This window comes from Hyalella azteca, unplaced genomic scaffold (genome assembly GCF_000764305.2).
Source record: "Hyalella azteca isolate HAZT.00-mixed unplaced genomic scaffold, Hazt_2.0.2 contig16849, whole genome shotgun sequence".
NCBI lineage: Eukaryota > Metazoa > Arthropoda > Malacostraca > Amphipoda > Hyalellidae > Hyalella > Hyalella azteca.
The window spans coordinates 1,039-73,127 of NW_025946656.1; the positions used below are offsets into that span (position 1 = coordinate 1,039).

At 35.3% G+C, this 72,089-nt stretch overlaps 1 protein-coding gene across 1 annotated transcript; it reads left to right on the forward strand.

Annotated features, from left to right (window-relative positions):
- Positions 1 to 5,414: 5,414 nt before the first annotated feature.
- LOC108676428 (contactin-6) lies at positions 5,415 to 31,953 on the forward strand (the record flags this gene model as incomplete). Its single annotated transcript, XM_018164500.2, has 16 exons — positions 5,415 to 5,544; positions 6,916 to 7,024; positions 7,816 to 7,936; positions 11,398 to 11,508; positions 12,308 to 12,574; positions 14,613 to 14,761; positions 15,085 to 15,232; positions 19,091 to 19,221; positions 20,770 to 20,935; positions 22,190 to 22,287; positions 22,830 to 23,115; positions 25,350 to 25,462; positions 27,423 to 27,606; positions 28,632 to 28,790; positions 29,500 to 29,606; positions 29,848 to 31,953. Coding segments are annotated over 16 exons (2,711 nt in total), but the record flags the coding sequence as incomplete, so codon positions are not given.
- Between the last annotated feature and the right edge of the window lie 40,136 nt (positions 31,954 to 72,089).

The following is a 72,089-nucleotide window of genomic DNA, read 5'->3' on the forward strand; positions in this document are numbered from 1 at the left end:
TTTAAGCCGAGTTGTCTGATTTCAATGGTTCAATGAAAAATGTCTGCAAAAACTACGTAAAAATTATGTCGTAAAATGAAGCATTGTTTGCTGTTGGAATTCGTTTTCTGGGCACTATACGCGCCCATTAAAAAATCTTGAAATAATCTTACTTACCTGAATTTTTGAGAATTCAAATGGAAAATTCTGCAAATGGCTGTTGCATTGTTTTTTCTCTGAATTAAACCCCATGATAAGATTTTCGTATACATTATTTTATGTAGTTATAGAAACTTAGTCGATAAAAAAATAATGAATTATTTTTAAAAAAATTATTTGCTTTGTAAAATAATCAGAATATTAACGTCGAAAATTAATTTGAAATGGTAAATTCATGTAACAAAGTCAAATTAATATGAATTTTACATTCATTTCTTCAGTTCAGTAGGGCAACATGGGGCAGCGCGCCCCCACTTTTTTTAGACTAAATTTTTGATGAAGTTTTAATTGATACGAGGTGGGTCTTTGTTTTGTTTAAAGATACAATTAATGAGGAATGTATGATGTGAATTAGACGCCTATATGTTTATTCAGTTTTTAATGAAACACTATTTTGTAAAAAGTGTCAAAATGGGCCCATTGCCCCACCCCTGGGGCAATGGGCCCATGGGCTTGGGGCAAGGCGCCCACCCTTGGTCCCTTGACCACAAATGCATATTTTTCGTTTAAAAATGAAAAAGCAACACTTTACAGTTAAAAATAAGAAAATGTAATAAAAAAATATGGCATTCACTCATTTATTAACAACTCAAAAAATCATATACTTAACTTGAAAAAATATACTCTTGGCTTAAAAAATCTATCACTGACGTGAAGAAAAATATTTCATTGACATAAAAATATATATCCTTGACTTAAAAAATGTATCCTTGCGGTAAAAAATTCGTCCTTGACATGAAAAAATGTATCCTTGACTAGAAAAAATATATTTAGTTGATCAGAAAAAAACTTTGTTCCAGTTTCGTCCATAATCCAGATATTATGTGCAGAGAATTCGTACCAAATCGTGATTTCAGCCAACACCATAAAAACTCGTCAACTTTTGGCTCATTGGTGTTGACTGAAATCAACTATTGGCAAGGCAAGAGTCAATAACTCGATAAGAGGTCAAATACGCATAACTAGAAACTAAACCTGCTGCCTTGAGGCGGCAAATCAAAAATCATGCAATGTGAAGTGTAATTTGTAATTCAAAAAGCTCGTCAATGTTTGAAAAGGTCATTGAGACAAATCTAATGATGTATAACACAAGACTTCACTATGGGCCCTTTGCCCCGTGACACGCGTGGGCCCGTTGCCCTACTAGGTATCATTTCTATTTATATCGTGTCAACATTTTATTTTAAAAGCTAATAGTCTAAACTTGATCTCAAAATTATCCCTATAAATATTACTTTGAAAATATAATTCACAGAAATTTCATAAGCTTCATCTACAGTAATCGAAAAAAATTTTATGTAGCAGCAAAAAATTGTTATCTGGACTAAAGCAGTTATTCACAAATAACTTAATAACGCAAACACTTAGCAAAACGTAAATCCGTACACTTAATCCCAGTGAAACTGTCGACCGGCGGTAGAGAACACGGACCAATATCTGCCATACTTGGCGAGAAACCCGCTATGGGCCCATGACCCGCAGTGGGCTCGCTGCCCCATGTTACCCTATTTTCCGGCATGATTTTACAGAGGCATCTCTTATATGTGCACCATTACAGAGTTTCACGCCTTAACAAGACTCGGGCAACAATACGAGAGACGGACAATCTACCAGCAGCCTTTGTGATGGGTTAATGACTGCAGTGCATGGCTGATGTATGTCTGACTCCGACTGCAAAGTCCAGTCTAGACATCAGGCTGCTACGCTACACCAGAATGTACATTGCATTTATCCAAGAGTAGAATGATACTTAGACGCAAAATAGACAATTTATCTCATGTAATTAAATTTCTGGATTCATGGTTAAACGCTGCATTGTTGGACTTGGGAATAGGAATTACGTTTTTCCACGTCGAGGTGCTGATATCTAAGCGGTGGAGTGTTTCGTGGCATACATATATGCATGATATGATGAAATTTATATTTGCAGTGAGTGAGGATGATTTATAGCTTCCTTTAATTTAAAATGCAGAACGCGGATTCCCAAAAGGTAATCATAATAAAGATGCATACTGAAAAATCCTTGAACAATTCTACTGCACCTACTAAAATGAATTTTTTGTTTAAGCTAGAATTCGACGGTTTACCACTTCAGTAGTAAGCTTGGTGTTGATTCACAAAAAATTAACCGCGGTTGTGTTGGGAATGAAACGTGGAAATAATGATTGCGCTTCGATGGAAATCATCCAATGCGAAAACCGTTCAATTTCAAATTTATGAATATGATCATAAATTCGATATAATATTAATAATGCGCAGAAATGATCATGAATTTAGATTTCGTTAGTACCAAATGCGTTTTGCCACATATCCTGTATTGATACTTGATATTTCAACTGCTTTCAAAAATGTATTCAATTTACATACAGTGAATAGACAATATAATGAAAACACCTGAGATATCCACAAAATATAATTTAGTATGGTGTAGGTCTACCTTTTGCAGCGATTACAGCCTCAATTTTCCGAGGTATTGATTCATACAAATTGTGAATTGTTTCCAAGAAAATTTTAACCCATTATTCAGCTGAAACTCCTTCCAGCTCTTGTAAAGACGATGACGACAGGAATCGACTTTTGACTTGCATCTCGCAAATCAACCATAATGGTTCGATAATATTCATGCCTGGTGGTTGTGGTGGCGAAATGAGATGCTCAACTTCACTTGAATGTTCCTCGTGCCATTTTTTAATAATTTCAGGTTTATGGATCGGTGCATTATCATATTGATAGCCTGCGTTCCTCTTCGGAAGAGAGCTTGAACCTTTGTATGAACTTGGTCCTCCAAAATTCCTAAATAGTCACGGCTGTTAATTCTTCCTAGAAGAGAAATCGTTGGTCCGTCGGATTTCCAAGAAATAGAACCCCAGATCAGCACATGTCCCCCGCCATGTTTTACGGTTGGGAGGAGGCAAACGGAATCAAATGACTCTTTTGGCTGTCTCATGACGTAAACTGGGCCAGAGGTTGGAAATGAAGTAAACGGTGATTCGTCAGAGAAAATCACATTTTCCATAGCTCGAGGGACAAATTCTGGAGGTTTTAACACCACTCTAAACGCTTTAGAGCATTTGTATTTGAACACAGAGATCGTATAATTGCTATTCTTCCATAGAATCCAGATCTGTATAGCTCTCGGCTGAAAATCTTTATGGAAACTGGGTTTTGTTGGTGTCCATTGAGGTTTGCAGTAATTTTAACAGCCGTGTTCTTTCGATTGTCCCTCACAATTTGGTTTAGGCACTGACGGTCTCCCTCAGACAAATTCGACTTTCGGCCAGAACTGTGCTTTGCTGAGGACGTTTTTCCTTCTCTTTCAAAGCAGTCATTACTTTTGAGACCGCACCTCTAGAAACATTAAGCGTTCGGGAAGTTTCTGCCACACTAGCATATGTCATACGGGCACCAACAATTTGGCCTCTCCGACAGTCAAAGAAGTGTGCTATCGATGGTAAAAATATTCTGGAACTCTTCGCAAAAAGCTCTTCTTTTTCCTCGGACAAAGCGAATACATAAATCTATCGCCGAGCTTAGCCATCTCAAACGTGATCTTTCTGCACCGGTCTAACATGAAAACTTTCTTTGCATTCCAAAATAGTTGATACATGTACAAGGAATATTTCACTTATTTGTGCGTATTTTTCCTTTATATTTTTCCCGAATAGGTCGCTTCGGATGTTTTTGGATCAGAATGCTCGTCTTGTTATGTTTTTATTGTAATGCATAGAAAAATTTGATCAGTCATAATTTTTTTTGTTAAATAAATTCTTCGAAAATATTCGCTTATTTTCGAAGTGGTTGTTCGCACCGTATTCCCATCTCAGTTAAAACCATCAGTTTTAATTGAAAAAATAAATAGTTAAATTTAGCTCCGTTAAATATTGCTCTTAAATATATTCTATCTACTGACGCATAATTTTTCTCTTCTTAGAATCAAATTTCTCCTTTCATAGAAATCATTTGATGTTAATAAATAAAATAATTCTCAGAATTAGGCAACAACAAACTTTTTCAGCGTTTTACTGCATTTTTGCAGTATGATAAAAAATGACACGTTTCTGTATTTCAGCCCTGACACAACAATTTAAGACGAGAAAAATTGCACCACTTCTCACAGTATAATGATAGGTAACATGTTTCCTAAATCTACCCTTAGTTTGAAATTTAAGACCTAAACTAAGCAAGCAACATCAGTTACAAACCACTTTCTGGAAGCCTGCGCCTCTCACCAATACCAGTGTAGTGTCGGGGAGACGGGCGCTGTAGAGCCGCCGTGTCGTCATTCCAAGTGCCCTGAGTCTCGCAGTGATCAGATTACCGGGCTCATTGTCCGCTCAGGCTAACCCTGAAAGCCCTAGTGTCCCGTGCCGTTATTGCTCGGAATGAGCAGATTTCGAGACATTCTAAGGCATCATTGCAAGTGACAAGGACCTAAGACGTCCTATTGGGGCTTTGAAAATAGGGAAATGTTTCTCGAACGTTGCCGACTGCAGAGAGTTCGTCACTCAGCGAATGGAATAAATTATTTTATAGACATTTGTTCGAAAAATTAACATGAAATACAAACAAAATATTTCAACTCATGCAAAGAAGTAGTTCGAGAAGCGAAATTTTTGAAAGAATAGGTACCTAGCTATAAATGATGAAGTAGGACAGAATTTGGAGATGTGGCGGCAACGCTGTGATTTGAAGTTAAAAAATATCTGATGCAAATGGCTGGAGCTCCTCTTAATTTATGCGCTTGCACGGGAAATACGCATTATTTGCTCCATGCTCTGCATGGAATCCCAAATGCATTATTCATGAGGACGGTTACAATTCTTTTCAATTATAAAGCTTGGCTAGTTATTTACCTCAGTACATTTTTAGTATTTGGACCGGAACTGAAACTTGATTGTTACTCATTTCAAATATTCTAACTTTGACTACGTAAACTCGGACAATCTAATAATATTCATTGGGAAAATTTTTGAAAGTTTTTATTTAATGCTCAATCTGTAACTTCAGGCAATCAACGAAGATATATCGGAAATTTAAATTAGTGGTCTCCCCGAATAATATCTAAATATTCGGAGCTGTCTAAATAAATATCTTAAAAATTCTGCTAAAGTTACATAAGAAAACATTTTTCGAAATAATGATTAGTCATGTTTAGCAGAATAGAACAGAGCTTGAATAAGAATAACAATATTTCAAGAGATTATTTTTTATTTCAGCGACAACTCGAGTCCACCGCGTCGGGGTGTCGGGGTCGAGCGTTGCGCTGCCTTGCCAGCTCCCGAAGCTTCCAGCGGCTCCAGCACTGGTGTTGTGGTACAAAGATTTATCCACTAAACCTTTCTACAGGTGAGTGATGCGTACTAAAATACTGGATAGTTTACTGAACACTGGTGTTGTGGTACAAAGATTTATCGACTAAACCTTTCTACAGGTGAGTGATGCGTACTAAAATACTGGATAGTTTACTGAACACTGGTGTTGTGGTACAAAGATTCATCGACTAAACCTTTCTACAGGTGAGTGATGCGTCCTGATATACTGGATAGTTTACTGAACTTATAAACCTTTCTACAGGTGATTGATGCTTACTGATATACTGGATAGTTTACTGAACTTATAAACCTTTCTACAGGTGAGTGATGCTTACTGATATACTGGATAGCTTACTGAACACTGGTGTTGTGGTACAAAGATTCGTCGACTAAACCTTTCTACAGGTGAGTGATGCGTCATGATATACTGGATAGTTTACTGAACTTATAAACCTTTCTACAGGTGAGTGATGCGTACTGAAATACTGGATAGTTTACTGAACATATAAACCTTTCTACAGGTGAGTGATGCGTCCTGATATACTGGATAGTTTACTGAACTTATAAACCCTTCTACGGGTGATTGATGCTTACTGATATACTGGATAGTTTACTGAACTTATAAACCTTTCTACAGGTGAGTGATGCGTACTAAAATACTGGATAGTTTACTGAACACTGGTGTTGTGGTACAAAGATTCATCGACTAAACCTTTCTACAGGTGAGTGATGCGTACTAAAATACTGGATAGTTTACTGAACACTGGTGTTGTGGTACAAAGATTCGTCCACTAAACCTTTCTACAGGTGAGTGATGCGTACTAAAATACTGGATAGTTTACTGAACACTGGTGTTGTGGTACAAAGATTCGTCCACTAAACCTTTCTACAGGTGAGTGATGCGTACTGATATACTGAATAGTTTACTGGAAATTTCTTAACAAGTAGTGTGGTGCAGGTACTAGATTTTTTAGTTAATTCGTCAACGAGGGAGTCATGCAGTTCTGTAATCATGATCTTATATCAAGCCCTAGGTTCTTAAGGTGGGTACTGAACTTGGGTACGCTGGCTTCTTTCTTAGCCCTGCAGCTAGTGAGTCATGCAGCTTGCTGCTCACTATATCCTGTCATTTTTTTCTGGAAATATCCGTTGTTCGGTACCCTGAATCTTCTACCAAGCACTGTTTACGTTGTCCAAGTCTAACTGGCGATGTCATCTGATATGGAATGCTGCATCATACAGATAGTCTAGATCTCGATTGGATCAAAAACTTTCGACGCACATATGCTTTGAATGTTTTCAGCTCACTTGCATTTAGATTTCCTTTATATTATTAATAATAATAATATTTATACTAATATAATTAATTAATAATGATTACATAATTTAATATCTTCCCGAGCAGTTTTGACGGCCGACTGGACGCAGGTACAGGCAGCCATAAAATCCACGACGCTTCCCCTCTCGGAACCCGCACATCTTTCTCGCCGCTCTATCGCAGGGAGCCATATGAGGCATGTTATTTATTATACGTACAAAATGTATAGATCAAACAAACAAAAATTCATGGTGAATTATCTTCTTTAAGGACTTTGAATTTGATTTGTGGCACACAAGCATGTTTTATATAGCAATTTTAAACTATGAACATTGCTGTAACCATCAATTCAAGCCCTACGCTCAATCGCAGGGAGCCTTTTGAGGCATGTTATTCATCACGTACGCAATGTATAGATCAAACAAGCAAAAATTCATGATGAATTATCTTCTAAAAGGACTTTGAATTAAATTTTTCGCACACCAGCATGTTTTATATGGGAATTTTGAACTATGAACATTGCTCTACCCATCAGTAATTTAAGACCGAACCCTCGCACACGTAAACCGTAATACTCAATTAAAAAGGCGAAAAAGAGATTTCATGCCCCAGAACTAAGAAAAATAATTATAAAGGTCAAAGTTTTTCCAATGCACAGACTTCTAATTATACGCAGAATGTGAATCGCGCAGAAAAGTACCGTCAATTCATCATCTGTTCATACAAATGGCGCTAATTTCATTATTTGGCTTATGTTGGACGTTCTTCTCCCAAAAAAATATTCAGTGCTGAAATGGCCGTATTGTTTCCAGAACGCCAACACATTTCTTTCTTCCCCCAGAAAAATATAAACATTTAAGTGAGCTATTAAGTGGCCCCAGAAATTGCGGTTGGATGATGTACGAGAGGCTATTACATAGAGGAAACATTGTTGAGAATTATTGCATCCGTAGAAGCATAAAATGACGTCCTCGAATGCCTCCCTAGGGCATCGTGGGCGAGCTGCGCGTTAACAATCTGGGCAGAGCTGACTCCGGCAACTACACGTGCCGGGTGGACTTCCTTCAGTTCCAGACTATGATGACGATGGTCACACTTGACGTGCACGGTGGGTAATAATAAGAGAGGAAGAATTTACTGCGTTATTAAATTGTATTCATAGAGATGACTCCGGCAACTACACGTGCCGTGTAGACTTCCTCCAGTTCCAGACCATGATGACGATGGTCACACTTGACGTACACGGTGGGTTATAATAAGAGAGGAAGAATTTACTGTGTTATTAATTTGTATTCATAGAGCTGACTCCGGCAACTACACGTGCCGTGTGGACTTCCTCCAGTTCCAGACCATGATGACGATGGTCACACTTGACGTGCACGGTGGGTAATAATAAGAGAGGAATAATTTACTGCGTTATTAATTTGTATTCATAGAGATGACGACTGTCACACTTGACGTGCACGGTGGGTAATAATAATAAAGGAAGAATTTACTGCGTTATAATTTATATTTATAGAGATGATGACGGTCACACTTGACGTGCACGGTAGGTTATTATATGAGAGGAAGAAATTAATGCGTTATTAATTTATATTTTATAGAGATGAAGATGGTCACTGTTTATGTTTTAAAAATATAATAAAAATGAAACTGTGTTTTTAAAATTATTTCACATCGACAGGCATCAAGACGGTCACTCTCGACGTGCACGGTGGGTTATAATTAAAAGAAGCGATGAAGAACATAAATAAACAACAAAAGAAGCAATTAACACTATAAGAGCCAAACAATGAACAATATTTCTTTTTGTATTGACGACGCTAATCCCAAACGACGTGCATGGTCGGTTACAATACTTAAAAAAAGATGAGAACCCCTAGGTACTTTCATGTCGTGTTTTCTTAGAATTAAAGAATAAATTTGGAATCGTGTTTATGCACGTGTTGCATATAGAATGCAATTATAGAGTCTCAATTTACAAAAATAAAAAAACGTTTCACCCCCAAAAATTTTTCACCTCGATAGAAAACAACTGCCATTGCAAAAAGTAACCTAAAAATTTTTGGTACATGAGAAATCAAGAGAATTCAATGCACCAATGAATTAAATGAATGAGGAGAAGCAATGAGGAGAATGAAGAATTCAGGAGAATTCAATTCATCATTGAAAATTCATGAAAATTCTATTTTAAATGAAAATCCATGAGAATTAAATTCATCGAGTGTAATTCATAAGATTCCCTGATCAGAAATATAATTTAACGGCCGTTAATTTTTTATGCATGCAGACGCTGCATTGTTCTTCTTGCAAAATGCGTAGATGATGGAGAAAAAACGATGAATGATCGATGAGATGGGCATCTTCATATTAATTCATCCTGCATTTTCCGACGCCGGTCATTGTTGAAGCGCATGGTGTTTACTTATAGAATTGAGAAATAACATCATATACCTCATCATAAAATCAATTGTGTACTATTTTCTCATCGAATTTTTATTATTTCAATATTGGTTGCATTATTATATTGATAATAATAGTGAATAAATATTTTTACATATTAGTATATTTAGAAAGGAGCTTATCATCCAGGCACGTTTCATTAAATATAATGCCGGTTTTGCTTAAAAGTCTCTTCTAAAATAAATTTTATAGGTGCCTAACCTTACTAACTACTTTTGGTTCTAATAATTTTATAATATCACCAAAAGAATAGTTTTCTAACATTTGCGACGCGTTTCGCTCAGCGTTGAGCATTTTCAGGCAGATTCGATGAGACGCAGCTAAGATGAAAATAGCGGTGTTGAATAATTGGTGGCTGCTGACAAGAGACTGATTGAGGGAATAGTCGGCCCTGTGAGATGAGCTCGTGTACAGGCAGGATACAAAACTTCTAACTATGAAGCTTCAGGGTTCGTTGGGATCCGGTTGTTTGACGCTTTAGGTATGGCAGGCTTGGCAATATCAATATGGCTTTCATTATTTGTAATCTATTGAAATGTGTTTCGTGGCGTGAAATAATGGAGTTTCGGAACAGTTCATTTTATGTAAGGGTGGTGTCATGGTCATCTTTCACGCTGGCTTTGGGTCCTTCGGAAGCTGGATGCATAGATTGTCGTTTGGATAGGGTTGTGGTGATCACGCCGATATACAAACGGGTGCGGAGCTCACACTCTCCGCGGCTGCAGGTATATTAATTTTGTGTATAACATTGGTCTGCTTCATTGGGGGTTGTCTTGGTCCTGTATTGTTTTTTGAAATTAAGCTCGTCATTGTAGGGCTCTTGTAATAGATAAATAATTGATTCAATCTAGTCGTTGTCGCTTGTGCATCTATTGTTATTTTGAAGGATTTTTTTTCCGGACTCTCTCGTCTGTTTTGTATGCGTATGAAAATTGGTAGTAGCCCTTATGAGTTGATGAGTTCTCAGGTTTATATTGTGCTTTGCTGTGTCAAATTTTTGGAGGTAGTTGTTGAGGATGTTGTTGAAAAGTGTATTTATGTATCCGTTGCTGATTAAGGCCTGCCGTAATTTTAGAATGCCGTCGTGAAACAGTTGTCAAGTTCATAAAATTTTGTAAGTGCGGTGGATTAGAGCTTTAATTAATTAATAGTGCTATCTTTATACCATTGTGGGCATTCACTTCTGACATGGAGGTAAAACCCGTTATTATAGTTAGTTGTTGATATAGAAGGAAATGGTGAAATTTTCCCCGGCTTCTGCGTTGACGTCCAAGAAATGTATTTTATTAACAGCGCCTAATTCGGAAGTGAATTTTAGAAAGAGTCGATTTCAAATAGGTTCTTTAGTTGCAATAATGAATATTCGACTCTTTAACTATAAAGCAATCTTCAACGTATGTGCAATAGATTGAGGGTTTCGATTGGGTGGTTGTTGTGCAGAATTTTATTTTCGAGAGCGGTCATTTAGAAATTAGCTAGGGTAACTCTTGTAAGGGACTTCCCATGCTGACGCCATCGGTTTGGAAATACAATTTGCTATCTGTACGAGTAACAGGACATTCTGCGGTACAGACTATTATGAGCTTATTAAGTAGGGCCGTTTGAAAGGGGGAACGTAAAGGGATTACTGTGCTAAATCGCAGACTAATTCAATAGTGGGGATGACCGGTATATCGGGAAAAAGTGATTCAACATCCAAAGGTATAACATAGATATACATTTATATTTAATTATTCTAAATTAAATTAATAATTTTTTCACTATTTCAGCGATGACCTCTCTCAACGCACGAACTGTGCCATTGCAATAACAGAATTAAATTTCAAAAAGTTTGAGATTCAATTTGAAAATGAATAATTCTTTGGAATTACCAATAATAATTGTAGCAACGATTTATGAGCGTTTTCTTTGTGAACTAATTGACATTTGACATTTTCTATTTATTATTCCTTGTAAAATCATTAATAAAATAAATATCAAGATTTCTAATATAATATAATAATATAATATATAATAATATATCTAATATAAATAAATATATATATAAAATAATAATGATTGAAAATTTTGATTATTTTAATGATTTTATGAAAATTTTGTCTCTAGAACCAGTGGAAAGTCTCGTGGTTGTGGACCTGTATGAAAGTGAAGTGAAATCCGTGGCAGGGCCGTACGAAGAACAAAGCTCGCTTTACCTCAAATGCAGAGCTGGTGGAGGTGAGAGATATATGCACTTTGATTGACGAACAATAAATAATTAGGAGATTCTTAATTAAACAATTCATTACAGGTATTTTTGATCATTTTTCAATAAAATTATTAAAATGAAATTCCACAACATTTTTTTCCTATTTTTAGGCTTTTATTTACTGTGTCTTTTTTCGTAATGAACTTCCTAAATGAAGCTGTAGTTCCGGTAGTCAAAAATCTGAAAGCATTTATATTAAATCTAACATTAAGGGTCCTTTTGATTACATTTATTGGAAAATCGTTAGAGTCCTTCTAATTTTTTAAACGTCTTTTTTTTGCACTTCTTTCGTGCCTTTTTATTAAATTCAGCCGTAAGTGCACGATATATATTCACGATAAATTATCGTAAATAAAAGGCTATTTTCCCCATTGATTTGAAGTAACTAATGCTCTACGAGTGCTGTTTACTTTGAACACACCAAACAATGTGCACGACCGATGAATATCTCTTACAGTGTTTACAAGTAGCACTCCTAATTGAAGGGTAATTGAACTGAAATGAAATCATTCACAATTTGATTTTGCCATTTGTATTCTTCCAGGCAAAATGAATGAGATTAGAATGAACTTGACTTTACGACAGAAACGTTGCTTGCAGTCAGATGATGAAGTCATTTTGAATTATGTTTAACCTGTAATTTAAAAATAGAGATATATACGTGCGTTTTAAATAGCCTTAAATGCATAAAGTAACTCGTATATTTGAATATCGCCTTTGACATTATCACATTCCATTCATGCTGTTTTTACCTTGGCCGAACCCCAGGCTACCCCCAACCCGACTTGGAGTGGATTATTCCAGCGCCGGGATCGATCGAAGGCATTCGGCCTCCATCAGCAACATCATCGTACAGTCTTTCATCTTTCACATCTTCATCTTACACATCAGCATACACGGGATCAGGAACTGTCGAAGCTGTCCTTCAAGTTGCAGAGCTACGGCGAGGCGATCAGGGACGACGATTCACTTGCAGAGCCAATAACAGCCATCTCATCGAGCCTCGAACCCAAACAGTCTCCTTGGATATGTATTGTGAGTACAGAGATGGAACTGCCAAACTCAATTGAATACAGAAAGCACTTCAATATGGTTGGCCAATTGCCCAGTGGGGTATGATTGACTTCGCTCACTGACGGGAAACCAGGCGTGATGAAGAGATTCCGCTGGGCAATTGTCGTGTCAAACCGACAGATTCCACTTGTAGTACAATGAGATGATGACCAACTTCAGAATTTATCGTAGAATAAAATCGTGTTATGATGAATGACTGTTTAGAAATGTCAGTCGGATTAGCAAATTCAGAGGTAAGGAAAAAATGAACCTTAAAAAAGTATGATTATGTTATACATACAATTACAATCCAAGGCAATCGTTGAAATTGATTTGATGAAGTTATTTATAAAAGATGACAGAGGAACTAAAGATGATAAAAAGACATTAATTTTATCTTATAGATTTAAAACACTCCTCCTCTTTGGAGTACAGCTCCAGAGCGTATTTGATTCCATTGTCGACATATTGACGAAGTGAGACGTACGCACTGATTTGGGTTCAGTGCTCATAGATTCAATATTTTTTTTCAAGTGAAGCCGCCTCAGACTGCCTCTAATGTTGAATGCTTGCAAAGTAATGTTCTGGACCAGTTGCTCCAAAGCTTGCAATTTAAGCTGTGCGAGTTGACTTTTTAAATTTCGCTTTCATTTACTATTTATCGATTTATGTATGCATAAATATTTCCTTGCTATTGAGCTTAACATATGAAATAATAAACATAAATTGAAATTAATATTCATCCATTAAAACTGAAACGACATCTGATTATGAATAATGGGAAAAAATATTCACAACAGGTCAATGATTTTGTTTAATAATTATGTTCGTTTGCATTTCCATAATATGAGAAGCGTGAATCAAAATTATTTTGAAGTTTTATTTGAGATAAATTTAATTCAATGTTCAGGAAACAATGATGCACTCGTACATTGCAGACATCGTACCTTATCTATCACATTGACCACGATCTCGTAGACTATCACTCATATAATCATATCCCATGACTCAGTTATTGTTCTCGGTGCTATTGACATAAGTTGAAGCATTCCAAACTCGTATTAAAATACGTAAATATTTAGGTATGGTATGCCATTTTGTCGGTGACCTCTCTATCTTATTTCGTGTTCGATTAGATAAGCTAGAAATATATTTGTCCAGCCTTGTTGCCTTTACTGGATTATGATAGAATAGAATCTGAAGATTTTTGTTCCGTTTTACTACAGAGCTGTCAAAGTCAACAGATTTGAATAAGTTTGGAGTGATTGGACGAAGATCGGAATAGAAATTGGTGGTCATTTATAACTTCAATTCACATTGCGGTAATCGTCCAGAATGAAAATCGCTTCAGCGAACAGATTTTGAGTAAATTAAATACAATAAGTAATCAGGAGACACTATAAAATCTATAATTCCACAATATTTTAATGTGAGATGACAATTTGTATAACTAACCATTAAAAGGGCTAATTTAATTTTAATTTCTTTAATCATGAAACATTATATTTTATGATGCAAGCCCGTTAAAAACTATGCTGGTATACTAATTATCTATAAATATTACAGTTGCACTTAAAAAGTGACTAGTTAACAAATTAATTGCAAATTCGATTTCCGGGTCATGTTTTGTTGCTTGAATCTTCGTTGCTAATTTTTTGAATGGTCACACTTCATCTATTTAAATATGAAACTGGAGTCGAAATTTATTAAGAAAATACAAGGAAAATCATTAAAAGTTATTCCTAATATACCCAAGATTATCGCGGTTGTTTATGCACGATTACAAAAAGTGGGTATCTTAAACCTTTATTGTTATTATTAATTGTTCATAGTTAATTCCTTCTATCCAAAGAGGCATTTCATGAAATAATAAATCATTCTAGTGATCAATCACTTCCTGCGAATCCAGCTGATTATCAGAGTAAGTCAAGTCCTTAAATGATTCAGAAGCAGAAACGCAGCTGTGTCAATAAGATGGAAAACCTTTCTTCGTAATTAAGGAATTAAATATTCCTTTCAGACGGTCCTCTGGCCGTGGAACTTAATGGCTTAGACTCAGCGCTGCTGGCCGGGAAGCCGACAGAAGTCGAATGTCGAACAGGAGGATCTCGACCGCCTCCAGACTTCATTTGGACACCGAAACACCTATTCGAAACTTTGGGGCCTCCGGTGAGTTCGAATTCCCTCTCATCAGGCATTTGACATTGAAACAACGTTGGTTCAATTTTATTCCAAAGAAATTTCATTTGATGGATTACACCTATTGATATTCACTGTTTAGTATATACAAATTATAACCAGGACTGTAATACTGTTGAAAAATTTTGCAATTTTCTTATAAGTAAACTCATTTTCCCCCAAGTTATTCTTACTTTATTTGCAAAAAACTATGCTCAAAGCTCTGTATAAATGATTTATTTAACCATTACAAAACAATAATTTTTTTTATTATAATACACGATGTTCAATTTCTTATATCTTTCCTGCAAAAGATCGTAACTGATTCCGGTAACTTGAGCGTCTCGCGAGCGCGTCTGCTGGCGAGCTGGGAGGACGACGGACGGACGGTTTCTTGCACGGCCACCAACCCTGCAGTGTCCCGCTACAGCCTCCAGGCCGTCCGGAAACTCGTTGTTAAATGTTGGTAACCCTTAAAATTAAGACATAGTTTTCAGCCATCGCTGAGTGTAATCCATGAGCTTATGATGCAGTTTGAAGTCATCGTTAAATGAGAGTGATTCTAAAAATTAAGAAACAGTTTAAGCCAATCTTAGGAGGTGAGTAATCGTTGAAATGAAACCATTATAGTTTTGAGCCATCGTTATTTGTGAGTAATCCTTGAAATTAAGACAAAGTCATAAGCCATCGTTATTTGTGAGTAATCCTTGAAATTAAGACATAGTCATAAGCCATCGTCAAATGTGAGTAAACCTTGAAATTAAGACCTAGTCATAAGCCATCGTTAAATGTGAGTAATCCTTGAAATTAAGACCTAGTCATAAGCCATTGTTATATGTGAGTATTCCCTGAAATTAAGACCTAGTCATAAGCCATTGTTATATGTGAGTAATCCTTGAAATTAAGACATAGTTTTAAGCCACGTTATATGTGAGTAACCCTTGAAATTATGAAATAGTTTTAGGACAACGCTAAATGTGTGTAATCCTTGAAATTAATACATAGTCATAATCATAGTCCTTGAGATTAAGACATAGTTTTAAAATATAGTTAACCTGAGTAATCTTCGAAATTAGGACAGTTAGTAATAATAATTCTGCCTTCACACCCAGCAATTAACTTTTCAAGTTATTCTTTGAAATGACACTTCAGGCGGTTGTCTGACACGTTATCGGAAGTTCATAATCCTTTTAAACGACTCGTGTAATTTGTATGATTTGAGCAAAATTCCGTTGTGAGGACCTAGTAGAAATTTTAGTTCAATGTACTTTATGGTGCCGCAGGGACTAAGATGCACACGGTACACCTTAAATGTTCCTACTTTGAAAGAACTGCATCGCACGGAGGATGGGATATTCAGAATCGAGGATAAAAATATTGTACATAGTAGTTTTCCTTACTTAAGGCAGTAGAACAATTCATTTCGATGCTACTGTTCCGAAGCGTGTTTAGAAACAAACGTAACATGCGCTATTTTAATGCGAATCTAATGAATAAAAGATTATTCACTGCTTCACAAGCACCTAGCTGGAATTGAAGCTAGTCTGGGTACTTATTCGGTGCCAATTTTATTGTGGTAATCACGACTGGGATAAATTTATTCCTTTATTAAAATAATTATTTAATGAAGCAATTCAATTCACTTACCCGATCTTTCAATTACTCTTGACCATTGCGTATGATAATCGTGGGAAATCAAGCCTAAGCTGAATTTATTCTTTTACCGGAAAAAAATTATTTAATGATGCAATTCAATTCACTTACCAGATTTTTTAATACTCATGACTATAACTTACGCGACTATAAATTTATTTAGCTTATCGTGGGAAATTTCCGTTAACGTGGCCTCGTGTAGCAGGATTATATCTTTTCACGTCATCTCTAAATACAGGTTTCGCCTTACGTGTTGCGTAAGTCCTGAGCAGGGACTCTGATTGGCGGGTTTAGCCATGAAGGTTGTCTGTTATTGGATGACGGGTGTGCGTGATCGTAGTTATTCTTGATAATCTTCACTCAGCAGTTACTGGAAGCCATGCTTGCGTGCGGTTACAGGTAATTAGTAAAACTCTGTTTTATTTTTAGAACAAACTTTTTTTAATTTAATATTATTACGGGAATCAATGAGTGCGCTGTGCATGTGGCCAAATACGGTTCGTGCGACACGTGTAATCTGTATGTAATTTACTGCATAACTCTTTCATTGGGCGAAAAAAAAGTTTGAAAATCTGTTAGTTTAATAAAAGTCTATCATAAATTGTTCCGTAAAAATTATTTGCGCAACAATCGTTTGTTCTTTATCGAAAGCAAAAGAAACAGCTTAATAATGACAGCTTAATAATGAAATTGAAAGATAAACGTAACTAATTAACTGTTTTTAGTATACTTTCGTTCTATAACTTTAATCATGCGTAGGATAAGAAATTATGTTCATGCAGCACAGGTTACATAAAATCACATTCAGATTTTTCTTACCTCTTGAGATGCTCACACATGATGCTTCGAGATACATAAATATGGTCATAATTCCGCATATCAGACATCCTTATACTGTCTTCAATAATTATTATTTATTTGGCATTTCAAAAGTAATTGTTCATGAGCAATTCAAGTAACTACTGTGCATAGCTTCATTTTGATTCATTAAGGTAGAAAAAAGAACAGCTGAACCTTGTATATGAATTTATTTGAGTTTACCAAAAGGAAGATACTTAACTCGCGAAACGAATAAGGGTCAATCAGTGAGTTAATTCCATTGTGATTTTCTAAATCACATTAGCGATTAATGTATTTAAGTTATTGAACTGAAAGATTTTGTAGGTTCTTCGACGGCAGACAGATTCAGGCAGGACTTCGGCCTGGGCTAAAATTTTACGATAAATGGTTTCTCTTCAATCGCACTGTTTGTTGGATTGAAAATGTTAGTCACTTCCACCCACAGTTTCATTGTAAATCTTCTACTTTTTACGAAAATAGCCAACTGATGAGCTAAAAAATATAACTCAGTACTCACTGCAGTGAGTGACAGAGAGCGCATTTTCTCGTCGACGAAAACTTGAGGTCACGGACAGACGGACGGACAGACGGATAGACAGACAGACAGACGGACGGACGGACATGGCGAGCACAATAGTGTTTTTTTTCTATAAATGAGAAAATGCGCTAAAAAATAACGCCGCTAGTGGAGAAATAACCGTGCCGAGTGTGAAAAGTTTGCAACTCGTTGCCTATTAGTTGCTAAATTTTTATAGTCGTTCTTTAAAGATCAATTCTTATAAGCCCAGGAAATCATCATGCGATTGACAGGCAGAAAGAACAATAATTTGTAGTATACTGATGGTGTCTTGTATAAATGATGGTCACAGTTAGATTGTTGACGTATGTATGTTCATTTTTCTTCTTCTAGGAACTTCGAAGACCCTGTAACATTGATGGCGAATTAACCTGGGTCTCATTCCTGCTAACCGCAATACAAAAAATCCGTATCCGTATAACAATTCATATCCGTTTATTTTGACGGTCCGCAGACAACAACCCCGGTACAGGACTATAAAACATCTCACATCAAGATATCTCATTCGATTGTGGAGTTAAGAAAAGCTGAGCATGAGTTTATCATAACATCGCGTTCAATTTAAAATACCCGTGTTATTTATACGTATTTAATTTCAAAATTTATGGCTCTCTTGCCCACTAAAAATTAAAACATTGCCTGTATTTTATCCCTTACGACCCACGTACCTCGCGTGGAGGCACACTTGGCGCGTGTAACATCGCGCTCAATGGAAAATACTCGTATTATTTTCAAGCATTTAATTACAAATTTTTTTCTCTCTTGCCCTCTAAAAAATTGAAAAATTACCTGTATTCCATCCATTAAGACCCACCTCGCGTGGAGGCACACTTGGCGCGTGTAACATCGCGCTCAATGGAAAATACTCGTATTATTTACAAGCATTTAATTACAATTTTTTTTCTCTCATGCCCACTAAAAATTAAAACATTGCCTGTATTTCATCGTTTAAGACCCACCTAGCGTGGAGGCACACTTGGCGCGTATATCATCACGCTCAATGTAAAATACCCGTATTATTTACAGTCATTTAATTGCAAATTTTCTATCTCCCTTGCCCTCTAAAAATTGAAACATCGCCTGTATTTGATCCCTTAAGACCCACCTCGCGTGGAGGCACACTTAATTGGCGCGTGTAACATCGCGCTCAATGGAAAATACTCGTATTATTTACTAGCATTTAATTTAAAATTTTTTAGCTCCCTTGCCCTCTAAAAAATTAAAACATTGCCTGTATTTGATCCCTTAAGACCCACCTCGCGTGGAGGCACACTTGGCTCGTTCCCTGGACCCCGACAACATCAAGGAGGGCGACGACGCGTTCTTTGAATGCCGCGTGAACGCCAACCCGAGCCCTCGTGCCATCGTATGGCTGCATGAGGTCAGACGTCACTACCGATACCCGACCACTATACTCTGTCTTAATTAATTAAGACATTGTTTGGGCTCTATTATTTTGTAAGAATGGGTTTTCGTAGTTTTATTTAGAATATGTTTCAACTTGTTTGAAACTTTTTTTCTGTATTATCGTGAAAAATGTTTTTTTCCAGTTTTGTATAGAACATGACATCAATTACAGTATTCTCAATGGGTTTTTTCCTTATACGTATACATGTTTAGAATGCATGCCTTCTACGCTACTGTGTTGTCTATGTTAAGTAGATTCTTATAGATTGGGTGTATTTTCAGCTTTATTGTGTTGTGTTGTGTGATTGGCTTCCTCAAGTATTATTATGGGTTAAATAAGTCTTTCATGTCGTGTGTTTCAAATAAGTTCAAATCGTGTGTGTTTGAGGTATTCAAATGCAATGCCTTAATTAATTTTGTGTAAAATATTTATTTTCGTGGAGAATAAGCAACTTTTAAGTATTCTGCGTACGAACTCCTTTGAAATGAACATATGCTTTTTATTTACGGATATAATGAAGATTCAAACGCTCGTAAATAGAGCGTTTTTCATGCGCTGGGCTTGAATAGGTGTTGTCTGCTTTGGTTTAAAAACGGCATCACTACATTCTCGTGCAGTGTACAATTTAATACGGTTAAATAGTATTCCTGAAACAACGCGCTCTTAGCAATTGCTTCTTATGTTGGAAGATTGTTTCTATTGTTTGTAGCTATATTCTTAGCGTTAAATATCTATTAATTTAATGTGTAGTTGTTAGGACTGAGGTGAAGAATGTGTTCATTAAGTTGATACATTATGTTCATGTAGCTTTACATTTGTTTTGATATTCTGCCTAGGTTCGGTGCCAATCTTGATTTAGAAAATTTTCTTCCTCAAGCATCATCTATTTCCCAACGTATAACCTGCTTAATTTTTTACATTAAAGTTTGAAATTAGGAAGATTTGTCATCAAGGGTTTGATAAAACCCGGGATTTGTTCATCTCCTTCGACATTTGAAAGCGAAAACCGACTTTAATTCTGAATGTGTATAAATCTGACAGTTTTTTTTCGAATGATTTATGTTCCAAAAAATTACGAATTTTAAATAATTTAATAAGGTCCTCATTTATTCAGAAAATACGAAGGAAAGATGGGTCATATAATATTGTGCAGTATCATTAATTTCTCTAATAACAAGAAGTTTTCGATAATCAAGCTCTTCACATTTTCCTGTCACATATGCCAATTTATATTGAAAATCAAAACTTCAAGTCGCAATTCAAATTACAAATTTTTGAATTCAACATTTTTAATCGAAATCCTAAATTTAAAACGCTAGAGTTCACATCTCCTTATATACTGAGTAACATAGACTTCAACTGCATGCTTAAATCAACTCAACCCAGCTTTCTATTCGCAAAACTTGGATCAAACACTCGCTCTTCACCTCGTTGCAGCGTTAGAGACGTTAAATCCCGTATTTCCCGTCTCCACAATACAGACGCAATGGCAATCTAACTCGAAAGCATCTTCTGTCACAGGGCAAAGAAATCGTGGAGGGCTCAGGGTCAGGGAGCAGACTTTTCTTGCACGGTGACAACCTGGTCTTCCAAGGCCTCATGAGGGGAGCTGAGGGCAACTATCAGTGTCGAGTCACCAACGATCTCGGCACAGCGCTCAGTGTACCTACGCGTATCAGTGTGCAGTGTGAGTAAATAACTCAGTACAGCGCTCAGTGTACCCACGCGTATCAGTGTGCAGTGTGAGTAAATAACTCAGCACAGCGCTCAGTGTACCTACGCGTATCAGAGTGCAGTGTGAGTAAATAAATCAGCACAGCGCTCAGTGTGCCTACGCGTATCAGTGTGCAGTGTGAGTAAATAACTCAGCACAGCGCTCAGTGTGCCTACGCGTATCAGAGTGCAGTGTGAGTAAATAACTCAGCACAGCGCTCAGTGTGCCTACGCGTATCAGAGTGCAGTGTGAGTAAATAACTCAGCACAGCGCTCAGTGTACCTACGCGTATNTGCAGTGTGAGTAAATAACTAAGCACAGCGCTCAGTGTACTCACGCATATCAGTGTGCAGTGTGAGTAAATAACTAAGCACAGCGCTCAGTGAGCTTACGCGTATCAGTGTGCAGTGTGAGTAAAAACAGAAATTTAATCTCCATACGTCCAAGACCTTTCAGAATCTAAGAAGAAAGTGTACTTTGTATGAAGTCAATGAGGGTTAGACAGTATTGATAATACACAATAAAACCTAAACGGCATTCAAGTCATTGAAAGTTGATATCTTTTGTTGTCCATGAAAAAAATCGAACTAAGTGTCCCAAAATGCTTAGTATTCGATAATAATTAAAAACATTCATGATGTATATTTCATTGCTAGCGTAACTATTCATGATTTGATTTTCACGAACAAAGATATTTTCGAATTAACACGTGGATGTATATAATTTTTTTAGTCATACTAAGTTATAATTATAATAAAAAACTTCGGCCTATGAAGATAGTACGATACAGTGAATATAAGGTACAGAAATTACTACACTACTTTCGTAATATGTCTCGAGAAAATTCTTCTATCACAAATAACTTAATTTTGACTGATGGCTCATATATTACAGTATAGGGAAATTTCCCTAGATCTATAGTAACTCGGACTACAAGCGTTGCAGAGAGTCAAGGTGCCCCGAATTTCTACGTCGAAGATAACAGTGGACTCTCACCTTTTTAATAAATGGTATACAATTTTCATTGCTGGAACTTATAATCGATTTGTATATGACAGGAGACTCTCACAAAAGTATTTTCACGTGACAAGGTTACCACGTATAGTTGGTATTGGCTTCTTGAATAAGAAATAAATGGTGCCAATAACCGTTGGCCTGAATTATTGCGACGTCGAATTATTATTATTTAATTCTTCAATTAACAGCACCACAATATTCATTCTACAGATGCTCCTGAATGTATAGAAAAGAACAACAACACAGTGTCAGTGTCGCCCGATGAAGAAGCCAATCTCAAGTGTGACGTCGATGCTTCACCGAAAGACGTAAGTCTGTACAATAAAAATATTCCGGATGACGAAGTTTAGGCATTGTACGAAGCGTAAGCTTAAATGTCATAATAAAATAAATTTTGTGTTCTTCGTGTCTCAAAATTAACAAACAAAAATCAAAAAGTTATTTTGTGACAATTCAAAATATTTTTCTCTTCTCATAACAATTTCAGTAGTTAATTGCTTAGCATCGTCAATATTTTCAATCCAAACTGCATGTCCACAAAAGTAAATCAATGAAAATTTTATAAGTCGGTAAACCAATAATTTTGATATTATTGATTTTAGAAAATGGATCAATGTTTACAACAAAATGAAATGAATCAGGAACGCATTTAGTATTTTTTGTTGAAATGTATATTTTAAACTAAAAAAACTTTTTAGTCTAATCCTATGACATGACACGTGAAAACTTGCAGCAAAGTTGGCAGAAAGATATATGTTTCACCTGAACACGAAATTCCGTGCGATACCTTATACATGTTTTATTTTACGCATATTTATACTTGCACAGTTTTTTTCTTGTGGCGCTTCAGCAGATGAAGTTCCGCTGGGCCGTGAACACGACAAAAGGCTTAATTGACGTGGATCCTGTTCGTTATACACAAGACGGTCCACTGAGTTACCTTAGCTACAAGCCTTACAGCTACCAAATAATTCACCAAAACATGGAAGACGAGATGAGCGACAACAAAGAAAGCCTTGGAGAGGAAGAGGACAAAATGCCGCCTCCTGTCGAGTCCTTTGGTGTAGTGTTTTGCTGGGCGCAAAACAGGATTGGTTGGCAACGGGAGCCTTGTACCTTCATAGTCAAGCCTGCAGGTAAGATTAATGGGTTTTCGTATCAAAAGAAGGGCTTCAAAGGCCCTCATGCTCGCGTGTAAGGGCTCGTAGAGTCTAATGGTGCTGATACTGAAACACGGTGGCCTGATGACCTAGCATAAACGGGAATATTTGACAATGATGATTGAAATTATGAGAAACAGTTCACTCAGGAACGTATTGAATTCAATTTTTCACAATGAAGTATATGGGAAGAGATCCGTAGCTCATAAATGATTATCGGTGGATGATGTCGATGGAGCATCGATGAGACATCGTCGAGGCATCAATGGAGTGTCAGGCCTCTTCCACTGCCATAACATGCCACTCAAATTCAATTTTTGCTTCACTTCTCCGCTCAATAACAGGTCTTCACCATAGAGGCAGGTTTATAAGCCCTTTCCAACCTTGCCCTTTGGCCCCTTTCTAACCTTGCCTTACGAAAAATTGTATAGAAAGAAGCTACTGGAGCTCAAAGTCGAATATGGCGCTGAACTATGGGTATTTCCAAAAGATATTTTTTTACAACTAAATGTGTATACCTAACAAAGATGTTACTCACGTGATAGATTTGACTTTGAATCGTATGATCAATAGTGATAAACCATTAATGCAGGCAATAATATGATATATTGAAATGCACTTTGTAGCTAACTGATAAATAACGGAACATACTTTTTCATCGAAATGTATTCAAATCAAACTAACAAGCTGACTTTGAACCACAAATTTTTTTTAAATTAATTCCGAATCCACAAATAAAAGAAAATCCAGCTGTAAAATCTAAGACACAACAAAAGTTAAATCACTTTTCCATTATTAACATTGTTGATTAAAAAAAAGCTATGCTCCGGACAAATGGTATATATCCTCTCCTTCATAATCAACGAATTTTTTGATATTTTAGTGTTTGTTAATTGAAAAGCCGTGTAAATGAAATTTTTGTTATCGGTTGTAAATGAAACTCGATGACAGATTAAGAGAAGCTTTTGAAATTAGCAAAACGTCTCATATCTCTCGTACTGTAAAAGGTTTGAAAAATTCATATAAAAAAATTAATAAAAGAAATTTTTTTCATAAAGCGGAAAAATTCCATTGCCAACATTTTTCTATCGAGTTCGCTTACAATGATAGAAACTGCCTTTCTGACGCGTAAAATGACAGAACTCAAATGCAGCGAAGCGCAATCTCTTACCAATCCGCTTAGATAGTCACAAAGCAGCTTGTTGGGTTGACAACAACCGCATATGAATACGCCTGTAAAATATTTTTTATATATTGAATTTATTTAAGTTTTGAGGTAGAGTTATGCATTGGGGTTTGAGCTCGCGTACGTTTAGATGAGGTTCCATTATTCCATTATGTCCATATTCATATTATTTACATTTGAACAATAATAGATTTTAGAGCAGTGCTGTTTTTAAAATTTGTCACAACCAGGTGTTCAGTTACCTTGATAATTCCATCAACAAAAGAATCATCTATGAATATTTGCAATTGTTTTTAATTCATTCTTTAAATATTCTTCGTAAGAACGAAATTTAATCGTTTCTTATACTACGGCTTGAATAATCGTGAGATATCAGTCCAATATAAGATGTTTCAAAGTCCCGGCTTAAATAATCCTGAGATATCAGTTTAATGTTGGTTGTCTGAGAGCCCAAGTTTGAATAATCACGAACTATCAGTCCAATATCAGTTGTTTCAAAGACCCGGTTCGAATAACCACGAGATATCTGTCCAATATCAGTTGTTTGAGAGCACAAGTTCAAATAATCACGAGATATCAGTTTAATATCAATTGTTTCAAAGACCTGTTTTGAATAATCACGAAATATCAGTCCATTATCAGTTGTTTCAAAACCCGCTTTGAATAATAACGAGATATCAGTCCAATATCTGTTGTTTCAAAGACCCGTTTTGAATAATCACGAGATGGCAGTCCAATATCAGTTGTTTGAGAGCCCAAGTTCGAATAATCCCGCGATATCAGTCCAATATCAGTTGTTTCAAAGACCCGTTTTGAATAATCACGAGATTTCAGTCCAATATCAGTTGTTTGAGAGCACAAGTTCGAATAATCATTCGATATCTGTCCAATACCAGTTATTTCAAAGACCCATTTTGAATAATCACGAGATATCAATCCAATATCAGTTGTTTGAGAGCCCAAGTTCGAATAATCACGAGATATCAGTCCAATATCAGTTGTCCTCAATATTCCCACACAAAAGGTCCGCCCGGAGAATTGGTGTCGTGTTCGCTGGTGAACCAAAGCGCCACGTCCCTGGCTGTCAGTTGCGTGCCAGGCCACAACGGAGGACTCAGGCAGACGTTCAACGTCAAGGTATAGTCAGAGGCTCTATTTTTAACCAGTGCTCGAAGAACTGAATGATGTAATTTAATGTCTTTCTATGTAATAAATGAGCTTTACAATGTACTAAAGAGACGCATAATGTGCCAAACTGACTCATAAAGTACCAAAGCGACACATCAAGTAGCAATTAGTAGGTGGATAAAGTACTAACGAGGTGTATAAAGTACCAGAGCGACGCATGAAGTACCAAGAAGATACATAAAGTACCAAAACAATGCATTAAGTGCCATATCGACCCATAATATACCAAATTGTAAATAATTTACTAGAGCAACGCTGAGATTTACCAAAATGGCGCAAGAAGGGCCGAAGCACATCATAAAATGCTTTTTTTAGGCAGAGCAAAGCAAATAAATTCATAAATGCAGGTACCATCACGGCACTCAAAATGTTTTGCATTTGAAGACCATTTAAGCGAGTGGCAAAATATAGTTTCCGTCCATTAAAACTTCGCTTAGGGTGGTGAGATTTCCAGCCTTGATAAAGCTCTAATTGTGACTTTAGATTAATTGTAGGTACAATCTTCGTTCTAATGGCAAATGAAGTCTTTATAATAAATGACATTATCCCACGTAGGTACGTAATCTCAATAAATAAGTTTGATTAAATACCATCTCTCTAATATTTTTTTTCTTTTTGCTAGTCTCAATTTCCTGTCGCTGATGAAGAATGCACCAAGAAAAGATTTCTTTCGTTTACAAATAAATTCTTCATTTTTCGAGGTGAATATAGAAATTACAATATGCGAAATTTGCACGATCGTTTCCGTACCTAATAGAAATACTTGAACTTCCTCATTGTATTGAATCTTGAATTACTTGGAACAAATGTTCGTGCCTAACAGTAGCTAGCAAAAGGGGTGTATCGTCACACTTTCCATAAACAGCTTAAATCATAGGTTACCCCCAACCATTTACCCCAAATCTTACCCAACAAAATTAACTAATTACTTTCAATATTATTACGAACATTTACCCCCGAATCTGCATAAACAGGGTACCGATCATTTACACAATAAAATTAAATTTGTTGGGTAAGATTTGGGGTAAATGGTTGGGGGTAACCTATGATTTAAGCTGTTTATGGAAAGTGTGACGATACACCCCTTTTGCTAGCTACTCCTAACGAAGTTTGCATCAGAGATTCATCGAGTCAATTGCAGATACTGCGACACGTGTAGAGTTTAATTTACATAGAGTTTAATAACTAAATTCAGCTTAACTAGACGTTAAAGTGATTCTATCTTATAGTAATTTATAGAAGTTTGTATGAGCTTGTCACTGAAGCCTGACTCCGAGAATATGTTGGCTGTTCGAGTGCCTATCCGCGATACTTATTTAACGCATCAGGATATTGCCTGGAGATGAACATGTAGAGGGAAAGTCTAGGGCGAGAATAACATGGCATTGAGAAATTTGAGGAAAAGTTTTCTTCTACAATTTTTATCTGTTTCTTAAATTGGTATATGCAAATATAGTGGGAAATTTTCCGAGAGAGTTCAGATCGGGGTGACGGTTTCTTATTTGATACAAGTTTTATGCAAATATAGTGGGAAATTTGCTAAATAGTCTTTTCGTATTCATCCCGAACACCTCGTACTCCATGTAAAGAATTTTGTTTTAATGAATTTTCTGCAATTGGGCTGCCAGATTCACGCATCTATTTATGAAGTTTCTAGGTATACCCATAAATGTATAGCTCACAATTACCTGGGGCGGCATATATGTAACACTTGCAACTCTCCAATAACATGCATTAATTAATAGCATTTTATGGGGTGTCCTTTAAGATGTGGCACTCACTGTTCCTTATAGGACCTGTAACACGAGTCTCTAAAAGATTATGGTGAACTATAACATTTATCAATAACAGTTTCTGAAGCGATTTACTTTTGTCACTAATTGTTTTTGGTGTACGTTGTTTACCTCAGGTTTTGGACGAACTTTCTGGGAATCTTGTAGCGAACGTAACATCGGCCTCACCAGAAGTGCTCGTGACGAGCTTAGCTCCGGGCCGAGATTATCTGATCGAAGTTGTGGCTGTGAATGCCAAGGGTACTTCCAGTCCAGTTATACTGCAAGGATTTGCACTCAAAGTGGCTGAAAATAAAATTCGTAAGTTTTATATGGTACAAGAGACATTGATTTATTTTGTATAGCCTTCAAATTTTCAAATAGGGATCAGTACACTTTGCTGCATTATTTATTTTAGTGAATTCGTTAATTAATTTAGCGCCATTAAAATGTTTAAATTATTTGAAAATTTAAGTCATCGGGAAATATTTCAGTAACCTTTTTAACTCTTTTTCATTGCTGTCGTTAACATTTTAAAGCCATTTAAACTATATTATATTTTAGTAATATGACTTATACTCTTCCAGGTATTTTAAAAGGTTTACTTTAGAACACACGTCTGTCATGATTAAAATTATTCTTTGAATTCGAAGAGTTTTCTCATTTCTATCACACAAAAGTTCTGTTTTCTTTTTATCTTCAAAATACATAACGAATATTTAGACCTGCTGGTAAGATTTCACTATTTCACGAGCATATAAATGATCTTCATGCTATTTACATTGTTCTAAAGACCAAACACTCCTGCCTGTGACTTGCCACGAAGGATAGCATGACACTCCTGCCTGTTAACACCTATTTTTTACTGAGAATTTTTCCATTCAAGACAATGTAGTTACATAATTCCCATGACTTACTTTCAGAAAATATTTCGTTGAAGATGTCGTCTTCAAGCCTTTTTTTCATCTGGTCATAATTTTATGTTATTGCTACTATTGTCTCGATTGAAATATTCTCGAGCTCAAGTCATTCTATTTCAATCAAACATTGTATCATTACATAACAAAGCTTAGGTTACGTACATTTGCTTGTTTTTTTAGCGCATTTTCTCATTTATGGAAAAAAGGCGTTATTGTGCTCGTCATGTCCGTCTGTCTGTCCGTCTGACCGTATGTCTGTCCGTCTGTCCGTCCGTCTGTCCGTGACTTCACGTTTTCGTCTACGAGAAAATGCGCTTTCTGTCACTCACTGCAGTGAGTACTGAGTTATATTTTTTCTTACGATACCTAAAAATAATGCTACAAGAAATAGAAGTCATACCAAATACTGCCTTTTCTCTGGTTCAGATTCCCTGAGTCCGGGGCCAAGCAACTCCCTGCTGGTGCCAGTGTTCGCCGGAGTCCTGGCGGGAGTTTTGAGTGTAGCCATCTTGCTTCTTATTTTTACCAAAGTTAGGCGCAAGAAAAGACGCACTCGCGCCGAACTTCAGCCTCCGGGAGAACATGGTGAGCATCCGTCCGTATAATGTATACATCTATCTACGCGTGGCAGCGGGTTCCGGCTGGTGTGTTTTGGAAATCATACAGCAATATTTTATTAGCGAAAATAATAGTAATGCATTAATCTATCTACGCGTGGCAGCGGGTTCCGACTAGTGTGTTTTGGAAATCATACAGCAATATTTTATTAGCGAAAATAACAGTAATGCATTAATCTATCTATGCGTGGCAGCGGGTTCCGACTAGTGTGTTTTGGAAATCATGCAATAATATTTTATTAGCGAAAATAACAGTAATGCATTAATCTATCTACGCGTGGCAGCGGGTTCCGGCTGGTGTGTTCTGGAAATCATACAGCAATATTTTATTAGCGAAAATAACAGTAATGCATTAATCTATCTATGCGTGGCAGCGGGTTCCGACTAGTGTGTTCTGGAAATCATGCAATAATATTTCATTAGCTAAAATAATAGTCTACGTTACTGTGGTGTTGATGTTTATTTTTCGTCCAGTAGTACCACACATGAACTATTCTGGTGTAATTATACATTTTTTCAATTTTTTCCGCTGTTCTAGATCTGAAGAATTGTGTTTTAAATCTTATATCTCAGTCACCGAGAACATTCCTTGAGCACTCGTGGAATTTCTTTCAAGTGTTACATAGATATAAAAATTTGCGTAATTTTGGCTGAAAAAACTTATATCGACTTAACAGCTCCACTCTCTGGTTCATCGAACGGTTCTCTGGAGGAAGACGATGGGATGGGAGAAATAAAGACTTCTTGTCCAGCAACTTACCGTTCCAGACCACTCACACCTGAGGTGAGTCCTTATTTATATATAATTAATAAATTGTAACCGCGAAAGTCAGTTAAAAGTGAAAGAGCTGACTTAAGAGGAACTAACTATGTACCAACAAAATAATATACCCAACAGTTAATTGTTCTTATCGATTATTGTTTGGCCATTATTAAATGAATTATATATAATTCATTTATTTGGTCAATACTATCGCATTATTTATACCTCAGTCATTGTTGATATTTTTCATTATTTTCTTCAGACACCTCCAGCTATTGGCACAACTTCACTTAAGACCTACATGCCGGTCGAAACCTCCACAGGCTTTGATACTCCATCGAATCCATCTTTACCGTCAGCCAAATCTCCAGCAGAGAGACCCCCTAATCTCACCTGTTATCAAACGTTACCCACTCGTTCGAAAGATCGGTGTGGCAGCATCCCTGACGTTGCTGCTCCAGCTTGCACTCCACCTTTAACTTCTCCTTTGGATTCCCCTGTTCTTCGAGGTGAAGACGGCAATGAAAAAAATTCAAGTGGGAATTCTTTATCAAGACGAGGTCTTAGAGGTCAGCCTTTAACGGCCCTCGTGGACAGAATTGGATCACCAGGTTCGATAGGCAGCGCGACATCTCATCAGTATTACACCTTGAAAATTAACTGCACACGGAGACACAATGAGAGTTTCGTTTAATTTGTTTTAGTTTTTACGTATTGACCGTCGTAACTCTCATTTAAATAAATGACAGGTTTTAATTTGTTTTATCATGTTTATTACCGATGGCAACCTCAATGAATTTACAGTTAAAACATTGAAAGTAAATTCGAGGTCGTTGTTGATGCAAGGAAATATTTCTTTTCATTACCGTCATCTTACCTGTTTAAAGTCAATCAGAAACTAGAATTGTGTCAGCTTCTCTCGTTCTTTTATAGAAAGACTTTTCGAATAGTTTATGCAGATGAAAATAAAATATTAATTTTGCATAGGCAAGCCAGCGTTTCATTCTTTCTAATGAATTGTTGTATCTTATCGTCGATACTGACATTACAGATATATTAATGAAGATGTAAATTGCTAGTAAAGTGATGCGGTAAGATGGTATCGCCGCTTGTGATATGAAAGTTATAGATACGGGAAATTTTGCCCGAATGAGAGAAGTGTTAAGCGATCGAAGAAACAGTATAAATTTCGTGCTCGATACCTGAAGTTATCAATGTGAGGACAGGTCTACATTCATGACTATTTTCAACTTTAGAGACTCTCTATTATTCTGTAGGTTAATTAAATCCGTCAAGCTCACGCGACATTAAAATAGTACGACAATCGCAGAAATGTTGATCAGTTTTACCACAAAGAACTATTATTTGTTATTCCAGGACCCTTCGTTGTGCACAGCTAGGAAGAAATAATTATATTGGGGTAATGAAAGCTGAAAAGGAAATTGATAGGTCATTTTGCTGAGAAACGCAAATGACTTTTAAACTGAAAAACATGATATATCAAGTACTAAAAATAACTCTATTCAACTGCTCTTATGTTATCCAGGTTGAAGAAAAGAGTTTGAAGTTAATTTTGAGTCTCTGATTCGAAATTCCCTCAAAATTCTTGCACTTCAATATTTTTCCTAATATGATAAAAGTTGCTAATTTCAATTAAAAAAAGATATACTGGGCCTGAATTTGCTCATTGTAGCAGCTAAATATTTACATAACTGCGTAATTCATCAGTAAATGTTGATTATATTTGGTCCGATGATTGGCAAAAATGATCGCCTTGTCATGTATCAGGAAAATTTTAAAAAATTTTTGAACTTCGGCATGATTGATATCAATGGAATTAAATATCCCTCCTGAAGGGAATGATTACAAGGTCTTCCGGTTCAAAGACGTGCCACACAGTAAGGATGAGAATTCATTTCGTACAAAGCAAAGACACATATCCAGTAATCTATCATTAGAGTATCAGTAAGGGCTCTATTTCCTTTAAATCATTCCTTCCTCGAGAATTTTATTTTATATTCGGTATCAAGTGATATGAAAAAAGTTAAAGCGTCGATATAAATATTTTTTTTCTGTCCCAAAAAAAACAATATGTTTGTTTCGTGCAACGTTTCTGATGTAGAAAAGATTACGTTTTGTGTAACATTAAAGTATTAATTCTTTGTGAGAGCGTTTTCTTATCTTGGTTCAGTCTCAGTGAGTTTATTCACTCAGTCTTGAACTATCAAATTCGAATATCAAATCTCATTTTGTTCCTTGTGTTTTTAGAAAAATCTCCATGCGTTTCAAAAATGGATATAGTATGAATTTTATGACCATATTTAAATAGATTTTACAAATCAAAGCCAAATAATATCAATTCATAAATTTCCCCTAACGATTTCTCAAAAAGAAAAAATAAAGCATCGAACACATTAGAACAATTACATAAAGCTAAAAATTAATTAATTTAAATTATTTATGTATTGACGTTATTTAAATTAGTGTAATAATTATTAATTTATAATCATGTTTTATGACAAATCTAACTGAAATTGCAATTTTATATCTAAATTGAGATCAGATAGTTTTAAACTGATTGATTTCTCTGCCTTAATCCAAGGCACTGTGTACATATTATTAAGCGCTAATTTTGTAATGAATATCAGTGCTTACCTCTAGGGTATTGAAGTTATATCAGACATTGAATATATTCCCTTATCCTTCCAAGCGACATTAAAAACCGACCTCGTAAATTGTTGTTTCATTTTTCCGTGCAAATACTTCCGTACGTGACTCGAGCTGACACTAAACAGCATGAAGTATGAGACAATATTTAGCTGAATTTACGCCTTCCACCTTGCCCGACAATATTCCCCGCACCTTCTTCTTCCTTTTAAGCTTCTAACAACTCTGTTGGCCAATGCTTCATAAAATAATAAATTATGATATCATCAAACTTCAAATAATACAATTTTCATTCTACATACGTGACATGAAATCCTTGTGTCAACGTTTTAATTTGAAATAAATCCTTATTATCCACGAGCTCAGCCAACGTGCTGCACATGCCCTGTCTCTTATACACATCTAGATGTGTATAAGAGACAGAGNTTGAACTGACGGGCGACATCCACGAGCTCAGCCAACGTGCTGCACATGGCAGTCAATTGAACTGACGGGCGACATCCACGAGCTCAGTCAACGTGCTGTACATGTCAGTCAATTGGACTGACGGGCGACATCCACGAGCTCAGCCAACGTGCTGTACATGGCAGTCAATTGGACTGCCATGCGACATCCACGAGCTCAGTCAACGTGCTGTACATGTCAGTCAATTGGACTGACATCGGCCACTTAAAGTCTCCAACTTTTTGGTCACAACAAGTCGCAATTCCGAGAGGGCCTGAGCCGCTGACGGCTTGTGTAGAATAGAAAGAAGTCGCTCCTAAAACTGGCATCGAGGAATCAGCCTGAACTTCTTCTGCAGAATATGATCCGGACTGATACGATATTTCCGCCAACAAGCGTGAATAAATGTTCGGGCGTGTAAAGTGCGAAAAAATATTCGGTTTGTGAGGGTTTTATTCGGGACTCTTTACAAGGAGAAATAAAATCTTTTGTCGCGTTTCTCCGATTTTGGATTTACTGCCGTGAGCAGGTGAGCGATCAGTTATCGTCGATAAACCAACATTCTCGAAATGAATTTGAAATAATTTAATAAAAATATAATGTTTAGATGCATGAATCAATCGATCCACAAAGTTATGCAGTATATACAAACAGTCTGCGACATTTAACAATTCACTGGAAGGGACAGGAATCCTCAACCGAAAAAGAATTATTGACGAGAAACAACAAATGGCTATGGCATTAGATGCGCATAGATATGAATATATTATTTCGGTCGAGCATCAATTCAAAATTTTAAGTAAAAAAATCAATTCCATTTTCGCACTAATATAGAATTAGCACAATGATTAGATTTAAACTGTATCGTAGCTGAAACTTTTTGCAATAACTACAATCCATTTGTTGAGTTGAAATCAAATCCCGTTTTAAAGTCAATTGCCGTATTCATTGGAAAACTTTGGCATCAACCAATTGTTATCATTGGATTGCTAAAATCGCATACAATTCACTATATTTTCGGTTAAAGTGATGAATTTGCTTTGGAAAATTTCCCGATACGGGTGTTTTGGATGAATATTATGTATTGAAGAGAATACTTGAAATAATTTAAATTGTTCTAACTTGAATACCACGGACACAAATTATAGAATTAAATACATATTTTTAGACAGTTTCAGTACCATTATAGGTACAGTTATTATTAACAGTTAGTATTAACAGACAGTTATAGGTCCTAAAAGCTTGAGACGGAATACTTTGAATCACATAAGTTCAATCTGAGGTCCATCGCTACTGACGGCTGCAACTGAAGTCGCGTTTTAGGCCGCAATCATCGTAATCGATTAAGGAATACGTATGGTCGCGGCATCAGCCTGTAGTGCCGGCGCTGTTTCTTTGATGTCGTGCATTGCAAGATTGCCTCCCTTAAGCAAGATATGTGCGTGATACATGACGACCATTAGTATTTGACGCCAACTATTCATGTACTATATGCATAATTTAGGCCTTATGGGAAAATTGTCTTCAGAACCAGGCAATACATCAAACTTTGGTACTGCGACAGCGCAGAGAGAGTGCTGGGTTAAATAAAGTTGATTACTTCTTCAGATATCACTTGGGCAAAATTGAACTCTCAAATATATTAAAAAATTATAGTCGCAGGGTTCACGTTAGGTGACACATTTTATATAATTTTTTTGAAGATTGCATCATGTTTAAGTCTGCTGTTTTAGAAGCGTGATCGTCCAGCCTTGGGAGAAGGGTGCATGAATATTCACTTAGCTTGATAGAAATCGTGATTTTACTTAATGATATGCTTCTAATATGCATAAATTTACGTAAATTCCCAAATTCAAAGGTTGGAGAGAAATAGAATTTACTTGTGTATATGTCAAATATAATTTTAAAAGTCTAATCGATGTAAAATTTAATTAGAGGCATTAGTATCACTACAACGAAAACTTATGTACTTCTGTTAATCCCACGCATTCATGACGACAAAACGCAATAAAGATCAAAGTAAAAAAATTTCAATAAAGTACCGATTGCAGGATGACGTTGTAACATCGAAATGAATTTCGTCAGCGGTTCATCGATTGCATGTCTGACCGACATACTACACTCCTGTAACTCTCCGATATCCAATCTCCTAACTTCTAACAAAATTCTTCCTCCAGCGATAATTATTGGCCTTCATTATCGATAGGACATCGTTGTTCCATCGGTTGCATCCGTCAACAACACTCACAACTGTCTACTACGTCTCCTACATAAACCTCAATAACAGAATCCTTAACCTCAATTTAATATTAACCTCAATTCAATACATAAACCTCAATTCAATATTACAGTAATTATCTTAATATTACAGTAAGCATCTCAATGTTAGAGTAACAATCTCAATATTACAGTAGCGATCTCAATATTACAGTAACCATCTCAATATTACAGTAACAATCTCAATATTACAGTAAACATCTCAATGTTACAGTAACCATCTCAATATTACAGTAACAATCTCAATATTACAGGAAACATCTCAATATTACAGTAACAATCTCAATATTACAGCAAACATCTCAATGTTAGAGTAACAATCTCAATATTACAGTAACAATCTCAATATTACCGTAAACATTTCAATGTTAGAGTAACAATCTTAATATTACCGTAAACATCTCAATATTACTGTAAAAATCTCAATATTGCAGTACCCCTCACAATCTCAATATTACGGTAACAATGTCAATAGTGCAATAACTATCTCAATATTACAGTAACCACTATATTATTATAGTAATCACTACAATATTATAGTAACCATCTCGACATTGCAGTAAATATCTCAAAATTACAGTAAAAATATATAAGCAAATAGAAGTATTGAAAATTCGCCTTGATTTAAATGAAAATATTATGGAGTCCTGAAATTCAGAAAGAAAAGTAAAATATATGTCTAACCAGAAGAATAAACATAAATAGCATGATAAATATCTAAAAATATATCGCTTCAATATTGCAAGAGAATAAGAACTACAAACATTGTTGGACAAAAACTCTAGATCCACACTAAAAAATAAATAAGGGTTCTTCCGTGAGCAAAGGCTAATGATTAATAGCAAGGCAGAAGAATGATCAATAGTAAGGCGTTTCATGCAGGCGGCCCAGCAACAGTTTGTGATTGTCGGGGAGTTTTTTAAGGCCTTCCGAATAGGAAGAGTTCACTGTTCATAAACAGATTATGAACTTTCCTTTGAGCTTCTGACCGTATAGGCTATTTTTCAATATCTGAATTGGTCTGATAAAAGTCGACCGATCCTAGTATAATTTTTGGGAAATCTTATTAGAAGCTCCTACAATGCAATTACCTCCTTCGAGCCTGTTTCATGTAGTTTTTCAGTTTCATGCTCAATTTGTTTGAAAGAATTCAGTTCAACGTAAAAGAAATTTCCTTCAACTGTCATAGAAAAAGTTTGACATTTATTAAAACTCAGTAAACTTAACCTACCTACCGGAAATGATGAAGCATGATAAAGTACTTCAGTAAATACCTTGAGACTGAACACGCGCAAAAGATTCTCACAATTTTCTCGTACATTTTATTCCACTGAATTCAAAATTTTTTTCTGAATATTAAACGTAATTATTTGCGAAGTTCCTAAAAAGTTATAATTCCTAAGCCTTCTGAAAACTTGGCACTCACTTTGCATGCTGACTGCTAAGCCGTGGTTTTCGTATTATAATATCACCATTCATATATTCCTTAATGAAATAATTGTAATAAAAGACGTCAGTCGGTTGCATCGAAATGCAGATTGTACATCCAAATTTCTTTCATCTCAGACTTCATTAATTTCAACCTGATTGTCATTGCCGACCGTCCGTGGCTTATGACAATAATTTCAATCTATGGAATGAGCTAAAATGCTAACTAAACTAAAAACGTCATTAGTTTTAGAATTCTTATGTTCTTTTCTTCTAAAAAATATTTAATGTTGTTTTGTTATAGGCCATGAGGAGCAAAATTAAGGTTATAGGATATTTCACAATTCTCAGTAAAAAAAAAACATTCACGACGCGCGTTAGTGAACCAATTTAGAAAACAGAGCTTTTTTCTGAAATTATTCTAAATTTTCGAGTTGACAATTTTGAATCTATGATTGACCTTTAAAAATAACTAAATCGAAACTATTTCATCTCTTGCATCAAAGATTCTGAAAAATGTTAACCCTCGATTTATAATTAACATGAATTAACCGTTTTCAATTCAAATTCCGCTGCACTTAACAACCGTTATTCAGTCCTTTATAAAAGTTTATAATTATTCCAAACTCTAAATACTATTGGATCATTGAAAAAAAAACATCGAGCGTAAAAGAACTAGTTTACAAGAAAATTCGAGACATTAATTTCTATCTTACAGGCTGTAATTGAGTTATGGTTGCTCGCTGAAAAAATTGCACTGATAAAATGTTCATTGAAAAAACCAAAACGACGCACTCATGAACCCCATCTGTTTCCTCCAATTATTTCGATTTTTCCGAGTTATCCCTCCTGTATTGCCTGAAGTGGCAACTCCATTTGATAAACCACTCAATTATGCTTCTCCAGACCAACCTGAACCATCGAAGACCCTTACTTAATTCTTGTCAGGTGCACACGTGTAATTCTTTTTTAATTAAAAACTGCTGTTTTCCACACTCAGATAAATTATTTAGATAATTTCAAAATAACCATTCACTTTTTGCCTAAGTGTGTGTCATCCTGTCCCTGATTGTACCGGTGAAATTATCAATGCTATATTCGATCTCTGCTTGCGCTGTGTTTAGGAAAGTGCGTGACTGTTCGGACAAATGGTCCAGTCTTTTTAGCGCACTTTCTCTCATTTATGGAAAAAATGCCCTATTGTGCTTGCCATGTAAGTCTGTCCGTCTGTCTGTCTGTCCGTCCGTCCGTGACTTCACGTCCGTCCACTACAGTGAGTACTGAGTCATATTTTTTTTCTGAAAGATCCGGTGCTCCGATGTGAAATAGCTCTTATGAGTAAAGGCTTAAATAAAGTCTATAATGCACCAGGTGTCTGAGTTTCGAACAGATCGCAACGTGCATAGTTCCAGACCTGGCGTTCCAGCATTAAGAGCCTTAATTTCCGGACATCAGCATCCGGCCAGTTATGACGTATTCATACTGGAGACGATCTCGTCCTGTATTATATTAGTTAGCAGATCTTTAAAATTCTTTTAAGTTGGAAGCTAAAACCATTGGTTTATTTTGCCTGGGAGAGATGCATTGTTTATCATTGGATTTCTACAGTGTTGTAGGAGATTTTATTGAATTTTTTTTCCGTATCACGCGAAAATTGTTGATGTTCATGGCTGCTGGGCATCGCAGTATTATATATTCAGGAGCGATAGGTCCACCGTGGGCGACAACAAAAGTTATGCACGTTTTTTGCAGGTACTTTGATTGCGATTGACCGCCAGCCCTAGTATAGAATATCTCATGAATCATGTTATGCATGACAACTCGTTTGCCAATGCAAATAAGGTAACAATGTTCAATTAATGAAACCTAAGCTGGTTTTGATAAACAATTAGCAGCCACTTCAAAATCGTGTTACGAGAGGGTGCTCTATAATTCAGCGAATCCGGGAAGTAGCGGGAATTATTTAATTGTATGTAGAATAGGTAATATTTTATTTGATATTTCTATAGTATTTGATAGTGACGATTTCATGGTTCGATCATGAGTCTCTAAGTCTAACTTTTTTTTCGAAGTTTTGTTACAGATTATTGCATTATTATTTCCATTAATTTTCCAAATTATTGAAGTTGAAGTATATTTGAGAAGTATGTTGATGTATGGGCGTCTCTCTTTCATTCGGGAAATGATTTAAACATATACCAGAGGGCTGAAAAACAAAAGTTTGTCATTAATAAAAACTTAAAAGCAAAGAAAACTCCACAAAAATTCATAATATCTTTACAGAAAACGTTTCGGAGTCCAGCTCCATCGTCAGTTCGAAAATTCTAGAACACAGATAAATCAGTAATTAGTACAGTCAAGATTACAACAAAAAACCTAAGCTGTAAAACCTACCTATTTACAATTTCAAGCGGGTAAGAGCTAAATGCTAAATTCAAACTAAGCCTCTGTTTAAAAATATACAAAGATTCTAAATGCGCAAATCAGAAACACCGGAACTGGAAGCTAAAACTTTGAAGTCACTGTCAGAAACTGGAACATCGCACTGCTCGGCGTGAACCCGCACAGCCGAATGAGGTGGGCGCGACAGTAAGTTACTAATTCTACAACTCATGCCTCTATGTTCTGCGACCCTAGAATAAAGATTGCGAGACGTCATCCCGACGTACGCAGATGCATTTGTCATTATTCAACTGCAATGCTCGTATTTTGTTTGCTATTGATATTTTAGTTTTAATTGCAAAATCAGTGATGAACAAAATCAGTGATGAGTCCACCAACGATTTTACGGTCGAGATATTCGGGTTGTAAGATAATTCAAATATTTTTCCGTACTGACTACCGTCAACAAGAAAAAAATAAAATTAGAATGTGTTTATGAATCGTAATTTGAATATTCCAAAGATTAAGGCATCAGTCCTTTTCACTGCTTGCAATTTCAGACTCGCTGAGAACAGAAGCGTTGCTCACTGTGTTACTGGGCATGCATATGAGCGACGTCTGGCATCAGGGCATCGCCGTCTCTTAAGGAGAGCACTTAGAAAATTGCTGGCATATGCCGCCCAGGAATTTTCTAATTAAGAAAAATCTCTAGCACCACGCGTGGGAAATTTTAATTTTACTGAACGAATATTAAGCAAATTTTACCGTTCAAGTCAAAGGCCTATAGGTACTGGAGCTTCATATTGAAATACGGCGTTTTAGCACTCTATACAAGTATTTGTTTGCAAACTATTAAAATAAGAAATTTTCAGAGCATAATTGGCGCTAAGACTAAATATGCAATAATTATTGTAAGAAAAATAATGGACCCAAAGCTAAGATATTTTTTTATAGAAATTTGAGAATATATTGGAAATTGCTAAATTATTCAGAGATTTGTCGTGTATCATGCACATAATTGATGAATTGGAGTTGAAAAAATTTTATTATAATTTTAGTTTAAGTCTATCATTACTGGTAAAACAATCCTGTTGCTAAAGTTGCACGAGGTTGGTAAACATTTAAAGAATTAAAAAGCGAATAACATTAATACATGAATTATATTAGCAAATAATATTATTCAGGTTTAAATGTTGTGTGTGATTAAATTATGGAATTTTCATCCAAAAAATTTTTTAATGTTTCTAAATCTAACGAGAATAAGATTCGATTTAAAAAATACCTAAACGAGTAATGCAGTGGAGGAAGATTTTTTTGTATCTTGCGCTATTATTCTATTTAACCCAGTAAAAAATCACATTAATTTTAAGTAAAGTTTTATAAGAGCGATTACGAATAAATTGTAGTTTGCATTCGATGATACAGAAATTATTCAAAACGAAATATTTTTATTTGCATAAGGCACGTTTATATCAACATAAACTGATACGAGCATGGATCCCTTATTTCTTCCAACACCTCGAACCAATTAACTTTGATTTGTGTCATTCGTGTCTAGCAGGCTTCAATGGGTACATAATATAGTTGCTATAGACATCTCAACATTTTCCGGTCGATATTGTATGGCAGACAGTTTTCATATTGCATAATGTATGAACCCGGCAGCGGATAATGCAATAACGTTGAGATGATCATCTACAATTAATTTGATTCTCACACATGTCCGTTTCTCCTTGAGTTTTATTGACTGAAAGAAGAAAGTAAATGTATTTTATTAAAAGTAAGTTGAAAATTTGATAGATTTTTGCCATCTGGCAACTCAGTTCAGGGCTATGTTTATAAATTATGCAATTCCTAACATAATGAGATGACCATTTTCTGAATAATATATTAGAACGAAATCAAACAATCTAAACAGCCACGAAATTTGTACATGATGACAATTTAGGAATTAAACTGGACATGTTGATTTCAGGGAAATGGTCATGTTGATTTCAGGGAAATTTTTTTGTCAGATAGAATAATTGAATACTTATTTATAATGGAGTGTGGTTGCCAAAAGTCTTAGTAGTTAAGGATACATAGAACTAAATGAAATTTGCAGATATTAGCAGTGAATAATTAATTGATTCAATGAAACGAATTTTGACGCAACTTTCATTGGTAGGCAATCGAAGAATGTAAAAAATGGGATTAAATGTAGAAAAATACAAATCTATGAACAGTACATACTGATATACAATCAAAGGAAAATTGACTGAATAAGTTCATGAAGAAAAATGAGGATCTAAATCACACTTATGAGAAATGAAACATTTCATACGCATATCATTTGTGATACTAAATTGCATCTATAAGATGAATTTGAATGGTAACAAACAAAACTGTCTCCATTTTTGGAGAAAATTTCGATATAATAATAAGTGGAACTTAGAGAAAAAGAACATTGAATAATTGAAGCAACACGCAGCGGCAAGAAAATGCTAATTTAATGATCAGATTTGACGGCAACTTCAACTCTTTCAGAAAGATTCTGTTCAGTTGTTTTATATTTTATACTGTTAATAGAATCGATCAAAAAAGACGGTTTATGATGACTCAAATACCAGGCTTAAAAGCTTGTTATGAAGTGTGAATAAATTGTTCATTTCAAAATAGAATTAACAATTTTTTTGGTTAGTGGTACATCTGCCGGAAGAGCAGCTGCCGCAGGCATGAATATTAATAGCCAACCTGAGTTGGCCGCTCAGAAAAACCGCATTTTTTTTCGCAAAAGTAACGAAATAATTTCTCAAGAAAAGTGGCAAAAAAACCTAGGAGGTTTGCTTCCTGATTTCAATTGACGATGTTTCTTGCATTAAAATTTAGTTGAATAATAAACGTTTTAATCCCGTACTTAAATTGCTTCAAACTGTAAAATTATTTCTTTTTTAAATGCGTGGAAGCAATTTGCAGGAAAGAAATGAAATTACACAACAATAATGATCGAACATAGCATTTTTACCTCACAAAAACAAGTTTCCTGCCAGAAAGATGACTTATTTTGACATGGCAGAATATTTATTTTGAAAATTATAGAATAAGATGATTTTCTTCTGTGATATGGCACTCCATTTTATTTTTAGGAAGGAGGCAGACAAAAATATAATTAAAAAACTCATTTTATTTACGCTCTCTCACAGTACAATAATTCACTACCATATTGTATCGAAAAAAAACTTCACCCAAATATCGATATGCCGTGAGACTGAAACACGTTTTTACAGTAAAAAATATCGTCCATGCACTCTCATACACATGCGTTACTTATAGCTGCTGAATCTGGCTGCCATCCGCCGCATCAATCGCACTCCATTTGTGGAAGACTTGGCAATAAATCGAGCTTTGTTGGCTGCTAGGAGGTCTTGAATTATGTCTCATAGTGAGTGCCAGCGATGGAGAATCACTGATTTTTCCAACTCGTATTAGTACTATGATAAATGTAGGGCTTCGTGCAGTATTTCAGAAACAATTTTAGAAAATTTTAATCTCGAGGTTTGGAAATCATTAATTTTTATTGCAAGGAAAAGGTACAGAAATATTGGCTCCGAATGCAACTGAGCAACATACATTGGTCTTTGGCATAATAAAAGAAAAGATGATTACTTGTTAAGAAATTACTCCAACACATCAAAATATTCATGACTAAAATAGCAGGGTGATACAAGAAGGTGATATATTTATTGCTGCGTAAAAATACTGGCTCTATTCGAAGCATTCGTTATTTTTCTAACATGTTCAGCTTTTGACATACAATATTATGCTGCTAGCGAATTGCGGTAACAATGAAATAACGACTTACTGGTTAAAAAAAACACATTTATATAGACAACCTTCAATAGCAGAATTACAGGCTAAGTCAATTTAATTTCAAAAATATATGCATTTGAATCGATAACCCTAATTTTTAAATTCATATAGGAAATTTATTTTCTTACTTCAAGTTTTAATTTAATATTGGAAGCTAACTGAAGGACAACAAAAATGCTTCACTAGCTACGTGTTTGAAGTTATTAAACATATTTTCATTAGTCATTTATCCTGTTTTGCAGATAAGAGACTCAGAGATTCAAAAGTTTGACCTAGAAACCTTTACCAAGATCAAAAGACACCGATATTGCCGGCACGGTAGAACAACAGAAGGCTTTCTCGTCTCGTGTATTCGGTCTTATGCTCCATGCCGCTCCATGATTGCTTCAGTGCTCCAGGTAATCTTGTTAAACAAGGTGCTAATTTGAGCAGCCCGTATTTTTGGCCGTCAGTTTGCCTTATAATCCTGCCGTTATGGCCTCAAATCAGATAATCAGGACATTCGTGAGGTACAAATTACACTGAGAGCATCGGAGCGTTATTGTGTAATTTCAGTCTAGAAGAAAGTTGCTGAGAGGATTGAATTTGGTAATTCACATGTCCGGCCATTCCATAACAAAAACACTCGCGTCATACAGCTCAATAAAGTCATGAATTGATCCAGAAGTTTACATTTGTCTGTGAATTCATTGAATTCCAATACTTTTTTGTGTTGTGTATAGCCAATTACATTGAATTTTATTATGCGCTATATTTTTTTAACATAACATTGAGCAGGACTTCTATTATTGACTTACACGATGAGCACCTTCATAGTTTACTTTTTATTTCCAAGCTACTAATTTCGGAGGATCAACAAGTTTTCTAATTAATGATATAACTAATGGAAGTTTTGGATTACCGATATTAATTAACTTGAAATACGTAGGAAGGGGGCTGGTCCTCTATATCCATCATCCATCTAAGTGCATCCAAAACGTATCTCAAACTTAATGTAATTCAAGTAAATGCATTTTTCTTTTCATTGCATTAACAGCTGAAAATAAGAAAATCTGAAAATTGCAGATATTTATTCCCTAGTTTTCGATGTTACGCTCCTATATTTGCTAAAAGCAGTACAATTACTGTTGTACACAAACTCAAACTCTTGGAAAATATCGGTTCTTTTTCTCTAGAAGTAACAGAAAGAAATCTATTTTAAGAAAAAAGTGAAATCAATACATATGCATAGAAATAAATATCCCGAGTCTAACAGTGCTATGATCACTTATAGTAGTAGACGTGATGACATTTCTTTCGTTAGATAGTAGATGCTGACTCAAATTTTATTGAGATAACATGACAAAATTTGTCGCTTCAGAAAGAAAGCTTTTTATTCTACCCACACGTCATGCATTACGTGCTCTAATAGCGGGACAGAAGCTTTGATGGCATTAGCACTTCATCACCGCATTGTGTGCTCGGCCAATTTGATGTTTGCACGTGGCATAAAAGTTATTACAAAAACTTGCAAAAATACAAACACAAATATTGATAAGTGACTGAACGCACCTGAGTGAAATATCAAGAGTGAATCGTCGTAAGTAGCGACAAAAAGAAGATATTGATTGATAACTGAACGTAGTGTGACAAATATATGTACGTATATTGAAATGAATAATTATCAATTTTTCTCTATCTGGAACATAGTCACATCAAATATCCCAGCTAATGAGACGCAGTGTAAATAAAAAAAAATCCTGCGTTGAATTTCCAGCATTGTGTAAAGTAACGTCGGCTATGAAACGTGGTGATAATGAACCAAAATTTTGAATGTTTTACGTCTGTTAGATTGGAGTCAACCGGAATGTAAATTCGTATGTCTGAGCAAATGATCGATCACTTAAGAGCACCAGAGATCGAAGGTACGATTAGCCTAACATGCCATCGATGGCTCTAAAGTATTTCAGATAAAGAACAGAATAAGTAGAAAAAAATTAGAACCAATTTGAAGATAATAATAAAGTTTGTTTGTCATTCAAATAAAAAAAATCTCTAATCAGACGGTTGAAACATTTTTGCTTTTAAATTTATTCGTAATTTGTACTAAATTCGAGGTAATTTAGTGTTCAAGTCAAGCCTTCTCGATCATTGAAAACATTCTCAAATTCAATAACCTGAAACCTCACTCAAAATAATGATAATATTATATATATTATATATATGTATTATATACATATATATTATATAATAATATAATAATAATAATGTGCACTAACCTCACATGCTTAAATGCACATTTTGCTCACTTAGCCCTAGTAGCCCCCAAAACTTTTATCCTTCAACTTCTGAAGGAAGGCTGCAGTATAAGTATTTAATGGTCAATTAAAGAGCACTTAGGCAAAAGCCTTTTTGATGGACAGTCTTAAAAGATAATTAGTGAGCTGCAAAATGACTTAATCGAAGCGTTTTGGGCCAAGAAAGAGGGCGATTATCCAATTTTTTTATAATATATAACCGACCTGAGGAACATAAAGTTGAGTTCAAGTCAATAATTGAATAAAAAAAATTGCTAGAAATAAATTGGACATCGCGAATCTCTTCCAATTAATTATAAAATGCAATTTGGTCTCTCATTTTTTTTCTAAGTTTTGAATATTATAATGTAATAAAAACTTGATTATATCGTTCAAAATTTAATATACATATTTCAAATTTTTTGACAAAGAAAGCGCATAAAGATTTATTCATTGCGTCTAGTCTAGTATATGAGAGGACTACCCGTATTCAAACATGCTTAATTTATTAACATATGAGATATGATGGGAGGCAAACCATGAGGTGTGAGACGAGGTACATGTGAAGGTTGAGGATGACAACATATGAGGTCATATAAGATAGGGAAGTTCTTAGCTCAATTTCTTGATTATTTCTGCAAAAATTTCATTATATTACCATTTGCAAGCATTTTTAAGCTGTCAAATTACAAGGAAAATAGTGTTCCATCTGTATTTGGCCGCTTTCAATCGACAAAAGAACATAAATAAATGAAAATATTATTACTTATCAAGAGTATAAATAATTATATCACCACTGAATTTAATTACACTCTGAATTGAAACGATCAATTAAAAATTATGAGTGAATTTCCTGCTAAAATGCGAATCAAGTCCTGCTGAATATGTTCTCCGGGGTCAGCAGTTTGCTGCCCCCTAAGAATATGGCGGTGTATTTTGAACTTGACGACAAAAGAGACATTTTTGGCGCCGGCCACATCATCATGTCTGGAACTTGTTGATACTCTCGCTGCATTGTTCCGATCTTGAGCTTCACTTGAGCTTCATCAAGGGCACTCAATCTTACCTGGAGCCCGAACAAAGATCGAAAACTGCGATGTGACATCTATTGTGTGGAGCTAATATTGAACCTAGGCTCTCAATATCTCAGAGCTTTCTTTTCGCTGCCCTTCAATAACAATGGATGTCAAGAATCTCCTACAGAGACTCAGCAATATGCGTGCGTGTCGAGAGATTTCCGGGGCCCATCAAAAGTGAAGAGATAACGGAAAATGTGCTACTTCTTCAGTAACACTTATTTTTACCGCAAATGGAGAGATCGGCGAATAACTTGTTGATGAAAGGCAAATTGTTTCAAGGTAGACACTAAATTATAAATCAGTTCGAATACGATGAGAGTCATTCAACATTATTATTCTATTTGAGGTTTTCGTATAAGGCTTGATTATTCTACGATTAATATAAATAAGTAACGTGAATTTCTAAGTTGAAAATTTGTTGTTTTTGTGCTGAACATAAATTTCTTAAGTGGAACCAGTGAAGTATTTGATTCACGCGTCCTAGATTGAAAAAATTATTTCAAACGGCTCTAGAAAGTTTAAATGTACCCTAACGATATTTTTTTTACCATTACAACTACTCTATTGTGTTGATCGTATCACCATAGACAAAAAACTTCTTACCACATATATGTTCACCAAGCACCACAAAAAATCATTCTACAAAACAAATCGTGTAGTAAACAAAAGCCAAATTAAAACTCCTTAATTGGCTCTAGTTTTTGACCACATCCATTGTGTAAGTTGGCACTTATGGCGCTTGGCGAGCTAAGCACTGCCACTTTTCAAAAACCAAACTTGGGAAAAGTTTAGTAGTTGAGAAGAAAACAACTTCTAATATACATATGCGTAAACCATTCATAAAATAATTGAATTGATGTTATGTACTGTGAACTGCATCCATTTGCTTGCAATTTATAAAATGTAAATGCTTTTTCAGTGGAAATACCAATAAATTAAATAAATTGACAATTAAATTTTGATATTCTTCCATTTAATTTTAATTAATGTGAGAGCCCATCTAATATTTTATTTTACAATTATTCAAACATTATACCTTATTCCAGGAAAATGGTGAACGCTGAAGCAGTAATATCTAGCTGACTCATAAATAGTGGTGGGGTTATGTCTGAAAATAGATTCTGTTATAAGTTCTGATCAAACGTCGAATAATCGTATTTCTTCAGTCATCTACCAAAGCCAGAAATAGAAAGATTATAAATAGCTTAACGAAAAGCTCAATTTTTTAAGGAAATTTATTAACAACCTGAAATAATCTTCGCCCTGAAATTTTTTGCTTGACTTTTTTGTTAACTGGGCCGGAGAAATTGAACTCCAAGACGGGACATCGTATCGACAACTTAGCCGTGCCATCCGACTCGGTTGGGGAGGCGCGATAGGAAGATGTCGGGATGACGGGTTTATTGAAATTTTATTTTGTAAGATTTTAGTCTGTTTTTGTGCGATTTTTCTGCTGTTAGTTTGCAATGAATTTGATGCCGATGTTCATGGATTATTTAACCAAGGATGTGAGAGGAATCTTCCCAGGTTATAACTTGAATTCATTGGTATTTGTTTTAAAAGCCGTGAGATCGGCTGAGCTAGAAATGTACTTCAAGTGCTCATTTAGCTGGTTTCTATTTGGTGTGAAAGATTTCTCATGAGTCATCTCATGAGGAGTCTTATTGCAGGTGGGAAATTTAGAGCAGTGTGTTATACGCTAACAATTCCAGGATTTTCTTTAGAATTACCATTTTACTGCATCATACGCGGAGCTAAGTGTTCTTACAATGCAAAATAATATATTTTTCAATATTTAGAGGAATTGTGGCTGTTGTGATAAAGGCTGTTTCATTTTGATGAGATTTATTCTTCCTGGAGTTGCTTCAATTCAACAGGTTTTGTACAAACGAAAGCCAGATCAATAATAAAAGACTTTTCAACTCGCTTAAAATATTATTGTTTTTGTTTAGAACTTTCGACGTTTAAAACTTCAGTGCATTTAAAAAGTCGTCATCGCTCAAAATGAGGAATAGGATGCTAAAATGTTTTATTGCACTATAAACCAGAAGGAAATAATTGCATAATGAACTTGAGGATGGATATGACTTCAGAACGAAATAAAAATAAGGTTTAATTATTATGGATGACAACAGCTGCTAATCTGCCTGTCGCTACCAACAGTAAGCGAGAGAATTCCAACGCGTGCTTCCTTTTTTGAATTGTAGATTACAAATCAGGATCTGTAATTCAGTGCAGGTGTTAGACTGACATTTCCTCAGTGTTTATAACAAACGCTGGGAAGCAAGTATTTTACTGTGCATGCACTCTTAATAAATGTTCGTCCATGTGTAGCTGATTTTGGATGACTAACATCCAGTTATTAGATAAGACTTCATTGTTCCTTGTTTAGTCATGCAATATTAAATGAATATTGATATTTTGAATTTATTATCTTGCTTTATTTTGTTTGATGCTTCCTTTATTTTTAATTGTGTAATAATGACACTTTAATGCAAACCTTATATAGCCAATTTTTCGATTCCCAATAACTCAATGACGCATAGAACATGGCGCATTAGCATGAGATCGAAATTTTCTTTTGGAATTAACAAAAATTTAGCAGCGCATTCAGTGCAACACTAGTCCGCAAAAAAATCAGAATTTCCTTTGATTGTGTGATTTCTGAATCGTAGGTTTTGTGGCGCTGAGCAAAGTTGTTCAATATATGCAAATAATGTAATGATGTTTCCCGGCGTAGCCCAAAATAAATTGCTCGGAAAATGTAGGACATCGAAATAAATTGAGGAAATTCACCGAAATCACGGAGGCAAAAAAATTTTCCCTGGGGACATTTGGTCGACAATACCCGGCAGGTATGGTGGCATCCATCTTAGAAATATATGCAGGAAACTTCAAGCTATTGAATATATTTTTTAAGAAGGATTCTTAGGAAGAATAGGGTATATTTGGATGAAAATTTTATATAATGTAGAGTCTTGACATGATGCATAATATCTTTTAAAATCAGACTGACACAGCCCATTATGGGATGTTGTTCTTCTATTTGTACTTCGCAAACAATGTATTTTTATTTTTTTATCCAGTTACCTGAAACGAAGGAAGACATTTTCATGTTTTAAAGTTATGCATGCATAGAGTAGTGCTCTAATAATAATAGAGCCCGACCAGCTCTTCTAACTACTTTAATCAATCGGCAAAAAAATGCTTGTGGCAAAAACATTATCAACCAGTTTCCTGAAATTCTCTGCTGGATACAAAGCTCTGGAAATGGCTTTACGAAAATGGCTTCATGAATTCAGCCATTACGGAATTCGTGAAAATTATTCAACATCAGTTCCGATTAGCTTGGCTAACGATTCAAGCGTAATTGCGACATGAAATTAAGTATATGAATTTAATTCCTAATGGAAATAGAGACTTTTCAAATTCACTCAGATTATACCAATAAGAATAAGATTTTTATAAGTAGAGCGTTGTTTTTATAGTATTTCTGCATCTCATTCAGCTTGAGGAAAAATTTGGATCATAGTATACTTTTTTCTCGTTTTTTTTTTTCTAATCAATTGTTGGTAAATGTCAGCAATTTTTATTTGAAGTTTGAAGTATTTGAAGTTTGAAGTATTTGAAGTTTGAAGAAAATATATACTGTCTATGAGCAATGAAATAAAAGACGACGGATATAAACAACATTTCACTCTAAACGTTTCACTGGATTGATAGGATCATTAATGAGCTCATTAATGGAAACTTATATAAATGGAAACTAATATAAATTATCGTAATTCAATCTCAATTCCATTCTTTTTTAAAAATCTATTTTTTAGTGCAAATGCAAAGAATGCCAAAATAAAAATTAGATTTCTTTATGTTTTTGTTAACATTTTTAATGTGACTTTAGCAAAACGATGTTCTGTCGTACGACTGCCTCCTCATTCATGGATGCTCAAATATTATAAAATGTGTGTTCAAAATTGTACTTGAAATATCACAATAGATATGTTTATTGGTCCTAAAACGACTGCCTGCGAAAGTTTGTCAGCACTAATATTTAAAAATGAATTGTTTTAGGCTTATGTAAAGTTTCTATAGCACTGCGAAGAAATACAGAAAATGACCATTATTTGCGAAGGTTTGTTCAGAAATTATCATGCGCAGTCACGCAAAAATCTTCAAATTCTCGAGTACAAGAATATAAAACTATAAACCGTGTGTTTCCTCAGCTCATGTCTATTGAATCGAGATCTAGTTTCAGGTTCGGATTCAAGATTAAGCGTCTTTCTGATGATAATAAATAAACAAGAATTTAGTTTAAGTAACAACAATTGAACAACAAAAGCAGAATGTTCTGCAAACAAGACAGATAAATAAACAAACTTAAAATAATACTAGAAAATCAATGAATACAACCACAGAATTGAAACAGAAAATTATTACAAAATAAACAGACTAAATGACAACGTATCGCGTATCTCGATGGTGTAGCACACAGCAATGAATAAGCGCCGTGCTTTTCTGTACGTCACGTCCGAGGTGACTTAAAACAAAAAATCAGAATACATTAATAAAACACTATTGCACTGCGTCCCCTAACTGAGTAAATAAAGTACATACATGTAAATTTAATCTAAAGTCGTGTAAATTGTTCCCAAATAGAATAATTTTTCCCGAAAGCAAACGCTTATGATTTTCGTGATAATGTTTGTAAAAAGAAGATAAACCGAATAATTCTAGTGAAAAGAAGATAAACCGAATTAATCAATGAAATTCTGTCTTCTTTGTCGTACGTCACCGAACTTGACCAAAAATGTCGGACATCTAAACCAACTCAAGAGGAGGATTTGAAGGTAATCAAGCTTGGGTAGAGCAGCCGAAACTTTTCGCTGTGAAAAATCCGTTTCCTTTTTATCCTGGGGACTTTACCTAAACCAACGTCAGAAAGTTTTCGACGTAGACGTTCCTGAGTCGGAAATCGTGCCTTGCAATTCTGGTCGCAAACTCGGAGGAATGTCCAAGCTAGTGGAAGTCGCAGGGAAAGAAGAGCCATTTTACGTAAATTGTTGTGCGCTGCTTCAATTAAGTAAATTTTGTGCATGCCCCGACTTAGAGTGAGGTTCTAATAGCGGCTTGATGTCCAACGTACAAGTTAAAAGATGCCATTAACTCAAAACTATACTTTAATTTCAAATTTTATTTTATTTTATTAGACAAAATTAGGCGCTCAACGTGCTTGCTGTACATTTTCCTCTCTTCTGCTCACCGAGCAATGAACTATTCTTACCAACTCGTGCAAAATTAATTTATTCATTTGTAATTTTTTCCAGAACTACAGTTTGAGTTTTGAGCAAATTTAATTGCATGCTTTAAAAATTCATGTTATTTTTCACAATAAACTAAAATATTATCGCTAATTGCAAGCCTGTTTTACCCCGTATTAAATTCAGTTCCATCGCAAAATAGACTCTGTATTGGTTTAAATTTAAAAGATAATATGACACATAGAAATGGTTCAATTTATTATGAGAAATTTACTAACATGGGACACCGGTAACGTCAGACGTTACATTACGTGCACCAGAACCAACTGAAGAATAACTACTACCTACTGAACCTACTGAAGTTTTACAGAACCTACATTACGTGCACCAGAACCTACATGCATTTCTGGCCGCAGTCATTGACGGTAAACTGATGCGGAGATATTGCAGTAATGGTCGGTGGCCAAGTCATTACGGGGCTTACAAGAGCTTCCGTCTAGCGGTACGTGCAGACTTTTACCTTACTCGCGTATAATGTATGTCTATCTATCTATCACTCACGTATATGTATTTTTATTAGTTATTTATTTTATTAACAGTAGAAACATGCTACCAAATATTTTGTAAATGTCTCAGGAAAGACTCATGAAATTTACGAAAATATCCCTCATTACCACGGGCTATTCATAAGCCTCGATAACGGATAAAAATAAGGCAAATTGCTTACCTTATAAGTGGATTGTGCAACCAAGCACTTAATTACTGTTGAATGAATAGAATAAATATTTTGTATCAAGTATTTAATTTCATTGAAGTTCCTGAGGATTGAAAATTCATCGAAGCTTTATTGCGATTTAAAGAAAAAAGTGGCCGAAAGTCGCAACTAATTAGTTTAAATGTTGTATAATACGTAGGATAACGTATAGATTTAGACATAGTGAAATTTTTTATTACAGAATGATTATTTTAAATGAATAATTACAATGCAAACTCAAAATAATTTGCACTCTCTCCATTTGACTGCTGTTTAACACTGCTGTAATTGGGCGTGAAACGAGCTGCTTGACAAGAAACGAGCTGATGATAAGAAAATTTTTAAAGATCCCAAGTAACTGACCCAAGCAAGAGTTGTTCATCTGGGGCCATACTTTCAAAACTCGTTAAGTGAACGTAATTACTTTCGCACTATTTTCTTGTCTATGATTGGTGGATTTTGCTTGAAAGGACTTCAATGATTGGCTGATGAACTTAAGATCTCTTAACTTTTTTTTGAAAGTATAGGCCCCAGTTTAGTTATGAAGAGAATGTTTGAGTTTTTCTGCCCTCAAGCATTCACACGGATATCATTGCGGCTTTTTGTTCCTGTGTAGGGCGCATTTTCTCGCCAGCGAAAACTTGAGGTCACAGACGGACGGACAGACGGACGGACAGACAGACAGACAGACAGACGGACATGGCGAGTACAATAGTGCATTTTTTACATAAATGAGAAAATGCGCTAAAAACCAATTACCTTAAATGAAAAATGCGCTTAAGAGTCTGAACCCAAGTAATGCCGAGTTACGTTAGTAAAGAAAGATTAGCCCAGTGAGAGCTTTATAGTTTAAGCATGCTGCTAATTTGAACTAGTAATTGTTGGGGATAAAGCAACGTGAGATTTAAATTTCAATAAACTGGGTCAATCGAGAAGTGAACGACATGCAAATGAATACGAGATTGATGAATAAGTTCGAGAGGGTTAGATAGGGTGAGACACGCTAGCCAAAACCTACGTCTGTCACTGCTTCTTCTTTTAGCTCGCCTTTTTAGCGCATTTTCTCATTTATGGAATAAATGCACTATTATGCTCGCCATGTCCGTCTGTCTGTCCGTCCGTCTGTCCGTCCGTCCGTGACCTCAAGTTTTCGTCGACGAGAAAATGCGATCTCTGTCACTCACTGCCGTGAGTACTGAGTTATTTTTTTAAATATAGGTACAGCTATACTTGTTTTTACTTCAAGAAATATGGAAAATGTAAAATCTAATTTTACCCTTTGAATTTTCAAAGAATCTGTAACAATTTAATTTATAATTTCTAATACAATTCTATGTAATAATTCATAATTTCAAAGTCTCTTCACTGAAATTCAGCTCATATAATTAATAATTTGTTGTGTGTATATAATACAGACAACAAAATTTTGTACAGACAAATTTGTTGTTGTTGTATATAATTATAATTTGTTGTCTCTTAGTCATTGGTGAAAATTTCGTTAATCATTCATCAGATAAGTTCAATTGATAAGATCGCCAGATAAGTTCAATGTAAACCTGGTCTCTTTGAGGTCAGAAATAAATAAATTTCTATGTCTGCGTTTGGATCGAGGTCTTTAGATAGCGCACGATGAAACACAACATCGACCAGTGCAAATAAAAATAAATTGAGGATGCAACATCATAATCCCAGTCCAGGTCGTATTCGTGTTCGAATTGGGTTCAAAATGCGATTACTCATTCGGGATTCGCGGATGTGTTTGCTCTGATTTACAGGCTTGCTTTAGAATTCACTCCCTCGTTCGAAAAAATGGATGAAAAAAACAAATTAACTTGAACCGCACAGTCGCCTGGCATTGAGCGAAATTTGCCGTATCTGCTGAGTTATATTGACAAAGTTGAATATGCTATGTAAATGATATTTGTTTCTGAACATTCAATCGGAAGGTATCTTGTGCATTATAGAAATAAGTCGGATCGCATTTGCATGTGTTCATGCAAGTTTTGAATAACTTCGCTTTCATGCTTACAAAATAATTCTAATTGAAGTAAAATCTGCAAACATTTTCGCTCTGTAATGATAACGTGTCCAATTGCTTCTCATTGGCAAATACATCGCGGTGATTTCTCATAAAATTATTAATTCAAATGCCAAGTGGAAAATTTAAAAAAAGCACCAATTAAGGCAGTTCTAGTCCAGCTCTAGGTACCCGACTGCATGGTTAAGATTACCAAAATTTGGGCTGCGAATTTGGGGGTTGAGACCCGCAAGTAGCTGTGAAAATTTCACTAGAAATTGGCAGCGGCCTCATGATTAAGAATCGATGGCATTAGTAAAGGTGTCACCTCTTGTATATTATTATTATTGATGGTTTATTGTTTATATTGTTATTATTATTATTATTATTATAAAAGCCTGACTGCTTCAAAGAAAATAGCTCATTAGCAGTCCCTGAACGTCTCCTAAACAGGGATAGAAGAACATTCATACTTTATTTTCATACTGCAAGTTTCTGGTTGAAGTATCTAATGAATTTTTCATCAACGAAAACTAGATATTGAAGTATGCAAATTCAATATTTGGTTTACATTCTTTCACATCATAACTTGAGCATGGAAATAATTTGTCAAAGATGAACACAGCAAAGATTTGTTCCAAAGCAAAGATGATTTGTACATGATGAATTTTCAGCGACGATGCAATGTCACATCTGGTGCTTAGGTAATCTTTTAAATATTTTCTATTTCAGTTTTCAACGGCAATGCTAATAATCTTTCCATTTGAAATTCCACGTTCTCATGAAAGTATAACGGCCTCCATTTCATATTTTCAATAAAAAACCACATTTGAAACGGCTGTTAAAATAATCCCCTACTAACAATAATTAGTTGTTATTCATAATCCGAAACACAAATAAGCGAAATGGCGTTGAGCCATCTTTGTTGTTAATAATCCGGAAGACAAAATAAGCGATAAGGCGTTGAGCCATCTTTGTCGTTAATAAACCGGAAGACAAAATAAGCGAAATAGCGTTGAACGAAATGGCGTTGAGCCATCTATGTTGTTAATAACCCGGAAGACAAAATAAGCGATATAGCGTTGAGCGTTCTTTGTCGTTAATAATCCGCAAGACAAAATAATCGATATAACGTTGATCAATATTTTTCTTTAATAATCCGGAAGACAAAATAAGCGATATAGCGTTGAGCCATCTTTGTCGTTAATAATCCGGAAGACAAAATACGCGATATAGCGTTGAGCCAAAAGCCTGACCGAGTTTATTTTCAACGCATGCAATCCTGGCCTGCAATTTCCTCGCAATGGTTCACATTTACCAACTCATTCTTCTGCGTCAGGCATCGCGAAGAACCATTACGATATTCGCATGGTGCCACACTCGCGGGACGATCAAACCTAAATTTTGCTACTGCCTCCGCCTCAATCACCTAAAAAGCTTGGGGTCCCTCTGGTGACGACAATTTTTCCCTCCACCAATACCCGACGTTTGGAGATGAAGCTATTTCTTAGAAACGGAGAAGCCACTGACACGGTTTGAAAAAAAATGTATCTTCATTTCTTGGATACGCAAAGCTTCATTTTTCTTTGGCGACTTCGATCTCTGAGGTTTTCTGAGGTATAATTTATTTTAGAATATTTTAATATATCTGCATTTAGCTTAACTGCTTCAAATTGTCAATAGAAGCGGGATATTCCAATTATTATTAGTGACATACTTTTAATTTTGTAAGGTGGAATCTTGCGTGAATAAATAAGTTTCTAACAAATCAACAATGACTCATTCTTCGTTTTCCCCTACTGTTTTGTTTCAGCGAGAAATGTATAATTGAATTAAAGAAACCTCGTCGAGCACATTCTCAGCACATAATTATTTCTACCCTAACATTTTTACGCCCCTAGCTTGTCTGATATTGTATGGGAGCAGGCGCTTTATTCATAGAGTAGCAATAGATTTATTTTTTATTTTTAGCATTCACAAGTGCTCAATAAAAAAGTAGAAATGTTCTTAGTAGAATTCTGCTCACTCCTGTAATTACACTAAATGTTTCCATTTAATATTATTTTAAATTTTGGTAAACATCCTGCTCACACTTTTGAATACGGCTGATATATCATAAAGAGCTCACTATACAGTTCCTCGGAACACAAAAATCATAAAAATTTTGCATGAAATTAAGTCAAAGTTTCAAGCGAACAATTTTTTTGAAGACTTGTCGGATTATTTCTCCCTCGCGTCTCCGCTTTCCAAACTTTTTGAAGACTTCCAACTTTTAATCTCGCAAGATCTGCTCGGCGTTTTGCGAATAGATAAGTAAAATTTGTACTTTTCTCAAATGTTGTCAATTATTATTAAAAAATGAATAAAGTATCAAATTTTTTCGTTAATTCTCAATTGAGAGCATTATTTGGTATGCTTCCGACATGAATATGGATTCTGAATTAGCGTTTATCAACACCGAGTTAAAAATTACGAGAGAAAATTATTCGTGGGGAAAGTCTATTATCCTTAATATCATATTTCGGATTTTTTAAGAGACTAAAATTATGACAATACATACAGTTCAGTTGTACCTTACAGAAAAAAACAGTTATACAGAAAAAAATGAATAATCTTCAATTGAATATTAAGGGCAGTAAGAGAAAAAAATTATTAAACTTAATGTGTTTGATCGAGAGTGCGAATTAAAATATTAAAATATTTATGTCGTCAGGACCGCACATCGTGGAACACAAGTTGTCAAAAAACCTTCCGATTAAAGCTTCGTGGCCATTACATTGCATCTTTGCTCATTATCTATTTTATTTACATCCAGTTCTAGATTTTTTCGAGCATTTCTTAAAAACGTATTTATTAACAACTCATGTTATAAATCTTTAATCGGTAGTTAGTGCTTTCAACATTGCTAATATTTTAGCCTGATTAATGTTTTTTGACTGATTAATTATTGTAGCCTATGGAATAAAATCTTAGCTACAGCCTTCTCAAACGAATTGAAAAAAAAATTATGAATTCGTTTAAAATAATGAATCTCTAAACTCCTGCACCCGTTGCTTTACTTGTTCAATCAATTTTATTTTCCATACAGTATCCACAATAATTAAAAAATTGAGAACTCAGTCTGTCCGATTGTTAAGCAAATAAAGAGGAGGTTAGTATTTTTTTAATTCAGGTTGCTTAATTCAGTGTAGAATTATACCAAAAACAAGTTTTAAGACACTGATCTCGCATAGAAAAGTTATTCACATATTCTCTTGTAAGTAATATAAGCCAGTCGCTGCCGTGTGTCGATGTGCTGGTGCCAATGGTTGCTGATACCATAACTACAGATTGAACGGCAAAAGTTCGGTGGGTGGACTTTGACCGCGAAATTCGTTGCTTCGTATCCACCTTTCCCAACTTCTGCCTGTTGTGCACGTTTTTTTAGCGTAGTTGTACTTTTGCATAGTTAGGATTCAAATTGTCATAAATTTTTTTACCTCATTTTTTTCCAAGATTTTTATCAATTTTATGCAACGGAAGATGGATATTGAATTAATATCCTGCCATCATATCATGAATACAATGATTGATAATATTATTCATCCAATTCTCGTCTTCATTAGATTCGCCTTGAAATGAGTGATGTAATTCTGTGGCATTGCAAGTTTAAATTCAAAATTTGAATACATGAAATAGCCCTGAAGCTGCTATCTCGTTTGTGCAGTTTTTTAGGGCATTTCAAAAAATGTTCAGCGACATTTTTGCAAGTTCAAAAAACGCTCCACCCATACGTACATGCTGTTCTTATATTCAGTGTTTCATGCATTTACAAGTTGAGGTTAAGATACTGTCTCATGCAGTTCATGACATGACTCCAGTCTCTTCATAAATGATTAACACAAAAATGAATTAATTTCCTGAACACGACTAATAGTTATGGAAAAAATTTTCTTCGCTCTTGTTCAAAAAATATTGTCAATAATAAGGCACTGTTCGTGCACTCTTTTTGCTAACTAATTATTAGCAATTTATCGATGCAAATGCGATATATTTATTTAACCTAGCGATACGAATAAATTTATCTATTCCCAGCTCTATTCCGATGCACTGATTGAAATTTTAAAAAATTGCTTTACTATCTGACTAAACGCAAGTCAAAGTAATTAATGAAAAAAATTGCAATTTCTTATTTCAACGAGTTTATATAGTATTAAATAATATTAAAGTTCACACGGAGTGTTCAAATAAGTCTGATCGGAAAACTTTTTCATTTACGAACGGATCGTTTTGAAACTTGGTACTCGTATGTAAAACAGAAATCTAAGAACTCTTTGTTCATGTCAATTTTTCGACGAAAATGAAAAAAACGTGAAATTCATAGAAAACGGCGAAAAAGGGGGTACTTTAAAAATCTATCTCCTCCAACAAATATCGTGCTACAACATCGAGACACGTATCATTCGATTTGTAGCGATCATATCTAAAATCCATCCGATCATTTTTTTGAATTTCGAATTTGTTCGGGAGGTGGGGGGGATTTTCAAAAATTTCCAAATTTCCCCCCCCCTCCGCCCCCCTATTTGCAAAATATAATCCAAACCATAACGAAATCGAAAAAAATGACCGAATAGTTTCTAGAGATTTTTTTTTACTAATCGAATGGTATAGGTCTAATCGCTGTAGCTTCAAAACTCTAGGAGAAGATAGGTTTACCGTGACAATAACTGTGAATGTTCAGGGAGCGCGACAAAGTCCCGCGCGCATCGTAATAGGCACTCAATGTAGCAAGGATACGAAACTAAACGTTAATGCAGCTTGATTCCACTCAAGGATGGTGGGAACGACTGCATGCACTCCTCCTCATACGACGCCAGGCGGGTTACTGAGCTGCAGCTGAAGCAGACACTCTATTTAAAGTGCTCGGCAGCTAATTTCCTCCTATTCTATTTGTTAAAGAACTCCCCCACCCCCCCTCCCTTTCATGATCTGTCGTGAACGCATAAATCAACGTACAGAGATGGTTTTGGTACCGTTGCATAGGTCAGAATATCAACTTTAAGATGAGACTAAAAACCGGAAAAGCCAAAATCTAAAATTTAGGGTAGACGCACAGTAGTTTAATAAAATGGCAAATATTTAATTTTTGAAGAATGTCATTTACTATAATTAATGCATCACTGATGTTCAATTTTTGTTTTATGTTATTATAATGTAACATCATATACATTACTGTGTAGATTCAGTGTATGCAACAAAGAAAATTCATACTTTTCCCTTTTATGTATTTTGCCTTCAAATGAACGTCATACTACAAAATTTTGCTCTGTAAAATCCAATTTGAAGCAAAGAAAGATGTATAAAGCAAAATCAATTTGTATCAAAATCGAAATGTAGCGGCGCTACCGCTACCGCTACAAGCTCTAAATGCTACATGCTACCGCTACACCCACTATATTGTAGCGAGCGCTACCTCTACCGCTTCAGTAAAATGTAGCGCCGCTACTTTAGCCTCTACAATGGCCTAAATTATTGAAAATCTTTAAATATTTATTGCTCTGCTATTGGGATTTACTCATAAACATTTAAAGATAATAAAACATTTTCAAAACATATCAATGCAACTTTATTGCAATTAACCTAACCGAACTAGTACGGGTTAGATACAGTAAATAAAAGTTACAGTTATTTTTTATGTTTTACCTTCCCTACATGGATGTCTACTTTAAACTACCAATCTCAAAAATAATCCACATATACGTATAAAAAATCAGTCTTTTATTTGTATACATATGTGAATTATTTTTGAGATTGGTAGATTAAAGTAGACATCCATATAGGGAAGGTGAAACAAAAATAACTGTGTAAAAATAACTGTAACCAAGCTGAAACATGAAAAAATACCTGTAAGTGGTAACTGGTAACAACTTAACAAGTAACAACTAACATGTTGACACTAGTAACAGGCTGAGGTTGACAAAATTACACCGAAATCATTCGTACAGTTTTATTCCGTAATTTATATTATGTACGTATCATGCTGGTTCTTAAATAATATTTAATACTACTTAGATTTTACTAAGTAGTATTAAATAATATATAATACTACTTAGTAAAATCTAAAGGCTTTATCTATAAATGTAGCGGTGCACTGTAGCGGCGAAACCTCGTATCGCTACTTAAATATGTAGCGGGCGCTACCGCTACCGCTACATTGCCTTAACTGTAGCGCCGCTACCGCTACCGCTACTGAAAATGTAGCGGCCGCTACATGTAGCGCGCTACTGCCCACCACTGCAATTAGTATATGAATAAGTTTCAATAAATTCCTTTCCAATGAGATGTTTCAGGGGAAAGTGAAAAAATGTGAGCAAAAATGTTCCATTGAGTCTTTTTAAAGCCCACAAAATGAGTCCATTAAAGCCCACAATGCACGCATGTCCCACGCATATTCAGAAATGTGCTGCAAATGACTCACCCTAAGTACGCCGCTGAAAGGTCTTCAGAAAAATTTTAGAATTTAGAAAATTTTTTATTTTTCTGCACCGACCATCTGCTGGAGAAGCTTGAAAGTAGCTCGTAATATGTCTTTGGAAGCATTTTCCCCTGAACGCGAATATTTTGATTGATGTTGCATTTTAATGGGCCAGAGTGTAATAAATTCGAGCAAAATAGAAGATTTTGCTAGGAAAGTCGAAATTTTTTTCGATATTTTAAACTTTAGCTTGTGGCGGATTAGATCATCATCATCATCAAGGAAAGAAAACTATAATATATTTGTAAGTCATCGGGTGAAAAAAATTAGAATTTTTTCACATGCATGCTTTGTAAAGAAATAATCAGTGATCTCTTTTTCTTTGTATTATAAATCAACATAATTGTCCAGGAAACCAAAACATTTCGCGCAGGCACTACAATTGAATAATGTTCCTTGAAACATATTATTATGGATAGAAAATTACTTTTTTTAGCAAATACAGGAATGTATTGTATGTCTGCTGCACAAGATGACATTTCTTGCGGTAGGAAACCTAATTAGTTGTTTTTAAAATTGCGTTAGTTATTCGATAATCCAATAATATTAAATCAGTTATTTTCTCATGAATGTCATGCGTTATGTTATTGAGCTTCGGCGAATATGAAACTAAACAAATTTTCCACAATCATGACCTTTACCGGGTATTAAATCACGCCTATAACAGTACAGCTCAGTCTTCTTCAGACATTATCGCGGAAGATTCAGACCGTTTGTCACGCAAGCTCGCCCTTTTACAGCTTTTTGTTGCTGTGATTTCTGTTGTGAACATTACGCCTCCACAGCGAGGCTTCCTGGTGTACAAGCTATAACTCACTGATAAAGCAAAACAAAATGAGACAGGAGTACTTACCCGACAACGCGTACCGGTTTTCACCGGTCTTTCCTTCGACAAAATGGCTCATGAAGATAATATTTTCACACTTATAGGAGCTCAGTGAAAACAGATAGCCATCTTATGTCCCCTGTCCGCCCAACAGACAGCTCGTTTCCACAGCAACTAGACAGAGGGTGGAAAATATTCATTCTGAGTTTAGAATTTCAGAAATCTTTCGAGTAGACTATAAATGTAATTTATGTTTTCCTTTCAATAGCAAACAATTCCCATTTTGTATATGAATTTAAAAGAGTATAATGAAAATGCTATGTGAAATTTCTATCACAATTTGAGTGAGGTAAAATTAAAATAATATGCGTTTAAAAAGTACTTTTTAGAGATCACACTAGCTACTGAAGAGGCCGGTGCCTCCGATGTTACACATGTACAATGAATTTATTATTTAATTTTTAAATATTAAAAAAATTATGTAATAATATTTTTATGATTATTATTTTATTCTGTCAATCGATTCATGTATTTTCTCCGACTTTACGAAAGTGCGCAAAATTTAAGATCAATTGGCCATGTAGAAATGTGTTAAATATCGATTATAAGAATTGTAGAAGATTAACAAACAAGAGGTGAAGTTAAAGAGCCAGAAGTGCTGTAAAAATGGAGGCATTCATTCTAAAGAATGTCACCATAAGTAAAGAAATTTCCCCAGCTGGAATGTATCATTTATATTAATATACAGATTCTTGAATTCTCTGTTGTATATGATGGCTCATCAGGCTCACGTGTGAGAAATTCGCGAAATTTTCTTGAAGACTTGCTTTTGTCGCTTGTTGATTTGGGCATTTTTGCCGTTGATAAAAAAGTTTTCACTTTGAAATGCAGCAAACTTTCATAACATAAGAGGATCTTATATGCATAGAAGCTCCAGTCCTGTTGAGTAATCCATCTAAAATTAGTTCACATAACACAGAATGCGTCTTGAATGGAAGATCAGTGTACCTCTTAAGCGCTGCCATGAATACATGAAAAAGTCAGTGGAACTTTGGTGTTGTTCGAGAATATTATTATTTCAAGTAATTAAATGTGGAGTGGAAAATTATACAATGTTGAGAATTGATTTGTCGCTCGTTCTTCAAAATTTCATGTTGACTATTCATCAAGTTTTCTGGTGTGAACTACTTCTACAATTATATTTGCTATTCATTACTTTGTTCTCTGAATAAATTCTTTCTACGAAACGGGTATGTGAAAAAAATGAACGGATTAGCCTGAAGGCTTTTTCTCGTCATATACATTCATTTCGAGACAGATATAAAGCTTAAATTGACACTTTAGAGGACGGAAAAGAACATATATTTTAGGGATTTCAAGCCATATTCAGGAAAATTTTAGTTTTTTACCATCTTGCAATATTTATCCACTACCAGTGCAACATACCACGGCTTTTCGTTTACAATGCGTGGCATTGTTCCAAAGCTATTGTACAGTATGTCATGCCAAAATTATTGAGAAAATATGAGTGGGATTGGCTGATACCACTTAACTTTGCAGCAATTCTTCGACAATTACTCCCACTCGCTTCACTTATTTGCCTCATGAAGCACCTGCCTTTATTTACCTTACGAAACAGCCACTTTAAAGTCCTTTGTTGAGGTGAATCCATTACGGTTCTCTTTTATCTTTTATGGAAAGTGATATGAGCCTCATTGTTCATTTCTTGGGCCAATGATTACAACCCACATGAGACAAATAAAATTTTCCCCTTACCTCCAGCCGCGATGTTTCTGAAGCTTTTTTAACGTGAGTATGATCACAGAACCATTTATTCGATATGTTTGAGTAAAATTCGGGTACCTCCTAAGCTTCTGCCAAGAGTCGTTACACTGGGCTAAAGTTATTCTAAGTCAACTTGGAATCCTAATCACAATCTGCTTCTCCTCGGAATGTTTTTTCTGACTTTATAATCACCACATTATGAGAAGGGTTTGCTGAGCTGAGTCATACCGAGCTTGCAAGCTGAACAGAAGCAGCCCATCAGGGCCTATACTTTCAAAAATAGTTAGGAGATCGTAAGTTCAACAGCCACTCATTGACGGCCTTTCAAGCAAAATCCACCAATCATAGACAAGAAAGTAGAGCGTAAGTACTTACGTTCACTTAGCGAGTTTTGAAAGTATGGCCCCAGACCCAGAAGCAAATTGGGTATAGAGCGTGCTCCTCGAGTCCTAGGCGGCACCTGTTTCTTAGTCAGGCCCGCATCTAAATTTTGTTAGGGTGAAACCTCTAACTAAATTTTCAGGTGGGCGCGACTCGGCGTTTGTGGCCGCCTAAGACTCGGGGAGCACATAAATCAGCTTCTCTTGGTTGGCCGCCTTGGCTCAGGGTTTGAATGACAGCCTCTAGCTGGGCAGCTTGGTATGACTTGGTTCGGCCAACCCTCCTCATGCTCTCGGGCGACTATGTAGTTGGAAACCAGATTCTTACCAGAAACTAATTTCAATCGGTTGGCAAATTAGACTCAGAATAACTATAGGCCCCGACTTTAGTGACTAGTGCTATTCGGCCAAAGTCTGGGCGGTCGAATGCCGAATTTTGAAAGGGGCAGGGCTGACAAAAAGAAATCCGCTGCATTAACTTGAAGCAAAGTTAATTAATTTTACATAAACATAATTTCGGTTCATTAGCTACCTTCAAATGGAGACCATTTGGCCATCTGAGCCTAGGATATTTTTGCTAGCCAAAAAATATTTTGCTTATTTAGAAAGAACAAAAATTAAGAAAATGAGTTAAAAAGTTAATTTGCCGTATTTGTATTGAGATATTTATTAGCAATTAAAATATATGGTTCAACTCAGAAGGCATCGTAAATATTCAAGCAGAGACTGATTTTTTTGTAAAAACTTTAAATGAATGCAGTAAACTTTTACTACATATATCTATGAATGTAATAAAAATTAGCTGCTACTAAATGTCACTTAACCTTGAATATTTAGACACCAGTAGAACCTCTACTTTCTTTTAGTTATTTCCATTAAGGTCAACAAATAATCCAAAATTTCGCACGGACACTTTCGAGGAAATAACGTCAAAAACGCACGTAATAAAAATTACGGGTAAACTCAGTACTATGTTTTTCACGCATCGATGCAAGTCTCATGAGCTCTAATTTTTCATTCGCTAATGTATTTTGCCTACGTTGGGGCAATCATGAAGTGAAATTTAATCTGATCTGCTAATGGCTGCCCTGACTTTAAATCGTTACCTATTTGACAAAAATTGGCTTTGCTTTTCCTGTCGAAATCGTGCTTACTAATACACAGCAATCAAGTTAACCGTTTGATTTGATTTTTATATGAAAAAAATTATACTAGTTTAGCGTGGTGAATCATGCTTTAATTGATAGTGACACTTAATAAACAGTCATAGTTGGAAGTGTCACGTTTCAAATCTTGACAAAAATATAAAGTTGTAAATAGCTAATGAGACTAGTGAGTTGAACCCTGGATGACGGCAAAAAACGTACCAAGAATCCGAAATTACATCTGCATCTAAAATATTATCACGTATACAACGGGAAAAAATTATTTTAAATGAGAATATAATTACAATGGAAAGCAAAAAAAATTATTTTTTATTGCGAACATAAAAGACGCTACAACCTGAAGAAAATTCACGTAAAAATTTTTGTTTTCCGCTAAATATTATTTTTATGAAAAATACAATTAGTTGAATCGCTTGGCACTTCAATCTTAGATGCAAAACGCATTGAAGGTGCCAAATGAAATACAAAATAAAAGTTGAACATTTATAATGTGAAACGAACTTGTGTCCTGACGAGAATAAAAAATTTCTACCACAATTTCCAACAGATCCAGCCTTACTGCCACAAGATGAGGAGCAAGTCGACTGCGTTGGGTCTCAATGAAATCATAAATCGTGACCTTATTGCCTTGCCCTCAGTGCTTGTGAGCTCATTTGCTGCAGATGAGCTGCCATTTACTCCTTCTAGCGCCTCATATCTTTGTTCAACTGACCGCTCCTACAGTTCAGTCACACATGATGTAGAGCGTTTAACAATAGAAGTGAAGATAATTCTTACACAATCAGTTTGATATTGAAATATTGCTTTCGCACTACCTAAAACATACAGAGACTGACGAAATAATTTGTCTGGGATTTAGTTTTGAAGAAAAAGAAGAAAACGGCACGGAAGAAATGAAATCTATGTGTAACAAAGAAATATATATATATATTTGAAAATCACATGATTATACCCACTTGTTTGCCGTTGAGTATTTTATATGGCACCTGTAACCCTAACTCAAACCCTAATCTAACGAGGTTTTCGTTAATTAGCATATCGCAGAATAGCGTTCATATTTTTTTGTGTCGCACTATTAGCAAATACTAATCATAGGTAGATTCTGCGACATGGGTACTTTCCGAGACAATATTTGTTTGACATTTTGTCTCACACAATATGCCAAAAATGTCGCGCTATTGTCGAAAGTACGAGTAACGTTTCGATCGATCAACCGCTACACGGTTTTCGGGAAATGTGATGAAATTTGTCACACAATTTTAAAGCGAGCGCAAGGAACTTAGAAGATCGTTTGAATAGTATAATTATTAAAATAATTCCTCGAGTAATTATATTTCGAATTAAAATGTTTTCACGTCACTAGAGAAGGTTTCTTATGTGTAGAAATGTCTAAGCGAAAAGCCGATAATTAAGGTGGGTTTATCATATAAGGATGGAGAGCGTTCTGTCATGTGTCATCAGAAACACCAAGGCCTTTAAAAACTCATTCGAGTATGTAAGTTTCCTCTGTGGCGCTAGTGGGTTTGAATGTTTGTAATTGACTAAAATTAAATACAACTATTTATCGTAAAATAATTAATGAACTACATCGCTACTTCGATTCCCGAAATCAATAAAAGCAAAATCCGTAGTTGGAATCAGTTGTATTAAGAATTTATTTTATACTCTTGAGTGCATACCAACCTTGTCGTTTCAAATATTCAAAAATCTATTTCAAATTTCTTCTTAAGATGAAGGAACTATCCGAAGTGATTTGCTTATCAACAGCGGCCAGTCGTGGCTCTCAGCAATCTCAGAATAGCAAGTTTTTAATAGGACAATTTCTGGAGATTAGGCGAGAAAAAAAAACGAGGTATAAAGACTACGATAAAGGGGTTACTGGTTGATGAAATGGAGGATGGAAAGTTGGCATAATCAAGTTGAATACATGAAAATTTGCCCTAAAATATTACATGCATAATTTACTTGAGTTTCGGTGTTTCTCGTGTTGAATAGTATTTTGTTGGTGAGTACAATAATTTTGCGGAAGTCCTGTAAGCTAATTCAAAGATAAATTATCTTTCATGGATAATGATACATTTCAGCAACCTAATATGCGCTACAAGTATACTGAAACTACAAAAATGCTATCTAACATGTCACAATTTGGGTATAATGGTCAACATAAAACTGACAATAAAATTCTTATGTGCTCAAAATATGTGAATTTACATTAATCCAGTAGAGATATTTACGGAAATGTAGCTAAATTTCAGGCTCAGATACCGCCAGAAATAAATTTTTTAAATTTATCTCTTATAGGTGTAAATTCGTCATAAATTATTGTCAGTTTAACTTGACATTTAGTTAACATATGCATCAATTTTCCAAATCATATCAAAGCTGTATTCTCTTTCAACAGGTTGAATTTCAGGTTCAGTTTTGAACTGAATTGTTTTATTCAATATTAATCCTAAAGCTGTATTTCTTAAAAAAAATAAATTTCATATTCAGTTAACACCTGAACCAATTTGGCAACTGGAATAAGGTTCCTGTTAGTGTTGCAGTCTTGAACTCTTTCAGTATCCTAGGCTGTTTCATCAACTCCCGGTCTTCTACGATCAACGCGGTCAACAGAATAAGCAATGCTATTGGAAGTGGTCCCGCACATACTGGACGCATTTATCATGCAGTCTCTCAGGAATGCGATGCACACTGTATGCCTAGCTGAAGATGAGCTCTGAGCATTTGCATCGCTTCTGCTTAACAGAAATGTGTTTAATTTTCTGTGTCCGATATTGGTTTGAATATTCAGTCTTGATGGTCCGAACTCATGATCACAGTAAATAAAAATCAAATTGGTAGAATTTTTTTTGCACTGATTGCGTATGGCTCGTTTTTTTCGAGATTAACCTTTTTACTATATTTTTGAATAGATCAGAATTAGATATTTTTTGAGCTATTAACATACGTATACTTAAGTTCATGACCTCAAAATTATTCCATGAGTCATTCGTATTTTTCGTGTAATACTAGAATTACTAGTTTTTTCTTTCTAACCTAGAATAATTCATAGAATCAAAACAACCTATTTTCATGGTCTCGACCATTAACGGCATACGGTGATTAATATTTCGGTGTTAGACTACCAGGTTATTAGTAAGCCTCTTGCTGCTTCTGACGTAGCACTTCCATCTTGCGTGTTGCTAATTAAAACCTTGGCGCATGAGTGAGTGCTGCGTCCGTCATCCTCGTACGTGTGCTGACAACTTCTGTGCTGCCAGTCATGTCTCGTTAAAGTTTCACTTCCAAATTCGCGATGTATCAAGGTTTTCCATAAGCCAACACTGCATAGATTTCACTGGAAATTGGAATAACTTGTTGCGAAATGAAATTCAAATTTATTGTTCCAAATATTTCTAGTGACTCGCTTACCCATAATGGACCTAGATGAATTAGTGGATAGTATTTTTTTCTAATATCTCTATCAATATCAATAAGATAGAGATATCAATAAGAATTCGTTATCGATACATTAAATAATTGAGAAGTAATCAAGTTTACTTGCTAAAAAAAAAGATTTACGAAACGAAATGAAGATTTCAGTATGACAGTGTATGTATAAGAGTGGTTATCGATTTTCCAAGTTTCTTACGTTATTGGTAAAACTATGGCATGCTCATGGAACAGAATGTTCATCACATTCATGAACATATCATGCGAAATGTTATTGATGATGAATGAAACTTAGGTATAAGTGATGGACGTCATCTGTAAATTCAACGGGAAATATCCATTAGCGATAACTCATAGAGAGAAATTCGTATTTCATTCAACCTTGATGAAACTGCCGCCATATGAAGTAAGTCATGCAAATGAGAAATTAATTTAGGATGGCAAAATTACCCAACAAAATTCAGTTTTTTCTCTAGCTTTACATATAATCAAAAAATTTAATCCCGGGGGATTATCATCAGGATAAGAATGGATGCAGCTAAAAATACAACATTTTCATTAGAATGATATCTTCAGGCTTGCTAAAATGTAAAGCAACACCATAGTGATGTCTTCACTGTCTTGAGTGGACGTTTTATCATTTGAGAGATTTTCAGAAGCGATAAACAATCTTTTTTGCTTTGTAATATAGATTTTTCAAGTTAAAAATTGTCTCGCCAATCAAATCGTGCAGGTGCCAAACATAATAAACGAATACGCAACATGAGCGTTTGTATGAGGCCGACGTGATTACTCGGAGAAGGGGGAGGGGAAATTGGCAAAGTTATGTCAAAGGTCTTAGTTTGGCGCTAAAATTCGGCTATCGCCCTGGCAAACTTGAGATCTGGGTCAGGCTATGAAAAAAGTGCTGCCTTGGACTCGGAGAGGACGTAAATCAGCCGTTCAATCCCTAGCAAAACTTAGAGTCGCCCCAGCTTCTGGTAGTCCAAATCAGAAGCAGACGCGTCTGTAAATTTTCTCTGTGATGTACACTTAATTCGGTCTGTGCTTGTAGGACAGCTTCTGGGCAGCTTGCCAGTTCGGTATGACTGCTCGGCCAAAGACTAATTCACCTGAAAATTCTTATTCTGACCAGATGCTTATTTCCTGTTTTATAGGCCAAGCCGACCCAAAATAACTATAAGCCGAGTGTAGCGACTCTTGGGCAGAGTCCTAGGCGGTACTCGAATTTTGTGATAGTAGAAGTTCATTCCGGCTATAACTTCATCCAATAACTGCTATATTGATTCAATAGCCACCACTAATTAGCAAAAAACATGATGATATGCATACCGTCTACTCCATAAGTTACTGAATACCCCATGACAGAATCCTTCAAATAAATACCGCACCCATATGAATATATAATCACGATTCCATTACGTTCGATTCACAATCAGTCATTAAATAACATTTGAAACTTACGAAAGCTGAACCATGTGATATAAAAATTTGATTTACATTCAGCCAATAATATCACAACGATCAAATTTGACTCACTATACTAAATGGATATTAATTGATAATATCCATCAATTTACACTCAGAATTTACAGTCATTTTGTACATGAGGACCGATGCATCATGAAATCTACTATGTATTTGCTTATTTTTTGCTTTATTTTGTAATCTATGTTGCGTAGTTGGATTATTACTATCCTCAGAAAAAGAGAGAGACTCGTAAATATCAACCAAAAAATAATGTATTATTTATTGTACATCTCACCAATAAATAGTTTTAGCTGAACGCTAAAAATATTAAATAACTAAAAAACTAATTAGTAGTTCTTAGTTTAAACGCTCGTTCGAAACGATGTTTGATGTGAGGCGCACCACTCCATAAAATAAAAAAAAGTTCGTTTGGCTTTCAATGGGCGATCACCGTATTACCGACTCGCTGCCTTCAAATTTTGCATAAAACTGCTTAGATATTTTCAGATAATTTTCACCAACCTTGAGTTAAATATTTGAAGTTAGTTTTGATCATTATTACCATTCAACACTTCACGTTACAGCTAGAGTGAAGCTCATGGCATCATCAATAATTAAGGAACCTCCTGTTAGTTATCATAGAAGTCTCTAAATTTCAACTCCAGTATTTTTTAAGCATTTTTTTCAAAGGATTTATTCTGATACCAACAAAGGCATGTTTTAGTTACCCGCCTGTACTGCATTAACTGATGCCAATAATACGGCATTTCATTTCGTGCAGTGATGAGGCTACAGATAGATTCTTGAGGTTCAGGGGCCATACTTTCAAAAAAATTAAGAGATCGTAAATTCATTAGCCAATCATTGACGGCCTTTGAAGCTAAATCCACCAATCATAGACAAGAAAACAGAGCTTAAGTACTTACGTTAACTTAGCGAGTTTTTAAAGTATAGCCCTGGACCTGTCGCGAGTTCTATTCTAACGTGTCTTGATTGTACTCTATTTCAATATTGAAAATATAAATAATCATTTTATGAAAACCCAATTTATAACACCGACAATATTATTCATATCCTATAATAGTATTAATATTTCTTCTCATAGTTTTGCTTCACGCAACATGATTTGGCCTGTTTTCGCTGCTTCAGGAAGAGACGTCGATGAAATTTGAAAGCAAATCCACACGAATTATCACTAAGTCTTAGTGATGAAATTTGCATATATGTTACTTTTTGAAATACCATTTTAAATTATAATGGATTTCTTATTTCACTCTTATATTACGGGTTGTTCTTCAATAAATATTTGAAGTCAATGGCTGTCCAGCTTCAACAAATTTTTCTCATTCAAACTTTACTTTACTTTATCATACTTTAACTTCTCCATCATCAGCGAACTCCAATATACCAATAAGATCGCAAATACTCGGTGGCAATAACATCCAAAGCTTGGGAAACTTTAATTTAATAAAATAGCCTCGGGTTGGTAGGAAAGATCTTGTTGACCTCAGACACCATAGACTCGAAAATATTTTTTCGATGGAATTCCCGGGCACCGCAAATCGAGATCACAATTTCCATTAAAATGCACCTGCGCCGATCTAGTCCCAGCTCGCAAAAGATCGCGCAAAAAAATTGTGCTCAGCCCGAATAATGCAGCAATTTTTCTGCATATTGGAACAATGTTTTCGCTCTGAGTATGGCGATGATATCGGGTTGAGAGCTCCACTCTTGCCACGCTATCGGTAAACATGTGCCCGATATCGGGGAGGCAATCACGTGTTCGCGAATATGACACCTGATTGCGCTTGCCGCTTTTCTTTTCACAGTGCAAACAAGGAAATGATGGGATTCGTTCCACCGGGTTGACTCAATATTATGCCGGTGGTAACGGATATATGGCATTAGGATTGCCTGAGAGCAAGGGATAATCTACCTATATCCAGTAAATATACATCTGGAAAAAACGTTTATGTTTACTGCATAAATAATTCTATCACGCGGTACACATGATAATAACGGGTTTTGCTCCATGCCGCTAGATAACATGGACTGGTGAGCTTTGATTTTCTTCGGTAAAATTTTTTATTTTCGCACAAATACACCACTTTTAAATGATATTGGTATCTATTAAAAGAAAATTCATGTTCCACGTTAGACTCATCAGCTTTTATGCCCCATACAACAACTTTCACAGATGATTCGGCGAGTTTATAAAATAATTCATCCATAAGACCATCTTCAATTGAGGAATTAGTATATCGATTAGTGATCATAGCATGTCTCCACGTACGTTGCTCCACGCTTCACGTGCAAATTGGTCCATTTCATGCACTGTTCAGATATAGCCTTTATAATAACCGTCTTGGAAACTCACACATCCACACAGTTGTTTTAGAGAGGATGAAAGGCTTACGCCACGAGGCGAGTGTCACAGAAGATGGTTCGCGCAATCCTCTTACAAACGGTGCGTAGTTTGTCACGCTGGCTTACCCAG